Source organism: Lolium perenne, chromosome 5 (genome assembly GCF_019359855.2).
Source record: "Lolium perenne isolate Kyuss_39 chromosome 5, Kyuss_2.0, whole genome shotgun sequence".
NCBI classification, from domain to species: domain Eukaryota; kingdom Viridiplantae; phylum Streptophyta; class Magnoliopsida; order Poales; family Poaceae; genus Lolium; species Lolium perenne.
The window spans coordinates 40197469-40269557 of NC_067248.2; the positions used below are offsets into that span (position 1 = coordinate 40197469).

A 72089-nucleotide genomic window follows, 5' to 3' on the forward strand; every position below is an offset into this window, starting at 1 on the left:
GCCTTCGAGGCGGTTCAGCTCTTCTGCGGCGGCTTCTGCCGCGCGCACGTTCTTGTCGGGGGTGTTGTAGACGGGGAGCTCCGCGGACGGAGCCGGCGAAGGAGCGCCGTCGCGGGCGATCTCAGCGCCAAGGTCGCGGCCCCTGCGGCGGATGTGGCCAGCTCGGCTTGGCTCGTCGCCGCCTGGAGTGAGGCCGTGGGCGCGGTTGTACTCGCGCTGGGTGATCTCCATCTGGCGCTTAGCAGCAGCCAGTTCTTCGGTTTGCTTGAGGAGGAGCTGGCGGTGCGCCTCCAGATCCGCCTCGACAGTGGTGGGGTCGGCACCAGGCGTGAGCGGGGTGCTCAGCTTTGCCCGGACTGCATCCAGCCGGGACGGTGGTGGTGGCGCTTTCGGGCCCGAGCCAGAGGCGTTGGGGTCGATGTTGCGCTCCAGGTTGGGGCCGCGCATGCGCGGGTTCTTGGTGGGGAGCTCGTCGCCAGCCATCATGACTTGCACGACGGCGGGGCTGGCGGGAGCGCTGCTGCCGGCTCGCGGAGGAGGGCTAGCGCAGCGCAGCACCTGCCGCGGGTAGCGCGGCGGTGCGACGGTGGCGACGTAGACGTCGAAGCCGCCGAAGGAGATGACGCTGCCGCCGGCTGGGAAGGGCCGGTCAGCGAAGCAGCCAGCGTTGTCGCTGACGCAGTCGAGGGAGCCAAATCTCCAGATCAAGCCTGAAGCGACTCGCTCGCCGGCGGTGGTGGTGAGGCCCGTCCGGATGAAGACATCGGCCGAGGATGCTGAAGGCCCCACGGTGGGCGCCAAATGTCGTGGTATCGTCACGGCATATGCCATAGGGTGGCTAATCGAAGTGGTTCCTGAGGGATCTCACGGCGGTATCCGGATGCGGGTATGGGCACGAGCGACACGGCGACGTACCCAGGTTCGAGGCCCTCCGATGGAGGTAAAACCTCTACTCCTGCTATGAGTGTATATGATGATCACACAGTACAATGGTGCTCTTAGAGCTGTGTCCGGCTGCTCCTGAGAGGCTAAGGGAGACGATGGTCTCTCTCACAGGGCAGCTCTGTAGGTGGGTGAAAGCAATAAATGATCGATCCCCTGCACGAGAGGGGGTAGTGCGGCTTATATAGGCACCGGCACTTTACATATAAGACCCTATAGTCTACTGGCCGGCTGGGCCGGCTTCGGCTTCCGCTCCTTCCCGAGGCGGTGACGTCAGGAGTGGTTGAGGCATCGTGGCCTGTCCCATCCGGCTGCCACGGTCAGCGGTATGGAGAGGAAGTGTCCCTGTCGCCGTCAGCCACTGTAGCCTGTACGGCTCGTCGTAAGCCATGATGGCCTGTCCGGCGCGTGGCACTATTGCTCCACAGTGCCCCGCGCTTTACGGAGGATGAAGTCAGCGTGGACTTTGGGAACCCGGATCACCAACCCGGTTCCTTCCAGTGCAAGACTCGCCAGCCTCGAGTCGGTCTGAGGTACAAACCCCAGTCGGATATGGCTTGTAGAAGCCGGCCCAGCCTCAGCCGGCCTTTGCCGCGAGCCGGCCAGTGGCCAGCCGGCTGCTCCGCGTCCATTGCCCTATCCGGGGTCTTCCCCCCGACAAACTCCAAAAGAAGAACTCGTAGACTAATTTATTACTAACTCTAGATCTAGAGATACTGGCTTGCTAGAGAACTTTGCTAGAATCCTAGCTACTTAGGTATTATGTTTAGGGAATAGGTTCCCTTCTACTTCTAGACTAGGTTTCCACCATGAAATATATAGATGCCGACTTCATCAATTTTATTGACTGACTCATGCCCTTGTATTGGTTGACTCCTCCGTCTTTGAACTTCAAGGTATCTTCTACTTTGATGCCTCCAGATCTAAGCAGGGGGTTCAAGAGGGAACGGATGAGTACGAGCATACTCAGCAAGTTCAATAATAGAAGTAGGTGTATCATGCACTAGCTATAGTGATACGCGTACAGCACGCGTCCGTTGGGAACCCCAAGAGGAAGGTGTGATGCGTACAACGGCAAGTTTTCCCTCGGTAAGAAACCAAGGTTTATCGAACCGGTAGGAGCCAAGAAGCACGTTGAAGGTTGTTGGTGACGGAGTGTAGTGCGGCGCAACACCAGGGATTCCGGCGCCAACGTGGAACCTGCACAACACAACCAAATTACTTTGTCCCAACGTGACAGTGAGGTTGTCAATCTCACCGGCTTGCTGTAACAAAGGATTAGATGTATAGTATGGATGATGATGTTTGCAGAAAACAGTAGAACAAGTATTGCAGTTGATTGTATTCGATGTAAAGAATGGACCGGGGTCCACAGTTCACTAGTGGTGTCTCTCCCATAAGATAAATAGCATGTTGGGTGAGAAAATTAAAGTTGGGCAATTGACAAATAAAGAGGGCATGACCATGCACATACATGTTATGATGAGTATTGTGAAATTCAATTGGGCATTACGACAAAGTACATAGACCGCTATCCAGCATGCATCTATGCCTAAAAAGTCCACCTTCAGGTTATCATCCGAACCCTCCAAAGATTAAGTTGCAAACAACAGACAATTGCATTAAGTATGGTGCGTAATGTAATCAACAAATACATCCTTAGACATAGCATTGATGTTTTATCCCTAGTGGCAACAGCACATCCACAACCTTAGAACTTTCTGTCACTATCCCAGATTTAATGGAGGCATGAACCCACTATCGAGCATAAATACTCCCTCTTGGAGTTACAAGTAACGACTTGGCCAGAGCCTCTACTAATAACGAAGACCATGCAAGATCATAAACAACACATAGATAGATTGATAATCAACATAGCATAGTATTCCATATTCATCGGATCCCAACAAACGCAACATGTAGCATTACAAATAGATGATCTTGATCATGTTAGGCAGCTCACAAGATCTAACAATGATAGCACAAGAGGAGAAGACAACCATCTAGCTACTGCTATGGACCCATAGTCCAGGGGTGAACTACTCACACATCAATCCGGAGGCGACCATGGCGGTGAAGAGTCCTCCGGGAGATGATTCCCCTCTCCGGCAGGGTGCCGGAGGCGATCTCCTGAATCCCCCGAGATGGGATTGGCGGCGTCTCTGGAAGGTTTTCCGTATCGTGGCTTTCGGTACTGGAACTATTATCGACGAAGGCTTAAGTAGGCGGAAGGGTAGGTCAGGGGGCGTCACGGGGGCCCCACACGCTAGGGCCGCGCGGGCCCCCTGTAGGCCGCGCCGCCCTAGTGTGGCGGCGCCCCGTGGCCCTACTTCGTATGTCCCTCGGTCTTCTGGAAGCTTCGTGGAAAAATAAGATCTTGGGCGTTGATTTCGTCCAATTCCGAGAATATTTCCTTACTAGGATTTCTGAAACCAAAAACAGCAGAAAACAACAACTGCTCTTCGGCATCTCGTTAATAGGTTAGTGCCGGAAAATGCATAATAATGACATATAATGTGTATAAAACATGTGAGTATCATCATAAAAGTAGCATGGAACATAAGAAATTATAGATACGTTTGAGACGTATCAAGCATCCCCAAGCTTAGTTCCTACTCGTCCTGAGTAGGTAAACGATAACAAAGATAATTTCTTAAGTGACATGCTATCATAATCTTGATCAATACTATTGTAAGCACATGTAATGAATGCAGCGATTCAAAGCAATGGTAAATACAATGAGTAAACAATTGAATCATATAGCAAAGACTTTTCATGAATAGTACTTTCAAGACAAGCATCAATAAGTCTTGCATAAGAGTTAACTCATAAAGCAATAAATTCAAAGTAAAGGAATTGAAGCAACACAGAGGAAGATTAAGTTTTAGCGGTTGCTTTCAACTTGTAACATGTATATCTCATGGATATTGTCAGCATAAAGTAATATAACAAGTGCAATATGCAAGTATGTAGGAATCAATGCACAATTAACACAAGTGTTTGCTTCTTGAGATAGAAGGAAATGGGTAAACCGACTCAACATAAAAGTAGAAGAAAGGCCCTTCGCAGAGGGAAGCATTGATTGCTATGTTTGTGCTAGAGCTTTTATTTTGAAAACAAGAAACAATTTTGTCAACGGTAGTAATAAAGCATATGTATCATGTAAATTATATCCTACAAGTTGCAAGCCTCATGCACAGTATACCAATAGTGCCCGCACCTCGTCCTAATTAGCTTGGATTTACATGGATTATCATTGCATAGCATATGTTTCAACCAAGTGTCACAAAGGGGTACCTCTATGCCGCCTGTACAAAGGTCTAAGGAGAAAGCTCGCATTGGATTTCTCGCTTTTGATTATTCTCAACTTAGACATCCATACCGGGACAACATAGACAACAGATAATGGACTCCTCTTTAATGCATAAGCATTCAACAACAGATAATATTCTCATAAGAGATTGAGGTTTGTTGTCCAAACTGAAACTTTCACCATGGATCATGGCTTTAGTTAGCGGCCCAATGTTCTTCTCTAACAATATGCATACTCAAACCATTTGATCATGATAAATCACCCTTACTTCAGACAAGACGAACATGCATAGCAACTCACATGATATTCAACAAAGAAATAGTTGATGGCGTCCCCAGGAACATGGTTATCGCTCAACAAGCAACTTATAAGAGATAAGATGCATAAGTACATATTCAATACCACAATAGTTTTTAGGCTATTTGTCCCATGAGCTATATATTGCAATGATAAAGAATAGAAATTTTAAAGGTAACACTCAAGCAATTTACTTTGAAATGGCGGAGAAATACCATGTAGTAGGTAGGTATGGTGGACACAAGTGGCATAGTGTTTGGCTCAAGGATTTTGGATGCATGAGAAGTAATCCGTCTCGATACAAGGTTTAGGCTAGCAAGGTTGTTTAAAGCAAACACAAGTATGAACCGGTACAGCAAAACTCACATAGAAGACATATTGTAAGCATTATAAGACTCTATACCGTCTTCCTTGTTGTTCGACCCTTACTAGAAAATATCTAGACCTTAGAGAGACCAATTATGCAAAGCAAATTTTAGCAAGCTCTATGTATTTCTTCATTAATAGGTGCAAGATATATGATGCAAGAGCTTAAACATGAGCACACCAATTGCCAAGTATCACATTATTCAAGATATTATACCAATTACCACATGTAGCATTTCCCGTTTCCAACCATATAACAATTTAACGAAGCAGTTCAACCTTCGCCATGAATATTATGAGTAAAGCCTAAGGACATATTTGTCCATATGCAATAGCGGAGCGTGTCTCTCTCCCACACAATGAATGCTAGGATCCAACTTTATTCAAACAAAACAAAAACAAAAACATACAGACGCTCCAAGTAAAGCACATAAGATGTGACGGAATAAAAATATAGTTTCACTAGAGGAACCTGATAATGTTGTCGATGAAGAAGGGAATGCCTTGGGCATCCCCAAGTTTAGACGCTTGAATCTTCTTGAAATATGCAGGGGTGAACCACGGGGCATCCCCAAGCTTAGAGCTTTCACTCTCCTTGATCATATTGTATCATCCTCCTCTCTTGATCCTTGAAAACTTCCTCCACACCAAACTCAAAACAACTCATTAGAGGGTTAGTGCATAATCAAAAATTCACATGTTCAGAGGTGACATAATCATTCTTAACACTTCTGGACATTGCACAAAGCTACTGAAAGTTAATGGAATAAAGAAATCCATCAAACATAGCAAAACAGGCAATGCGAAATAAAAGGCAGAATCTGTCAAAACAGAACAGTACGTAAAGACGTATTTTTCTGGGGCACTAAACTTGCTCAGATGAAAATGCTCAAATTTAATGAAAGTTGCGTACATATCTGTGGATCACGCATGTAAATTGGCATAATTTTCTGAGTTACCTACAGATGGGGCGACTCAAATTCGTGACAGTAAGAAATCTGTTACTGCGCAGCAATCCAAATCTAGTATCAACTCTACTATCAAAGACTTTACTTGGCACAACAATGCAATAAAATAAAGATAAGGAGAGTTTGCTACAGTAGTAACAACTTCCAAGACTCAAATATAAAACAAAAGTATTGTAGTAAAATCATGGGTTGTGTCCCATAAGCGCTTTTCTTTAACGCCTTTCAGCTAGGCGCAGAAAGTGTGTATCAAGTATTATCAAGAGATGAAGCATTGGATGCTCCACTATCTATAGTGGTATTAAGAGCTTTGTCAATTTTAGGCCTATAATAGTTTTTTGGCTTAGGCATCTTAGAGACATACATGAACTTTTGCTCCTTACCCACATAAGCTTTCTCCCTATACTTAAGAAAAGAAAAAGTTGAACCCAAAATTCACATAGCTTCTTCAAGTTCACTAATCCTATGGGTTTGATTACCATGAGTAGCACAAGTTTCTAAGACGGAAATTCTCTCATTAATTCCTTCTAGAGATTTATCAAGTTTATCAGTGCTATTAAGTAATATTCCCAATTTAGTCTCAATGCTTGGAAGAATTTGCTCTATGGTCTCCATCTTTTTCATGACATCTTCAAGAGAGATTTCAATTTTAACTTCATTAACAGGTGGTTTTCCAAATAGACTCTCAATAATGCAACTAGCTTCTAAAGCAGGAGTGCCTAGGAAATTACCTCCCGCGAGACAATCAAGAACATACCTATTCGAGCTAGACATGCCAACATAAAAATTCCTGAGTAGAATAATAGTGGAGTGTTTCTTAGTGCACCTATTATGAGCATCACTAATTCTATACCAAGCATCTTTCAAACATTCTCCCCCTTGTTGTTTAAACGAACGGACTTCAACTTCAGGATTACTCATTTTAGCAGTAGTAAATAAAGTAAACTAGATAAAGTAAATGCAAGTAACTAATTTTTTTGTGTTTTTAATATGGCAAACAAGATAGTAAATAAAGTAAAACTAGCAACTAATTTTTTTGTGTTTTGTTTTAGTGCAGCAAACAAAGTAGTAAATAAAATAAAGCAAGACAAAAAAACAAAGTAAAGAGATTGGAAGTGGAGACTCCCCTTGCAGCGTGTCTTGATCTCCCCGGCAACGGCGCCAGAAAAAGAGCTTGATACGCGTACAGCACGCGTCCGTTGGGAACCCCAAGAGGAAGGTGTGATGTGTATAGCGGCAAGTTTTTCCTCAGTAAGAAACCAATGTTTATCGAACCAGTAGGAGCCAAGAAGCACGTTGAAGGTTGTTGGTGACGGAGTGTAGTGCGGCGCAACACCAGGGATTCCGGTGCCAACGTGGAACCTGCACAACACAACCAAATTACTTTGCTCCAACGTGACAGTGAGGTTGTCAATCTCACCGGATTGCTGTAACAAAGGATTAGATGTATAGTATGGATGATGATGTTTGTAGAAAACAGTAGAACAAGTATTGCAGTTGATTGTATTCGATATAAAGAATGGACCAGGGTCCATAGTTCACTAGTGGTGTCTCTCCCATAAGATAAATAGCATGTTGGGTGAACAAATTACAGTTGGGCAATTGACAAATAAAGAGGGCATGACCATGCACATACATGTTATGATGAGTATTGTGAAATTCAATTGGGCATTACGACAAAGTACATAGACCGCTATCCAGCATGCATCTATGCCTAAAAAGTCCACCTTCAGGTTATCATCCGAACCCCCTCCAGTATTAAGTTGCAAACAACAGACAATTGCATTAAGTATGGTGCGTAATGTAATAAACAAATACATCCTTAGACATAGCATTGATGTTTTATCCCTAGTGGCAACAACACATCCACAACCTTAGAACTTTCTCACATCGTCCTGCATTTAATGGAGGCATGAACCCACTATCGAGCATAAATACTCCCTCTTGGAGTTACAAGTAACGACTTGGCCAGAGCCTCTACTAATAACGGAGAGCATGCAAGATCATAAACAACACATAGATAGATTGATAATCAACATAGCATAGTATTCCATATTCATCGGATCCCAACAAACGCAACATGTAGCATTACAAATAGATGATCTTGATCATGTTAGGCAGCTCACAAGATCTAACAATGATAGCACAAGAGGAGAAGACAACCATCTAGCTACTGCTATGGACCCATAGTCCAGGGGTGAACTACTCACACATCAATCCGGAGGCGACCATGGCGGTGAAGAGTCCTCCGGGAGATGATTCCCCTCTCCGGCAGGGTGCCGGAGGTGATCTCCTGAATCCCCCGAGATGGGATTGGCAGCGGCGTCTCTAAAAGGTTTTTCATATCGTGGCTCTCGGTACTGGAACTATTATCGACGAAGGCTTAAGTAGGCGGAAGGGTAGGTCAGGGGGCGTCACGGGGGCCCCACACGCTAGGGCCGCACGGGCCCCCTGTAGGCCGCGCCGCCCTAGTGTGGCGGCGCCCCGTGGCCCCACTTCGTATGTCCCTCGGTCTTCTGGAAGCTTCGTGGAAAAATAAGATCATGGGCGTTGATTTCGTCCAATTCCGAGAATATTTCCTTACTAGGATTTCTGAAAACAAAAACAGCAGAAAATAGCAACTGGCTCTTCGGCATCTCGTTAATAGGTTAGTGCCGGAAAATGCATAATAATGACATATAATGTGTATTAAACATGTGAGTATCATCATAAAAGTAGCATGGAACATAAGAAATTATAGATACGTTTGAGACGTATCATATAGCCATAGACCAGAAAATCGGAGGCAAATGCAAGTTTTCATAATCATTTCTTCAAAAGGTTTATTTTATTTTGAAACTATGTCCGTCAGTCTTCAAAGGTTGACCAGAACTTCATGGAGTTCTTTTCCTGCCGCGTTCGTAGTTCATTCCCGAAACAGGGAGTGACAGGTCACAATTTAATACACTATGCAGAGGTCTGTTACTTTACCCATAAGAGAACTTATCCTTGTTGACAGCCGAGTCTAGATCTCGTCCACACTTCCTTGGTGTGAGACCAGGTGTAAGATCCAAGCCAATCATTTCCTTCTCCGCGACCCTGCATAACCACCCTTTTGTATTCATAGGGTCTTCGGTCACTCGATCCCTGACCATGATACAATCCATCATAGACGGTAGAGCACCCTTCATCCACGCGGATGGGGAGACTAAGTCCATCCCAAACTACTGAGTGTTCACCAACACATAATCAGGCTCTATCAAGTCCGTTGATATGTGAAAGGAAGAAGATACGGACTTCCCTAGAGCCATTATAGATCTTATGGTTAACACGTAATATACAACGCTAGAATCACTGGATGGCATTTGTTGTTAATCCTATGTGAATATTTTCCCAGTTGCAACGGAACCTCCACCATCATCTCAAACCATGGTTCCATTTCCCACGACACATAGTCATATTCATAATTGTAAAAGTAATCTTTTGCTTTTCAATGCAGGAGTGATAAGTATAATACTTTGCATATAATTTGATATAAATAATCAAATGGCATGAGCAAGTGATGAACTTGACTTTCTTGACCGCAAGATTATGCAGACAAGGACTTCGAGATGATATAACTCCAAATTTTGAAATGCCATCATTGTCTGGTAAGGATAGTGTTTGAAGAACTAGCAAAGATGCTATAATGCATAAGTATGAAATGCAATCGCTCTAAGCTTAACCTAACCCCGATGATTTAGGATTGGTGAGTTGTAATGATTTCTTTAGGGTGTGTTGCACTTTTATAATGATTCCACAAACAATGTTGTTATTGGAGTTTGGTTATCTTAGTATCATAAACAAGTGGTATAATGCATCAATAGCAATCATACTAGCACACAATGGACTAGTAGGTGCATCATATGTATGGATCAGTTGTTAGTGTTAAGTCCAATAAGGCATGGTTGATGATTACTTGTTATATACTTCAAAAGAATAACTTTTGAAGAACATGTTACTTAAGAAATAATAAGTTTCAAGTAGGAACTAAAATGCCTAGGTATATCATATTATTTTCATGAGGCAAGCATTTTCTTAAAATAGATATTTGAGTTGTATAGTAATTTACAATTTGGCCACTAGGACGGAAAGGTAGGGCATAATATTGGTTTTAACACTAATCACCTAAATGGTATTCAAGATTAAGGTATATAGTGCTTGAGTTTGTACTTGTGATCCATGATACACAAGTTAGGGAATAGTATTCTATGTGGAGTTGATCTCATGTTGAATGGTCTAGGGCTTTGCTTATGTTTCACTAATTGAAGCATAAGTTGAAATAGACAAGTTTGGAATAGTCAATGTTTGATAAAGAACTTGTGTGAATGTACTTGACATGAGTTCAATAATATAGTTAAAGACATACCATGTGAATCATGGTAGGATTATTGATTTAATAGAAAGGACATGGAAAATATAATTAAAGAATAGTTTCTCAATTCTTTATGTTCTTTGATTTGTGGCTGAATAAACACCCATGTTTTGTTCTAAGGAATACCATTTATGATCCTTTGTAAGACCTGATATTTGATCCTCACTTAGGGTGTTGTTATTGTAAAACTAACCCTCTTTGATCTAACTCATATATCAAATCATCTCTACCAAAAACAAGGTTTTATCAAAGATACACTGAAGTTTATAGCGCTTGACTTGATGATCTACTTCAATTCCATCAATTCAAGTGAAACTTTAGTCCTTGTGATAAGTTTTATTTAAAAGTGCAAAAAAATTCCAGATTTCTATGCATGGATGCAATGCACACATGTGTGTTCTCTAGCCTCTAAACCTAGGATGTTACACTTGTGAGGACACCAACCTAGCCCAAGCTCAGCGTCTCATCCATGGCGGCGAACCCTAGCTTCTGGGTAGGGTTAAATCGAACAATGTAGACCACGAGACAAAATCGAGCTGGAAATTATTGTAAATCGGAAAGAGGAACGTAGTTTAGGCACAAGCACGACGAAAACGCCAAGGACGACTCAATCGCCACCACGAGCGTGTGAGAGAGTGGGTACAGTGAGGTGAGCTGGTGCGGTCAGTCGGTCCAACCGGACCGGTTCGGGCGATTTTTTCCAAAATAGACTAACATCGAGGGATCCACCTATCAGGGGTATTTTGGTAATTTATTCACCCTTTTAACTCCAAAAATCAAGAGAAGGCCAAAAAAGTCAGAAAAATAAAGTAAAAATACCTACAGAAAGATTTAAAAAGTGAACAATCCAAGTATGAATTTTGTTTGATTATTTGAAGTAATTTTGTTTGTACAATTTTTTGAGGCATCTCGTGACAGAGAGGAGCGGCGGGGTGCTGCCATTGAGGAGAACGGCCACGCGCTGCGCGCGCATGCGTCTGTGGTGTAGCATTGGCACAAGGCAGATCTGGAACTCTGCGCGGTGGAGTAATTGGTGAATGTGTGAGGGCACACGACCTTGGGGTGCGTCGAAGCGTCCATGGATGCGGAGGCTCACGCCGATTTGGGATTGGATATTGGGAGGGGGGTCGGAGGATGCTCCCCGACACCGTCGTCCGCCATGGGATGGCCTCCTCCGACGGTGGCAGGGGATGTTGGCAAGATTGGGGGCTGTGCAGGTGGCGGCCCGGGGCGCGTCAGAGTCGCCTCAGACCCAGGCTAGGTTTTCGTCACCCAACAAACTGAACCTGATTTTATGCAATAAAGGGTTGTGCGCATCACTTTTATGGAGAGGCCAGAGCTATGTTCCCATTTCAAAAAAAAACACCCAACAAACTAATCTCCCAATAAAGTTTTGCCCATTGGTGACAAGATACTACTAGACACATAATAAATAAAAGATGAAGTTCAAGAGGAAGACAGGTTTTTTTTGGGAAAAGAAGAGGCGGGCAAATAGATCACCACCACTTAGAGCATCTCTACCGGAGCCCGTAAACAGGTCAAAACTGTAAAATAACCGCCAGTTTACAGGTTCAGTTTGGAAATCGGCGCAGCGGGATGAAAACGAAAAAAATTTACACGCCGAGACCGAAAACCAAACTCTGCCCCCGATTTGTAGGGGTTGGAAGGTCGAACTGAAGGCTAAATTGTATTTCTAGTGGTGTTTTGGTAGGCTGAAACTTCAGCTCCAAACAGTGCAATTCCGCCGGAGGACTACCGGAATAGGACCAAAATTCGACAAAATCCGGCCGGAGGACAACCAAATTTCAGCGGGCCCTGCGTTGCGAGCTCGGGGAAGAGAGAGTGGACAGCCGGCCGGCCACGAGCTCGCCGGGCACGGGCGGGCGGCCCTGGAGGCGTCCGTGACGAGACGGGGCGGGGTCGAGCTCGCCGGGGCGGTGTTGGGCGGGGCGGGCAGGGGCGGAGGGGGCGTGGTGGGGCGCGCGGGGCCTGGGCGGCGCGGGCGGGGCGGGGCGGGCCGCGTGGGGGCGACGGTTGCAAGCGGGAGCAAACTCCAGAGAAAGAAGAAGATGTGAAGGGAAAAAACCTGATATGTGGGTCTAGTGGCATATTTAGAATATGCCTTCTTACAGTTTTAGTTTACAGGTTCTGATCTGCGCTGGCACTTTTTCGATCCGTAAACCCGAGTTCAGTGGTCTGAACTCGTGTTTTACAGTTTGCACGTTTACTGGCTCTATTAGAGATGCTTTTACATCCCCAGTACCAACCTTTTGTTTCTGGATGCTCGCTGCTACCAGTCAGACTCTGAGGTCGATTTTGTAGCTGAGGAGCTCAGCTTTGCATCTGCAGAAATTTTGCATGATTTAGACATAGTTTGCACTTGTAGTGCTGCTTGATTAGACTCTTAATTTTAGTTTCTGTTGATCTTGTGAATTCACATGTGCTTATCTTAAAGTAGCAGGGATTTTCTCCCTGGCCACAGTTCAAGAAAAACCATATAGATTGTTTTTCAGGAAAAAATGTTGGTGGAGTATAACGACCATCTCTCCATCAGTTCGGAACTTCGAATGTGGACAGTATCCAACTGGAAGAGCATGCAAGTCGCAGAGAAGAGTATTCTACTGACTAAGATTGCAGCTGACACTTGCTAGAGAACATCAGCACACGCAAAGGATGATACTGTGGAACTTCAAATGTGGACAGATTCCAACTGGAAAAGAGCGAAGGGGAATTGGTGTACAAATGGAAAGCAACACTCTCAAGGAACCAAAGGGGAAATTGGATCTCCAATTACAACGAGACTGGGAATGAAGCAGAAGCTATATGCAGACAGAACAAATATCACCTGAACAGATACCTGACATGCACACTGTCGTCTCAGCGCAATGAGCACGAGAAAAGTATTATCAGTTATACACTGATCAGTAAATAATTTACTGCAAAATACGGAGTATATTGGATTGATTGCAATAATTATGGAGCAAACTGCAAGTTCATTTCACATAGCTTAGCTGCAAACAACTCCTGAACCATTTGCATAAACTGAACACAACCCACGATACAGGGAGGATGAGGAATCCTTTTGTACAGACCCTGAACGCCACACTAAGCAAACTTAAAGCTATCAGATCAGATCAAGCGGCGGCGACCTTGCGGGGCTTCTTGGCAGCCGGTGACTTGACAGTCTTCGGCTTGGCCTTTGCCTTGGCCGCAGGAGACTTCTTGGCCTTGGCGATAAGCTTCTTCTCGGGCGCCTTGCGCTTGGTGCCAGCGGCCGCCGCTTTCTTCTTGGGCTTGGCAGCGTCCTTCTTGGGCTTGGCGGCAACCTTGGCCGGCTTCACCGCGGCCTTGGCGGCGACGGGCTTGGCCTTGGGCGAGTCCTTCTTGGCGGCGTCGGACAGCTTGTAGGAGGCCTTGACCTTGACGAGCTTGCCCTTGGCGGCGGATCCGCGGAGCTGGACGGAGAGCATCTTCTTGAAGTTGGACGGCAGCGACTTGCCGTGCTTCTCCTCGATGTACTTGGCGATGGCGACCGAGCTGGAGCCGGTCCTGTCCTTGAGCGCCGCGATCGCCTCCTTGATCATCTGCCAAGATCAAATCGAGAAACCAATCAGCCCCAATTCCGATCGAAAGCAATGACTGAACAGGAATACAGGAGAGGTTCGGAAGGTCACCTCGAAGTAGGGAGGGTGGGAGGCGCCGGCGGCTGCGTTCTTTGGCTTGGCGGCGGCGGGCTTGGCGAGGGGAGCCATGGTGACTAACTGAAGCAGAGATCTGGAACTGAAACGTGCGCTGTGGGAGTTGGATGGATTGGAGAGGACGGGGTCGCTCCTATTTATAGTGGGAATGCTTCGATCTCATTGGCCGGCGTGGGGGTGCTACGGATTCGCGATTCACCAGAATGCGAGACGGCGGGAAACCCTGAAAACCCAAATTTGAAACTCTTTTTTCGCGGAAAAGGCGTGTTTCGGTACGATATCGAACTGAAAAATAAGACCTTCCAATCCAGATAGGACGCTGCAACCTCAAGTCGACTTATTTTGTTTAATTTTCTTTCTTTCTAATTTCAGAAATATTGCGCGTTTTGATAGCACGGGAGCCTACCGACGGCAATTTCTAGGTTTGTATCTGGGAAGGGAGAGGAAGTGAGGCATGCGACGCGAGGTTGGGATGTTTTCGGATGGGTACAATGCGAAGGTTGTAACACCCCGAAGAATATGACCCTGGGAAGGGTAGATGTCAAATATATGCATTTGCATAGCATGCATCTCTAAAATACGGGAAGTTTTTTAAATTTTATGTTTAAGAATCAAAGTGATCAAATTTGAACTCCGATGTCGAAGTTGAACTAAGTCAAGCACTTGGATTTGAATTCAAATTTCGACATGACCTTTGAACATTTTAAAAATGTGGGACCAACTAAGATTTGAAAACCTACATTATTTGCTTTGAACTGTTAAACCTTGTGTTATAATACCTTTAACATAAAGAAATATTTCTAAGTTATTGAATTCAAAATTGAGCTTTCACTTTGGTCAATTTTGAATTGGAATATTTTGAATAAAAAACCAAAGTCTTTGATCCAAATACTCCCAATAACTATCTCAAACAATACTCAACACTCTCAATCTCAAAATAATAAGTAAGCAAGATTCAAATATTAATAACTAAATAAATAAAAAACTGAAAAATACAAACTTTTTTTTTTGAGAAACACAGTACAAACGCAGACGCTCACATACGCGCGCATACACTTGCCCCTATGAACGCACACACGCACACCCTACCCCTATGAGCATCTCCGGAAGACTGAGCCGGCGGATTGGATCTTGAAATTGACGAAGTCACTACAGACGCCTCGCTGTCGTAGGGAACGTCGCCTCCCACTGAATGAATATTCCGCCTTTATGAGACACACAGATGTCAAACCTGGGGTTTGAACTCTGGTGGGCTGGGGGTACAACCGCCCTCCTAACCACCCAACCTCAGGTTGGTTCTCTAAAAAAAAATCTACAAACTTAGTATCCACATGATCATATTCTGTTTCGATCTCCAAACTACTACGAAGTAATTTACAAGATGAATCATCAAGAAATCAAAAGAATAGAAAAACCCTAATTTGGCCTATCTATCTACACTAGCACCTCCACGACTATCACCGCTATCTCCACTTGATCTCCACCAAAGCACCCCACAACAACATCATTTCCTTGATCAACACCTTATTCCCATGATCATCAGTTCACCATTTTCCAAATCTGCGCAGATACACAAAAAGAAAAATATTTGTGTAATGTTCGAAATCTAGGATCCGCCAATTTGTGAATCTCTTTTATGTATAATCCAAAGGTATTACTCCCAAGAATAACTCCTGGCTGCATAAGCTAAAATTGCTCGGGAGAGCTTCCAAATTCAAATAATGGCAACCTTAAACATCATAGCATTCTCGTCCATATATTCTTAGGCAACACAATAATAAGGCAACATGGGCAGTACTATATTAGGAAACAAAGGCATCATGGACGACGACAAATTTGTAGGCAAAAAAAATCTTTACGCAACAATCTCTAGACAATAATAGTATATCCAACATCCATTTCCATCTCAAATAACCAAGTCAACAAATAAGAAAACTCCCAAAAACTTTATTTTGCATTCAGGAAAGGCAACATAACTTAAGAGCACCGATGAACATGAATTTTTCATGGCACAAATAAAAAATCTTAATCTCTTAATAAAGATAAATGCCTAGACTAGCATGGGAGGCTAGCCAGACAATCTCTTAAAACACAACAACATAGCCAACATTTTCCATCCATTAAATAATTTCTCAAATTACACATTGGCACTTTCCAAATTCGCATAAGGATAGGAAACCAGTCAACCAAACCGACATACCTAAATTGGCATGCCAATAGAATTTCAAGTCATGAGTCAATTGACCATGGAGTCCATCTCCCTAGCACAAAAAACAACTTCGAGAAGTGGTTTCAAGTAGTGAGTCACCACTTGCATGGTACACATGTCACCAGCACAGCACGCAGCTCAACCTATAAATAGATGAGCGGGCTCACGCCCTATATGGTCACAACTCACATTACAGTCTTGGATTGAAAACTCACATATACATAGTAGAGAGAGATCTGAGAGAAAGATCAAACCAGGAGAGCTGGAGGTGAAGGGCAAGCAAGGAGGCAGTCAACTGTTCATAAAAAAAAATGATTACACAGTGCTTAGTCTACAAAGGTTTATAGTTAAGGGTGTGTCTATGTCTCAATTGACTGAGATTTTCTTAAGTCTCAGTCAACTCAGAAAAGTGCAACTCCAGTTCAAAGAAAAATGTGCAACTCAGTCCAGTTGCACATTTCTGGCAGAAAAATGCAATTGCACTTTTTTAACAGAAAAGTGCAACTCAAGTACTTTTTTGTAAGTGACTTAGACTTAAGAAAATCTCAGTTAACCGAGACATAGCAAAACCGTATAGTTAAAGCCCTTAGGATAGATCATTAAACAAAATATAAGCCATAGGGTAGATTTTGAACCATGGGATTAAGCCTTGGTAGTTCATCAGAAAGGCATACACGCTTGTTTTGCTAGTGATTGCAATCACAGGCACCCCTAGCCACTTAATAAGTAAATCCTGACATTTCTAAACCGGAAACACCTAGGATGAACCTATTAAGTCAGGAAACAAGGCACAACCATTAACACTAATAGTCATGCTTAAATGGAGGACATGGAATACATGGCCAAGCATGCCCTATGACCTATAAGAGATAGAGAGAGAGAGGCCGGTGGGTGCTGGGAGGGGATGTCCCGAAAAGGTTGGGTAGAAGGGAGGGAGATCCGACCTCCTCCTCTATCGCCTCACCATATTGTTGGCCGCTCCTGCGTCGTTGCCATGCTCGACGACTCGAGCCGCTACCTGATGCGAGGAACTCGATCTTCCACCTAGAGTCGTGGTCGCCCTGGTAGAGAAGGAGACCTTCCGGCTAGACCAAGCGAGGGAAGGGGCGCGAAGGTGAGGAGAGGCGGCAACAACACACGAGGTGGAGACGACACACGAATGAGAGGGTAGGAGATAAAAAAAATATGGATCTGGTAGGACGTACAATAGGAGATTACTTGCCCGCAAAAATAAGTAGGAGATACTTGGTTAGCGAAAATGAGGTATCACCTTCCAAGTTTTTTATATGAAATAGCTTGTGTTAAAAGGAAATAGTGGATTGTATCCCGATTTTGTTTCCGCGGATGGACGGTGAGATAAATGATGAAAAGATTGAACGGATAGGATGTCTCTAATGATGACCACCAAACTCGTTGACTGACCAACCACCAACTGCAATATAATAGTATAATAGTATAGATCATCGTTGTTACTTGTATTGATTGTGTTGAACAAGTCTTTGAAAGGAGAACGTTCACTCGATTGTTTCGATGGATCCATCTGCAAGGTAAAAGTGTAGCAATCAAATGATTTGCGTGCTATCGGATGGTAGTCAGACGCTAGAAGCATGAATCATTAGTAGAACTTACCAGAGATCAAATAGAGTCGTCGATAGGACCTTGGAATCTTCCACCGCCGTACCTGTTTGCATAGGTCATTGTTTGTTCACCGTGCTAATTGTATGGGAGCAATCAAAGTGGCCGAAATTTGAGATAACTCTGTCGGTTTGGAGAATTCTGCTTGGAGCAGTAGATCAAATTTTGGGTAAGGGAGCCAAACTTAGGTAGTATTATGTGGCTTGCATAAGGAAGGTGATCTCTCATCTTAATTTGGCTGGAAGTAGAGAGAAATTTGGGCAAGGGGAGGAAATTTGGGAAGGTGATTATTAAAAATCCTATTGAATAAAGAAGATGATCTCTCATCTTAATTATCAAGAGTTTATGAAGGATGCCACCAATTTTAGCAACTAATTGCATGTTGGACGAATTGACGATTATTATTTCCTTATTTTCGCTCATTTTAATTTACTTATTACCTTCATTGGAATCTTAGGTATTTGTTATGGTATACACCCCTTTGCGTTTCAGTGGAATAAAAAAAATCCCTCGTCAACTTCAGGCTACTGGTTACTGCCACATCTAAAATTAACATACATACAAAATTCGTGCAGCTTGTAACCGATGGATAGCTCATCACATTTTATTTTATTTGTGTCATAGGTTATGCCTATACCACTCCACTTTTCGTACTTTGCCACAATTTGAAATTTCACCTTTTGCCTTTCATTAGTAGATATTACATTTATTTATGCGTGTTATCCAAATTTACTCGAGCCATGAGACACGGCCCAGATACTCGGACGATGGGCGAAGCCCAGGTGGGCGACGGCGAACGACCAAAAGGACGATCAAAGTAGGGGGGAAGGGGAACACGTTCCTTTTTTTTAAGTCGTATAGATATAGATATAGATTTTTTACATGCTTGTTCTACGGTTGTAGTTGTACATGATGTCGAGGCAGTTGTCCTTGTACACAGTCCGAGAAACAGTTGGCTGCTCGACCTAAGATTGTTCGGTGTCGTCAAGCACCATGCCAACATCGTACTAACAATAGTCTGGGTGAATTGGCCGGTCTAATTAGGGGCCCAGTGGTACCTTTTTTTTTTTTGCGGGTAAAAGAGGATATATTAAGCAGCAGGGATTACATCTTGGTCGTAAACCAGAGCCTGAGCCAAACAGTCAGGTCCAGAGCCGATCCAAACCATAGTTCTAGATTCTGTTCTTGCAAAATTTGCAAGACAGTGGCTAACCCTATTCTGCGAGCGATCCACTTTTACAAAGGATACATTTGTAGTGCCATTAGCTAGTAGTTTGATTTCAGAGATAATATGCCTGATGGAGGAGCGGTCTTGAGACCCGTTGTTAATCGCCGTGATGAGGCCAACACAGTCTGTCTCCACTATGATAGGAAGATTACTTCGTTGCAAGGATAACTTCAAACCTTCCGCGACTGCATACGCCTCCGCCTCCAAGGCATCCTCACAATGCAAAAGATGGCGACATGCGGTAAAAATCACTTGACCATTTTCATCGCGTAGCACCATTCCAGTACCAGCAGAGCCATCCTCCAGTTTAACTGAACCATCACAATTGAGCTTAACATATCCCAGTGCTGGTTTCAACCATACTTTATCTGGAGGTTTCTTTGGCCGATAGACAACACGGGCGTGAGGAAGGTCTAGGACAGATGTGTGCTTTCCTTTAATCAGCTCTTCTGTACTTTGGTCCTTTATGTTACGCAGGATCTTGATATAGCTGCACAAGAATCGCTTTGATCCTTCGACTGACGGGAGGGGCTTTGCATGGGTTACCTCGTTGCGAGCATACCATGCCCGCCATAGAACCAACATGGTCGTGTCAATCATTTGGTCTGGTAGATTTTGCAAGATAGTTCGCAGCCAAGACTCCGGGTTCACCTGAAGGTCAGCGTCTGAAGGGAGGCACCATGTCTCACGCATGGTTTCCCATAGTCTGTGTGCATGATTGTCCCAATATATGAATATATGCATTACTCGATGTCTGTGGTAGACTCATTACAATTTCTTACCACAATACCTTCAAGCAGTACTCTCTACTTCATTGGAGTGACGTGCATGTACATGCTTATGCACAAGTACTTGCTTGCTGTCAGGTGGACGTTGAGTTTGTCACTTAGGACGACACCGATGATTTATTGGTTTTCATCTATGCTCCATCGCTAGGAGGGTGATTTGTTGTCTTGCTTTGGTAGTGTAATCTTCGTCCTAACACTCTCTAGAAGAAACAACTTCGACTTAGGGACATAGATCTCCCATGCGCACTACTACTTTTAGTGCGAGGCGATGTACGGTGTATCTGCGAACATCTTCTACTGAAATTTTCAATGCATCACATTCCTTAATAGATCGTACCACGTGACTTTCCTATCATTCACCTTGCTCGCTGACAACCATTTTTCCCATTTGACCCTAGCAACGAAACATAATTCCACTATACATATGATAGGTAGCTATTTATGGAAGGTGAATGCCTGAGCATGGTGCATGATATGGACTCATTGGTTCACACACAAATCACTTGCTAGTTGTCATATCATTAGTTTCAATGTCTACAATGTAGTTGTAGACATTTATGGCATTCGTTGCACATCTATGTATGCTGAAATACAAAATTAGGGACGACAAAATCTCAGTTAACGGCGTTTGGGTGCTGCGGATCGCGATTCACCAGAATGCGACACGGCGGGAAACTCTGAAACCCAAATTTGAAACTCTTATGCACAAGTACTTGCTTGCTGTCAGGTGGACGTTGAGTTTGTCACTTAGGATGACACCGATGATTTATTGGTTTTCATCTATGCTCCATCGCTAGGAGGGTGATTTGTTGTCTTGCTTTGGTAGTGTAATCTTCGTCCTAACACTCTCTAGAAGAAACAACTTCGACTTAGGGACATAGATCTCCCATGCGCACTACTACTTTTAGTGCGAGGCGATGTACGGTGTATCTGCGAACATCTTCTACTGAAATTTCCAATGCATCACATTCCTTAATAGATCGTACCACGTGACTTTCCTATCATTCACCTTGCTCGCTGACAACCATTTTCCCATTTGACCCTAGCAACGAAACATGATTCCACTACATATGATAGGTAGCTATTTATGGAAGGTGAATGCCTGAGCATGGTGCATGATATGGACTCATTGGTTCACACACAAATCACTTGCTAGTTGTCATATCATTAGTTTCAATGTCTACAATGTAGTTGTAGACATTTATGGCATTCGTTGCACATCTATGTATGAACAACACTAAACCAAATGCAGCTACCAACCCAAGACAATGTAGCCATAGTGGACTCTATAAACAAGGCAAATGAGTCTTGTTGATTTATTTTCAACAAGGGGTGGCGTAAAAAATACATACACCACACCATACCTTTTTCATAACTCAGAAAAAAAGAAGCAAAAATAGACACGAGTACAAGATTTTAAAAAATATTGACCAATTATGACTAATGATCATCATAAGAGCATTTTGGATATCATTTGGAATAAGCACATGAGTACCATCATAATTTCCCATTTGGCACTAGCAACTAAACATGATTCCTATGTCCATGATGTAGTCGTAGACATTTTTATCGTCCGTTACACACCTATATATGAACAACTGCTAACCAAATATAGCAAACAAACCAAGACAATGTATCCATAGAGGACTCAATCAAAAACAATAAATGTGTCTTGTTGATTTATTTTTTAATATTGACATATTATTAGTGATAATCTTCATAATCACATTTTGGATACCATTATATCCTCCAACCCTCTCTCTCTCTACCTCCTCTGCATCCTGCCGTGCCTCTGGGTCACAGCTGAACCCTTTCACTCCATCAGCCTACAACCAAAGAGAAACGTTAGGTTTATTTTCTGCATCTCGTTAAGAATGATCTAAGAATGAGTCGTTACAGGCCGTAAATGGCAAAGCAAATGTAGCATTTATTTTGGTAGTGAAGTGATTTTAGTGAAGAAGGCGCAAGGGGCTGGATCTGATCGGCGAACAGTAGGAATAGCCCCAGAAACTAAGTCTCATGGAAGATCAATCCGTACAGGAGAGGTGCGGAAGGGGCACCGTGGCCCGTTATATGATGGGGGACCTATCGGGGCGCTGATCCGGCAGGTGCCGACAGCGAGGACGAGTTAGGTTTTCGACATTTAGTGTTTCCTAGCGGCGGTGGGTGGGTGGGGAGAGTGGAGGGGTCCGGTGAGCGGGAGCGCTGGCGATGGGGATCATCGGGGGAGGGGGCGGAAGGGCAGGTAGGTCGTGCTCACTTGGAAGCTGGGATGTCGCCACCGTGTGGAAGGTCCCGACGCCCGCCGCTCCCTCCTTCCTACCGGATGCGGCGGCGGAGGGGCGCAGCAGGGATAGGTTGGAGTGGGGGTGATCTGAAATGGTGGAGGAGCGGGAGCTGAAGTGGAGTGGGCGGGGCGGCGTGGAGGGGAAGGGAAAAATTCCCCACGAGGTGAGAGATAGAGAGGTGACAGGGTGGGGATGCCAAAATTTTTGGGGGAGATTTCGATTTCGAAACACACATTTTTCGGCCCCAGCCCGCGCGCTACCGCCGTCTCCCTCCAGAGTCCGGACAAGCGCACCTGGCTCACGGCACCCAACGGAGAGGCTTTTTTTTAAGTGAAGGAATTTTCACTTGGTTGGACCGTCTTTCTTCGGGTACACGGTTTTGGCCCGGGAACTCGTGTTCGACGCTTACATGTTGGCATTCATGTTCTCATTTCTACATTTTGGCATTCGTGCCCATGAGTTAGCTAAGTTTAGTTGTTTTAATAATCAATCTTGTAATCGGGTGGATGAACCCCTAGCTTTCTCTTAGACACTCTCATTAGTAATGTAACCATACTTTGATATTGGGCAGCAAGTTTTAGACACACTTTTTTCCTTACTAGAGTACTAATGGAATTGAAAGGTTTTTAATGAGACGAGTTGCTAGCATAACATATTATGGTTCCAAAAAATGCTGACGTTCAGGAGCAGATAGTCTGCGAGACAAAAGATAAGCTGCTTGACCTGGGTCTGTTCGGCGTTGTTAAGCTTTTGGAATCGCCTCCCTAAGCAGAAACATATATGGACATGCACTACTCGACTCATTACAAATTTACATCCGGATACCTTGCAACAATGCTTTCTGCTACGTAGACAGTAGCACTAGCATGGCTACATTGAAGTCGACGATGAGCTTGTCACTTAGGAGGGCACTGAACCTTCATTGTTGTGCATCTATGACCCATCATTTGGAAGGCAATTCGTTGTCTAGCTTTGGCAGTGTAAACTTCGTCCAAACACGCTCTAGACGGAACAACATCGACTTAGTAACATAGATCTACCGCGCTCACTCCAACCTTCAAAGTGGGACCCGTACATGACCGTTTCCCAGGACTCGTACTAGAATTCCCAGTGCATCTTATTTAATAGATTGCACTACGTGACTCTCCTACCATTCACTTCGCTTGCCGTCCACAATTTTTTCCATTTGGCCCTAGCAACTAAGCGTGATGCTACTACATAGGATAGCTAGCTATTTATGGAACGTGAGTGGCTGAACATGGCGTGTGATATACTCACCGGGTCACCAGAAACCAGATGCTAGTTATTGTGCCATTAGGGCATCTCCAACCGGCTGACCCAAACGGACGCGCTGGACCGTTCGTTTTGGGCCGTTTGCGTGGCCGGCCGGACACGCGGACAGCGCCCCGCGTCCACGTGTCCGTTTGGGTCGCACGCTGCGCCCAACGCAGCGGCCACCCATTTGGCCATTTGGCCTATTTCTTTTGGAAATAGGCCATCTGGCCACACATACTTATAAATAGTATGTAACAAATATAGAAATAATATCTAACAATTATAGAATAATATCAAATAGCATAAAACAATATCAAATAAAATGTTGCATGATGAAGAAATAAAATGTGCCATAGTTCGAACAAATATAAAAATTACAAATTGAGATTGTCAACTCAATTTGGACGCTCTAGGATCTCCTTCTGCCTCTTCTCGAACCAAGCTCTCTTCGCCTCGCTCATGTTGGTCAAGTCGGCGTTCATGATCAGGTTGTCCTCGGCTTGGCGTTTGAGCTCAACTTCCTTCGCCTTCAACTCCACCTCTTGGGCCCTTGCCAGTGCTGTGAGCTCAATTTCTCTCTCTTTGAGCTCAATTTCTCTAGCTTTGGTCTTGGCCTTGACCTCTTCTATCTCAAGCTTCTTCTTTTGGACATCGAAGTAGTTCTTCATGTCCTCCTCTTTCTCCCGGCGCCTTCTCTCATCCCTCTTGTCCGTGGACACCTCTCTATCGGCATGCAGCTCCTTCAAAGTGCCAAACAATAACATGGACGAGGCATCACGCTTCAAGTCGGCTTTGGTTGCCTTGTGGCCGCGAGGACGACTTGCACGAGAAGCGGAGCTACCGCAAGGCTGGCCACCATCAAGGTCAATGACCGTCGGATCTTTGGCGGTCTTGTTGCCAGTCAAGGTCGCCATGTACCCCTCGTACCCCTCCTGGAACTTGGGGGTGCCATGGAGTATCTTCCAACAATGAGGGAAGGCAAAGGTCTTTTCTCCATTGACCGATTTGTACCAATCCAAAGCTTGCCACGCCTAGAGCAAAGCGAGACAAGAACGATAAACATATGTGCAAACACCGAATGAACGAGTTGAGGTTAAGAATCATACCAAGTCCTTCATGCCCATGCCGCTAACGGGGAGCCGCTTCGCGTGATCATACGCCGCCTGGAATTTGTTGCATTCCGTTTGAATTGTTCTCCACCTCTTTTGGAGCGATATTTCGCTGCGGTCGCTCTCAAATGGATCCTGTCCGTATTTGCGATGCTCATGAAAGTATTCATAGATCCGGCGCCAGAATGCGGTCCCCTTCGCTCGGCACCCGTCAATGCATCTTGCCCGATGATCAGCCATCCTTCGACCAGCACCTTGTCCTCCTTCTCCGTGTAGTTGCTGGTTCGTTTGCTTACGCGGCGAGCTCGAGCTTGTGCAGCTGCGGCTTGCGTCAGCTCCTGAGCGAACAACGGCTCCTCCTCGATGTTAATGCTGCCGGGACAGGCAGTGCTGTCCTGATGTGTGTCAACGGCAGGCGGCTGGGGAGCCTGCTCGGTCGAAGCAGAGGGCATGGTGGTCGGCATTGGCTGCGTGTACACCGGAGGGGCCTGCACGGTGGACAAATCGTCGAGCAGGTTCCGTGCGCCGGCCATCGCTGCTGCTCCCATGTTCTTGGGGCCTTTGGAGTTCGCCGGCGCACGGTTCAGGTCAACGGACGAAGGAGACGGCCCCGTGAACGACTCGCCCACCTCCGGCGACCCATCCCGTGACGGGTACGCGTACCGCGCCGACTGTGACCCCAATTCGTGCGCGCCGGGCGTGTACCCAAACGGGGCTACCGGCAGGGATGTTGACCTTGGAGGAAGGGGCCGGGTCACGGACGAGGACGAGCTCCCCCCCGAGGCCGTGCCGGTGGCAGGGAGGATCAAGTGCTGAGCGAGCGCTTGGTGGCCATAAAAGAGCATGGCATGCTCTTGCAAGACGTCCGCCTTGGCCTCCGTCTTGAGTTGGAGAAGCTGCTCCGCCGCCCGCTGCCGCTCCTCCGCGGCAGCGATATCCCTCTTCCTTTGGTCGAGCGCCCTGCGGCGGTCGGCCCTCTTCTTGCTCTCGATCTTCCTCTGCTCCGCGGTGAGGTCGGGCTTCGCCTTCTTGGTCGCCGGCCCGGGCTCCATGACCACCGGCCCGGCCAGTTGAGGAGCCTCCGCCAAGGGAGGACCGGCAACGGCCGCAACCTGTGCCTCGTCTCCGATGGTGGCGGTGGCGGCGGCAGTCGCTTCGTCGGCCATCTCTAGGTTTTGGGAGTGGAGTGGACTGGGTGTGTTTTGGGAGACAGACAGGCGGGCCAGGGGCGGACAAGGGGAGGACGCGAGCGACCAGCATCCGGCGTCCGCGGCCACGCAAACTCGTCCCAGATTTGGGCCGGGTTTGGGTCGTCCCGGACGCCGCGGCCATCCGTTTTAGGGATAGGTCCGCGCGCTGGGCCGCGTTTTTGTCCGGCTCGACCCAAACGGACGCGCGGGCGCGGTTTGGGTCGCGCGGTTGGAGATGCCCTTAGTTCTTATGCCCATGATGTAGTCGTAGACATTTACTTCTTTCATTGTACGTCTATACGTCTATCTATGGACAACTGCCAAACCAAACATAGCTAGCACCAAGCATGCACTCTGACCTATAAGAGAGAGAAGATTAGTATTAGGACAAGATAAATAACTACATGAACTAAGCAAAACACCTAAACACTACATAACCTATTAGTTAACAGTAAAATTGAACCACCTAGGAGCGCTCACAGTAATTTGACATTCATGGCCATCCGATTCTGTTACTGAACGTCTCAGATCATCCGTTCATCCCAACTAGCCTCCGGCATCGATTCACGCGTGTTCAATCCAGCCATCGTAACCGGGCCGCTTCTCCGAAGACCGACTTGGACGCTTTCTCATTAAACGGGCCAAATTGAACACCGAAGTGGGTGATTTTCTGATGGGCCGCTGCTCCGCGAGTCATTCTACCTTCGCCCCATCGTCGTCCCCAACAGCTCCTGTGTAAAGGCGATATGGTTTCGGCGCAATAATGACGAGGAGCTCAGGCGTCGGAGTGTAGGTGCGTTAATTCCCCTTGGCCTCTTTATTTGCTGGGTTCCTCCTTTCTTTCTTCCATCTATCGGTCCCTTCGGCAGCCTTTGCTTTTGCCTACGGTTTTTTTTAGTTCGCCTTTGTCCTCCGTCGGCGCTGGCCATTACTCAGGCATCTTGTTGTTCTTGTTTTAGGAATTGGCGGCTCACTGCTGTGAATTGCTCTATTGGGGGTGGATCTGGTGTCAGGGCCATGTATGCTGCGACATATCTGTCTGGCTATCTGTGCGATCTTCCATCTTGAATCTCTCCCGAATTCGAACGGTTTCGATCCCTTCTGCTTAATCTTGGTCTGTACGAATAAAGAGGACGATCTGTCGATCTGGAACTGACCGTATATACCACCATGCTCAGGCCTGATGCTGCTCTGTGCTTATTTAGTTCCAAGGGCAGTTGATGTAGGTGAAGCAATAATTCTAATCGGCCAGCCTAGCCAAAAGGAGGTAAATCACCGATCACACCCTTATATTGGTTGTTTATTTTGAGTTTTGTGTATACTCAATCCGGTGGTGGATATATGTTCATGTTCGGGTTAGACATGAGAGGTTGGCGGTAAACACGCGGCAGCTGTAGAGGTACACATATGGGAGATGCTTGAGCTCCAGCATGACACCACATAGAGTACCGTTGGTTGATAACATTAATAGCCCCCAAGGCCATGTCTATCTTTTTGGACAAATACAGTGTTGCTACTCTCTTGGGAATCTCTTTGCACCAGTTCGATGACTTACTGTTTGATTTGATCTACAACTCTACAAGAGCTCATATGCCATATGGAATTTAGCTTCAAACTTGGAAAGATACTCAGGTATGTACGCATCAGATGAAACGTACCTACGATATAGGTTATTTTGCCATGCATAGGAAAATTCTGACTCCCAGTTTAGCTTGGCAGCTGCATCCTCCATACACATGTTTTCACAAAAGGAGACAATCAACTAATATATGTTATAATGTTAATAATAGAATTAACTAAGCCTCCTTTGAATAGGTTGTATCTTTTTTCTTCGTGTTGTCATTTGGAAGAACTTCTGATAACACGTTAGCTAATTTCCGATTTCCACTGAAATTTTGCGCCACTCCTTTGTGGTAAATTTAAAAGCTATTGTACTGATGTTTTATTATTGCTGGATAACAAGGTAGGGTTATTCTGCCCAAGAACTCCGATGCCCCCATTCGTAGCATGTGGCACTGCTCCGCAGATAACTAAGAGGGAACAGACAGGTACATCTTTTGGTGATTGAACATCAGACACTAAACTTGGCCAACAAAATTTCAGAAGAGGCTAGAGCCATATTGCATTGGTATAGAAAATCCTTGGAAGTGACACCAAATGAACAGTGGAGTTCTGGTTTTAGCTTTCATCAATTATGCTTGAAATGACCTTTATCCCTTTTTAGCATTGTTGTTCACTAGGTTCTCATTAGAAGTCTAGAAGGTCGAAACATGACACAATATTTCTTTAGTGAGACCTATTATTTGAAGCTATTTGTACCGTTCGTATGTTGTTCAAATATTCCAGTGTCTAAAAATGGACGGCAACGTGCGTCTTCATGTTCTGGAAGTGTTACAAGATATTGTGTTCATATGTGCCGTGATTGTTTAAAACTTATCTCTTTATTGTTGGGACCTAAATTTATTTGTAGTTTCATTCAGTAAGGATCATACAGAAGTACATTCTGGATCAAGGTCATTATCAAATGCATCTAGAATAAGACAGCTTTATTTTGCGTTGACCTTGATAGCCGCTGGATGGAGTACCTTCTTATGTCTGGTCCAGAAGTAGCGATTTGTAGTTGCGCTTACGGAAATCGAGTTTTCTGTTCAAATAGTTTGTCTAAAATTAGTTTCCTGGTAAATAGTTTGCGTCAAAATAGTTTTCTGTTGTAGGAAAGTGATGTACTATTGTAGGTAGCCTGTAAGACTATGATATCCAGTTTGTGCTCTGAGCACCACAAAGATTTTTTTTTTGGGAGAAAGGATTGATGATATTATGCCAAGGTTCCTACAGAAAGACCCAAGCTAAAAAGGAAATATCAGATTAGACAAGATGGACCCCGATGCCATCGCTGATAAACAGAACATGCCGCTGCGCGCCGCCGCAAGTCCTCCTCACTGACCTTGGAATGGGAGGAGCCCCTCTGCGGACAGGAAGTCTTCGACGCTCGGCTCCGGAGAGCCTCCATCCTGCAGCGCCACCGCGACCATCGCCTTGAACACCAACATCGACACCTTCGACTTCTTCACATGCCTTGTTCCGCCGCTCGTTGGACACCGAAGAGGGGAGGACACGCAGCGTGGATCCATGGATCTGTGAGCGTGGATAAGATGGCCACTCCACAACAGAGAACCATCACCAGAGAGGAAGAGCGCCGCCGTAAAACTCCGACCGCGCTGCCAGCTCCCGACGCCAGCAGGAGACCTACTCAGCCCTATGTTGTATACACATCGGGATCTGTGGTTCCCCCACCCTCCCGCCGTCGGAGCGGCTGGCGGAGGGTGAGGGAACCAGCGGAACGCCGATGGCGAGGTGGAGAGAGAGGTGGTTTTCAGAAAACACACCTATAGTTACTGTAGAAGGGGATGAGGTCTAGGTTCTTTTTTCTAGGTAAGCCAAAACAGTTTCTCGGGCTAACTTAAGGGATGCGAGAGGGGGCAAATATGACATCTAACAAGAAATACTATTATAATATTTTCGTTTGCAACTAATAAACTGCAATATATGGAACATGCGATGGTGGGGATATGAGTTTCTGCGGTTATTTTCGATATTATGCATTATAAAACAAAATTTCAACCTAATCTGCACTATTTATATAATTACGGTATCAAATTAAATACATTTGGCCCAACAAGAAATAGTATTTTCCGTTCATGATTGCATCTTGCTTTCACATTAATTTGATAAAAAAACATTTGTATCATTTCTTGTTTGGTCAAGAAGTTTGCCGGTGAAAGGGATATTCCTTTTTTTTTTACTTAGGAATTCTAATTGGACAATATTTATACAATATCATTTGTTTCTACGATGGACGGGCGCAGCAACGCGTGCTTTCATGTTCTAGTAACGTATATGATAAGCTCACCAAGAAGCTATTAGGCTCACCTAAGCTACTGTAAATAACTAACAACTAACAGAATTCTTAAGAACACTCAATTAACACAAGCAATAAGTTGACAAAGAACTGTCATAATTAAATCTTGATCAATCGAGTGATAAAAAAATATTTGAGTGCCCAATAATTACTTCAGTGATAGAATAATTATTGAATGTGTTGACGTAATTAAACAAAACTATACAATTGTTTACTTAAACTTGAATAGCAACCAGTGACAGTCAACTGTCAAAACCGAAGAAAAAATAAAAGTATGTGACCAAATTGGAAGAAGTACTAACTAAATGAAGTTTATTAGCAACCAAGAACTAATAGAAAGTCACCTAAGCCACCTAAATAACCAGGAAGAACATGTGAAACAACTGAAGTGAACAATTTTTAAGTGTTGTCTGATAGAACCAAAGAAATTTCACTAACATCTGGAATTAAGAAGTAATCGATGAGTCGGATTAGTTTGGACGAACTCCTAATCACTAAGGACATGTTAGAACCCCATATCAATCCTTAGACAACCCAATGAACCCTAGAACTCGAGTCAGCTATGATCGACCAGTAGAAACTCTAGAATTTGATCCAAGACGAACATAGAGGAAGAGTAGTAGGCGGGGAGAGGGGAGAGGCGTAGAACATACCTTGGACATTAGAGCACCATCGGGGATCTTAATCTCGACATACGGTGCCACCATGAATGGCATAGTAGCACAGTGTCAACACTAGGAGCACCCCCTCGTGGGCAGCTCGACATGCGCCTAGCCAGGGAATTGTCGCAACCTCGTAGACACCGTAGGAGTAGTCTGGGAGATAATCGAGGTAGCCCATGCTCAGCGGTGAATCCATGGACACGAGGTCAAATCGAGTTGCATAGGATTGTATAGAGGAAAGAGGCTCGTAGTTTAGGCACAAGCGTGAAGATAGCAGTAGCAGGAAACGGTCGCGGCTGGCCGACGACGGTGCAGACAATCAATCGCCATTGCGAGCGTGTGAGAGAGAGGGTCGAGTGAGGCGGGCGGGTGCGGTCAGTCGGTTCGACAGGACCTATTCGACCCAGTTTTTTCCAAAATAGATTAACATGGATGGATCCATCTATCAGGGGTACTTTGGTCATTTTAATAATCCTTTGAAACTCTAAAAATCAACAGAAGCCCAAAACAAAGTCAGAAAAATAAGATAAAAATACCTAAGATAAAAGTAGTGAATAGTCCAAATATGAATTTTTTTTGATTATTTGAAGTAATTTTGTTTGTATAATTGTTTGAGGCATCACGTGTTAGAGGGGATTGGCGGGGTACCACCGTTGCGGAGAATGGCCGCGCGCCGCGTGCGCATGTCTTCGTGGAGGAGCATAGGCACAAGACAGATATGGAACTCCGCGCAGTAGGGGAGCAGCTGGTTGATCCGTGGCGAAGCAAGACCTTGGGGCGTCATCGCATCGGCCATGGATGTCGAGGCTCACGCCGATTTATGGGGGTTTCTCGGTGGTGAGGGATTGGATTATTTGGGGAGAAAGATCGGACGATGCTCCCCGCTGACGATGTCCGCCATGGGACGACCTCCTCAGTCGGCGACAGGGGATGTGGGCGAGATTGGGGGATGTGTGGTGGCGACACGGGGATGTCTCATAGTCGCGTGGGGGCGACCCGTAGTCAGGTTAGGGTTTTCTAACCCAACAAACTGAACCCCAATTTACGCAATAAAGGGTTTTCTGCATCACTTTGATGGAGAGTCCGGGGCTATGTTCCCCATTTCGAACAAAAATCACCCACTATACTGATTTCCCAATCAAGTTTTGCCCCAATGATGACACGTTACTCTAGACATGGAACAAATAGAAGAAGAAGTTCAAGAGGAAGATAGGTTTTTATTGGTAAAGAAGAGGAAGATAGATAGATCACCACCACTTATCAGCTAAGACATTTACATCTCCCGTACCAACCTTCTATTTATTTATGTATGCTCGCTTAGCATCTCCACCGGCGCGCGTCAAATGGGCGCCGGAAGGTGCACCGCACAGCTGTATGGAGCACGCCGGCAGGAGCTCCTTAGTTTAGGGACGACAATTCCACACCGGCACGTCCTATACGGTTGGCCCCAAAAAAGTTGATTTTCCTTTTTTTCCCTAAATTATAACACTTTATATAGTTCAAATAATAATTTACAACGTTTAAACATACAAATTATTCCACATAAATAGTTTGAACATACATGTTCATATAAAAATTAAATAAATTGCAATCCAACAAGTTCATGAATCATGAAACATTTCGTCTCCGCACCCCAAAATGCTCAACTAGATCATTCTATAGTTGAGTATGAACACCTCATGCATCTGGAGGAAAGCGACAAACTAGGCCCTTCCCAACCCTCGAACCGCCACGCCGAGGCGTGCTGATGGAGAGGAGGTGCTGGCGAAGGCGGAGAAGGTTCACGAACATCAACAATTGTTGTTGCCGCTCGGCAATGACATTGGCTTCCTGATGCACGAACAACTCGCTATCATCTCGCCGTCGTTTTCCATCGCGGCAATCGGCTGAACACCTTGTGGGTGGTGGGCGTCGTGGGAGATGTTGGGGAAGACGGTAGGTTCAGCAAGCAACACGAGACGGCGGAGGTGTCGGCGGTGGCTACATCAGCGGTTTCTAGGTAGACGAGCAAAGGCCAAGCACGGAGAAGGAGGGGGCGACGACGGTGATGGCGATTCGGAGGGATGGAAGGCAGATGGGAGGTGGCAAAGCAGGTGGAGAATGGTCGGGTTTGGCTGCCAAGAGGGTCGCGCGGGGTGATACGTCCAAAACATATCTACTTTCCCGAACACTTTTGCTATTGTTTTGCCTCTAATTTGTGTATTTTGGATACAACTAACGCGGACTAACGCTGTTTTCAGCAGAATTGCTCTGGTGTCTTGTTTTTGTGCAGAAATTCAACTTTCGGGAAAATCCTCGGAATTTATACCAATGGGCCTATTTTACCAGAAGACTCACGGAGCCAGAAGGGCAAGCCAGGTGGAGGCCCGAGGGCCCCACACACCAGGCCGGCGCGGCCCAGGGGGGGCGCCGCCCTAGTGTGTGGCCCCCTCGGCTGGCCTCCGACGCCCTCCTCTGGACTACTTAAAGGTTTCGATCTAAAAATCCGAGGCACGAAGTCGAAGTCGCCAGAAACCCTCCAGAATGCCGCCACATCGCGAAACACCATCTCGGGGGCCAGAAACTCCGTTCTGGCACTCCGCCGGGACGGGGAATTGGAGGAGATCATCGCCATCATCACCACCGACGCCCCTCCATCGACCAGCAATGCTTCCCTCATCCATGTGTGAGTAATTCCCCCGCTGTAGGCTGAAGGGGATGGTAGGGATTGGATGAGATTGGTCTTGTAATAGCATAAGAATGTTAGGGCATAGTGCCTAGTGTCCGTAATTGGTACTTTGATGATATTGTTGCAACTTGTTATGCTTAATGCTTGTCACTAGGGCCCGAGTGCCATGATCTCAGATCTGAACATGTTATTGTTTCATCATGATATGCATTGTTTTATGATCTTACCTGTAAGTTGTATACACATGTCGCTGTCCGGAACCAAAGGCCCCGAAGTGACAGAGATCGGGACAACCGGAGGGGATGGCAGTGATGTGAGGATCACATGTGTTCACGGAGTGTTAATGCTTTGCTCCGGTACTCTATTAAAAGGAGTACCTTAATATCCAGTAGATTCCCTAGAGGCCCGGCTGCCACCGGCTGGTAGGACAAAAGATGTTGTGCAAGTTTCTCATTGCGAGCACGTACGACTACATATGGAACACATGCCTATGGATTGCTTTGTACTTGGACACCGTTTTATTATTATCTGCAAATGCCCTGCTTTGATTGTTACATGAGTTTCTCTCATCCATGCAACGCCCGTCATCCATCCCTGTGCCTACAGTATTTTAATCCTGCTGTTTATTATAATCACTACTGCTGTCTGTGTTACTCTGCTGCTGTTATTTCACTATTGCTACTGCTATAAAACTGTTACTACTGATAAACTCTTGCGAGCAAGTCTGTTTCCAGGTGCAGCTGAATTGACAACTCCGCTGTTAAGGCTTTCAAGTATTCTTTGTCTCCCCTTGTGTCGAATCAATAAATTGGGTTTTACTTCCCGCGAAGACTATCGCGATCCCCTATACTTGTGGGTTATCAAGACTGTTTTCTGGCGCCGTTGCCGGGGAGCATAGCTTTATTTGGAAGTTCACTTGGATTGATATTGTTCGCTGCAAATTCTCCATCATGGGTAAATCTCGCGATCCTAAAGTCGCCATATTACCATCCACTACAAGAAAAGGTACAACTCTGAGTACCTCTGCTACTCTTGATTCACCATCTGTGATAAGTCAACTTGTTTCACCGCTGCAAGCTTCACTTGCTGGTACTTCTGCTGAATCTGAAAACTCTCATAATATTGATAATGTTTCTGCTGTACTTGATGATAGTGGTTCATTGGGATCCTTTCTAGATGCTACAATTGCTAGGTCTAGACAAATTGAAAATACTGAAACTCCTAATGCTGCTACACCTGTTAATTCACCTGAACTTGATTATTCTAGTGATGATCCCGATGAGGATTATGTGGAGCTTAATGATGATTTTATTGATAGATGCAATGCTACTGCTGATGCAAGAAAAATTAAAAAGTTTCTCGCACAATATACTGTAAGACATAAGTTATCTCCTGATCCTAAATTTGCCACATCTCCTATATGCATTAAGGATAAAGATTATGATTTTTCTTTTGATCTATCCCATATAGCTATTGTAGAGAAAGCACCCTTTTGTGGTACTGAAAAAGAAAGTGCTGTAGAACACATGAATGAACTCTTTTCTATGAGTAGCTTGTTTTCTGATGATGTCAAGATGCGTACTTATTTTGTTGCTAAATTTTTTTCCTTTCTCTCATTAAAGGATGATGCTAAAACTTGGTATAATAATTTGCCTCCTGGTTCTATTAAAAGCCCAGGTGATTTGCTTAATGTTTTCTTTCGGAAATACTTTCCTGCTAGTGCTCAACATGCTGCTTTACAGAAAATTTATAGCTTTGACCAGGAAGATGGAGAGAAATTGCCTGAAGCATGGGCAAGATTTTGCTCTCTTATCAGAGCTCGACATGGACATGATTTGGAAAAGCATGATTTACTTGATATATTCTATAGTGGACTAACCGTTGAGTCTAGAGCATATTTGGATAGTTGTGCTGGTTGTGTTTTCAGGAAAAGAACTCCAGACGAAGCTGAAGAATTATTGGCTAAAATAGGCCGGAATCATGATGATTGGACTACACCTGAACCAACTCCAACGCCAATATTGAAGAAGAGGGGTTTAATTAAATTAAATGATGAAGATATGAGGGAAGCTAAGAAGTCTCTTAAGGAGAAAGGTATTAAATCCGAAGATGTGAAGAATCTACCTCCCATAGAAGATTTATGTGAGATAATTCCCCCTTCATCCATGATTGAGGTAAACTCCCTTCAACGCTTTACTAGGGAAGATATTCCATATTCAAAACCTCCTGCTCAATGCTTAGATGAGTTTGACAATTATATTGTTAAGCAAGAAAATTTTAATATGAGAGTAGAGAATCATCTAATGGAAAATTATCAAGCTATTAGCAATTTGCATGATATTGTGGAGAGAACCTCCAATGATGTTAAGATGCTTGTTAAACATTTTCAAATGGTTCAAACTCAAATTGATCAACTCACTAAAGTTCAAAATGATTTGTTAAAAAATAATTCTAAAGAGAAACATGCTTATGAAGTAACAACTAGAGGCGGTGTTTCTACCCAGGATCCTCTATATCCTGAAGGGCATCCCAAAAGAGTTGAACAAGATTCTCAACGAACTGAAACTAATGTCCCTTCTAAGAAAAAGAAGAAGAAACATAAAAATGTTGTGGAATCCTCTGAACCTGTTAATGATCCTAATAGTATTTCTATTTCCGATGCTGAAACCGAAAGTGGTAATGAACATGATAATGATAATGATAAGAATGATGCTTCTGATAAAGAAGAGGTTGAGGATGAACCTAAAAAGCATGCTAAAAATAAAAAGTATACTAAAGAAGATTTTATTGCTAAGAAACATGGTAATGAAAGAGAACCTTGGGTGCAAAAGCAAATGCCTTTTCCTGCTAAGAAACTAAAATCAAAGGAAGAAGAACACTATAATAAATTTTGTGATTGGATGAAACCTTTATTCTTGCAAATCCCTTTGACTGATGCTATTAAATTGCCCCCTTATTCAAAGTATATGAAAGATATTGTCACTAACAAAAGGAAAATCCCCAATGAGGAAATTTCCACTATGCTTGCTAATTACTCTTTCAATGGCAAAGTTCCAAAGAAGTTGGGCGACCCAGGTATACCTACTATTCCTTGTTCTATTAAGAATAATTATGTTAGAACTGCTCTATGTGATTTGGGAGCCGGTGTTAGTGTTATGCCTTTTTCTCTTTATAAGAGACTTTATTTAGATAAGTTGATACCTACTGATATATCTTTGCAAATGGCTGATAAATCTACTGCTATTCCTGTTGGTATATGTGAGGATGTTCCTGTTCAAGTTACTAATAACTGCTTGATATTAACTGATTTTGTTGTGTTGGAAATGCCTGAAGATGATAATATGTCTATTATTCTTGGGAGACCTTTTCTTAACACCGCAGGGGCTGTTATTGATTGCAATAAAGGAAAAGTTACTTTCAATGTTGATGACAAGGAGCATACCGTCTATTTCCCCAAGAGGATTGATAAAGTATGTGGAGTTAATACTATTTCTAATGTGAGAACTATCAAAGTTGGAACTATTGATTGTCCTATATATGAGCCTAAAGAAGGATATCAAAATCTTATGATTGGATCCATATCAATACAATTCAAGGTAACATGATTGATTTGAGGTTTATTTCTTCTTATGCTATGTAAAATTTATTTGGTGGCAAGACTTGATGAACCTTGTTAACAAATACTTTTTATATGCATAGAGGAGGTAAACAACATCTCTTTCTTTCTTTCTCCACCTGTTTTACTTGCTGTAGCACTTTTGTTTTGCAAAGATCTTTAGTTAAATAGAAAATTCAAAATCTTTTCCTGTCCAGTAATAATAAACTTAATACCCAGAAATGTGCATTTTTCAAACTTTTCAAAAATTCACAAAAATTATACCGTTGGTCCTATTTTTCGAAGACGCACCTGGGAGCACCTGGGGATGACCAGTGGGGCACCCCAGGGTGGCACCCCACAGGCCGGCGCGACCTGGAAGGGGGGCGCGCCACCCTGGTGTGTGGGCTCCCCCTTGCCCCACTTCTTCATCTCTTCCTCCCACACTCTTCTCTCTCCCGAAAAAACCAGCACCAGCTTTCTCTCACTCGTGTTTCTGCTCAAGAGCTCAAGATTTCTCGATCTCTTTGCTCAGCCCAGATTTCTGTCTGAAATTTGGCACATTTGCTCTCCGGTATGTGACTCCTCCGATTATCCAAGTAAAATTTTGTTTGGTTGAGTATATCTTGAATATTTTGCTGCTGTAGGTAACATGTTTGGTGAGCTTGCATGCTTGTTCTAAGTTGTAGAAACTAGTTTTGATGCATGATTAGTACTCTAGCAAGTTCCTATAGTAGTTCCCCTCAATTATATGTCACCAAATCAAATTTTATATTGTTTGTTGAAAATTACAGAAAATGGAGTGGAATAGACATCAATTAAACCAACAAGAATTGGAGGTGCAACAAGTCATGAGAGTGAACCGCGAAGAGGGAGTATACCCCTCTTAGTACCCGTGCATAGATTTCATGAGAAGTGCAGGAATCTTGGGAGATGTTCAGAATCTAATTTCTCGTGCAGGGTTGAATGATTTTGTGGACGGAGAACCATGCCAATATGCAAAATTGACTATGTCTGTTGTGTAGGATTTTAAGTTCAATTGGTCGCAATCTAACCCCATGGTTTAGTACAAAATTTATAATAAAACTGTCAACTTGCCATTCAATGATTTTTGTACAGCAATTAGAGTACCGCAATGGGGATCATGCGAGAAGATAAGGGGAACGCCGCGAGAGCTCTTAAACCTCTTCGAGATGATTTGTCATGGAAGGAGTTTCTCAGAGGATGGTGGTAAAATCAGTAGCATTCAACTCCCAGCTATCCGCTACTTTGCTTATTTCATTACTAAGTGCGTTCTTGCTAGAAAGAATGGTATTAAATTATCTATCCAGGATTTAGCTTTTCTAGCTGCTGCACTGCAAAGTAATATGACTTATAATTTGGGTGCATTGATAGCCTATAGACTTGCTAATAACCGTGAGAAGGGAGGAATTTGTGGAGGTCTCATCGCCTCTCGTTTACTAGCTTTGCATGGTGTAGAACCTCACCATCTTGATATTCAACTTTCCATAGAAAAACTTGACATAGTCTCCATGATTAAACATGAATTTGTTTCTGATTCATCTAATTTGGGTAACCTGTTTTACAAGATAACATTTTACAAGAAAGCTTGGAGAATAACTAAGAAAACTGAAAAACTAGTAAGATTGCCTGCGCCTGTTCTATTTAACCTTGATTCCAGGGAGGATTGGTCAGTCACGGAAGGTGCGGTGAATGCGTACATAGAGGGAGGAGGCCATCATGCAAGAGACAACACGGAGGCCGAGGAACACCTCGACTCGTCATCCGATGCAGCAAGTTCTTCGCATCAACATTTTGGACATGTAGAGCCTCCACGCTTTTCTTCTGCACAGGGACCTCACTATGACTACGCCATGTATGATCCACCGGCGTAGAACAGCGACCCTCGCTGGGGTTGAACTCCACTTAGGCTAAAAGCCTAAGATTGGGGGGAGGTATACCGGCATCACTCATTCTTTGCATATTATGGTTGCTGGATACTTGTATATACTTGTTTAGTTTCTTTGAGTGGTTTTGTAATGAGAGGGAGATGATATTTGGGGAAGTGCTGCCTGAAAACAGATTTTGGACTGTTACCAAAAAATTCTCAAAAATAGCCAGAATGATATTTTGCGAAGCCAATTTTTGTGCATATTCCCCAGGTTGTTATCTAACTTCCATTAGTTGAACACTTTTCGATTTGAGCAGTGGAAGAATTTCTTAAAAATCGATTACTGTACTGCTATCAAGTTTGACGAATTCCTGCTGCTTTGTGTTTATGTGACTTTTCTAGTTTGCCTTTTCTTGTTTTTGCTTTGTTTCTTTCCTAAAACACAAAAAGACCAAAAATATTTCTGTTGTTTCTCTTCACCATTTGCTTGTTTCGGTTTCTTGTATTTATTTTGCTTTATTTGCTATCGTTGGTTTGCTATAAGAAAATCCAAAAAGATTTTGCTTTGTTTGCTTGTTTCCTTTTATTCTTGTTTCAAATTCGAAAACACCAAAAATATTTGCTGTTCTTCTTTGGTTTTGTAAAGTTCATTATGAGTTCAATGGTCTTCGGTGGCTGGAGCCTGGTTTTCATTTCATATTATCCAAGCTACACAAGTGAAAGGCAATAATGACGATCTACGACAATTCGAATGTGGTGAGAGGCTGGTATGAACTCTATTTGTTTTCATTTTTGTACATATACTCATCCATGTGAGCATGCTTAGCTGGTTCATGTGAGGTATATGTCATTTAAGAAAGTCTAGTAGTTCATGATCTCTCATGTTTAGCTCCAATTTATTAATATGAGTAGCATGTCATAGATGTTTGCTTGCATTGTTTTATTCATAAGTAGGTATGACATTGTGGTATCCTCCTCTGAATAATTCATTTGAATCGACTTGGCACATGCTCACGCATGCATATGACTGAACAAAATTCAATTAAGCCTCGATGATTTACATTGCTTCAGAGTTCTTGTATCACTTTTATGCCTCAGTTAATTTATTTTGCCGCAAGCATGATTATGACAGTTACTGCTCTCTTGATTGTCGCTCCCTAGTCTATTGCTAGCCTTCACTTGTACTGAGCGGGAACGCTGCTCGTGCTTCCAAACCCCTGAAAACCAAGTTGTTCCAAAGTGTCCACCATAAATACCTATGCATGGCATTTCAAACCATTCCAAGTAAATTCTCATGCGCTACCTTTAAACCTTCAAAATGCTTCTCAATTTGTGTTAATGTTTCATAGCTCATGAGGAAGTATGTGGTGTTTATCTTTCAACCTTGTCATTTACTCTTGACGGACTTTCATTATGGACTAGTGGCAACTCCGCTTATCCAATAATCTTGCAAAAAGAGCTGGCAACGGGGTTCCCAGCCCCGATTAATCAAACTTCATTAATAATTCTCTTCACATGTTTTGCTCTGATTCATCAGTAAGCAACTTAATTTTGCAAATAGACACTCCTCCATGGTATGAGATTGATGGAAGGCACCCAAGGATTCGGTTAGCCATGGCTTGTGTAAGCAAAGGTTGGGGGGAGTGTCACCCATAATAGAACTAAAATACGTGTGTAAACAAAAGAGAAGAGGGATGATCTACCTTGCTGGTAGAAATAACGTCCTTCATGGGAGCTGCTCTTGAAAGTCTGGTTGGCGAGGTAGTTGGTGTACCCATTACCATTCGCTGACAACAACAAACACCTTTCAAAATAATTTTACTCCTGTTTTAAAAATGAAAAGCTCTAGCGCATGTTAATCCCTGCTTCCCTCTGCGAAGGGTCAATCTTTTACTTTTATGTTGTGTCTCCATCCTTTCTTTGAGCACTTTCTTGAGAGCACAACTGTCATTCTTAGTATAATATGCTTGTCTCAAAATATGATTGATTGTGGTATAACTTTGATGCTTTTATCTTTGACAATCTCTATTTCTAGTCTTTCTATGAACTTCAGAGGTGCCTGAGCATTTATGTTTTGCTGATCAAATATGGGCAAACGAGATACCACTTTATCATACTCTTTTATGAACATTGCAATCCTGTTTATAGACATGATTCATGATGCTTATTATTAAGGGATCCCTATTATTAATTGTTGGTACCTTTCCATGATTGACATAGCTATTAGATGATCTTATTTGCATGTATCTTATTATGAACTGCCTAAGTGTTAGCCATATCATGAGAATATTTACATCATATGAGCAAATGTGTTCGTGAAAGTTCTTTTATCGCACTCAGTTGTTAACTGAATTGCTTGAGGACAAGCAATAAGCTAAGCTTGGGGGGAGTTGATACGTCCAAAACGTATCTACTTTCCCGAACACTTTTGCTATTGTTTTGCCTCTAATTTGTGTATTTTGGATACAACTAACGCGGACTAACGCTGTTTTCAGCAGAATTGCTCTGGTGTCTTGTTTTTGTGCAGAAATTCAACTTTCGGGAAAATCCTCGGAATTTATACCAATGGGCCTATTTTACCAGAAGACTCACGGAGCCAGAAGGGCAAGCCAGGTGGAGGCCCGAGGGCCCCACACACCAGGCCGGCGCGGCCCGGGGGGGGGGGGCGCCGCCCTAGTGTGTGGCCCCCTCGGCTGGCCTCCGATGCCCTCCTCTGGACTACTTAAAGGTTTTGATCTAAAAATCCGAGGCACGAAGTCGAAGTCGCCAGAAACCCTCCAGAACGCCGCCACATCGCGAAACTCCGTCTCGGGGGCCAGAAACTCCGTTCTGGCACTCCGCCGTGACAGGGAATTGGAGGAGATCATCGCCATCATCACCACCGACACCTCTCCATCGACCAGCAATGCTTCCCCCATCCATGTGTGAGTAATTCCCCCGCTGTAGGCTGAAGGGGATGGTAGGGATTGGATGAGATTGGTCATGTAATAGCATAAGAATGTTAGGGCATAGTGCCTAGTGTCCGTAATTGGTACTTTGATGATATTGTTGCAACTTGTTATGCTTAATGCTTGTCACTAGGTGATACGTCTCCGACGTATCGATAATTTCTTATGTTCCATGCCACATTATTGATGATATCTACATGTTTTATACATACTTTATGTCATATTTATGCATTTTCCGGCACTAACCTATTAATGAGATGCCGAAGAGCCAGTTGCTGTTTTCTGCTGTTTTTGGTTTCAGAAATCCTAGTAAGGAAATATTCTCGGAATTGGACAAAATCAACGCCCAGGGGCCTATTTTCACACGAAGCTTCCAGAAGACCGAAGGAGTCATGAAGTGGGGCCACGGGGCGCCGACACGCTAAGGCGACGCAGCCAAGGGGGGGCCCGCACCGCCCTAGTGTGTGGCCCCCCTGTCAGGCCCCCTGACCTATCTCCTCCGCCTACTTAAAGCCTCCGTCGCGAAACCCCCAGTACCGAGAGCCACGATACGGAAAACCTTCCAGAGACGCCGCCGCCGCCAATCCCATCTCGGGGGATTCAGGAGATCGCCTCCGGCACCCTGCCGGAGAGGGGAATCATCTCCCGGAGGACTCTTCACCGCCATGGTCGCCTCCGGAGTGATGAGTGAGTAGTTCACCCCTGGACTATGGGTCCATAGCAGTAGCTAGATGGTCGTCTTCTCCTAATTGTGCTTCATTGTCGGGTCTTGTGAGCTGCCTAACATGATCAAGATCATCTATCTATAATGCTATATGTTGTGTTTATTGGGATCCGATGGATAGAGAATACTATGTTATGTTGATTATCAATCTATTACCTATGTGTTGTTTATGATCTTGCATGCTCTCTGTTATTAGTAGAGGCTCTGGCCAAGTTTTTGCTAGTAACTCCAAGAGGGATTTATGCTCGATAGTGGGTTCATGCCTCCATTAAATATGGGACAGTGACAGAAAGTTCTAAGGTTGTGGATGTGCTGTTGCCACTAGGGATAAAACATCGATGCTATGTCTAAGGATGTAGTTGTTGATTACATTACGCACCATACTTAATGCAATTGTCTGTTGTTTGCAACTTAATAATGGAAGGGGTTCGGATGATAACCTGAAGGTGGACTTTTTAGGCATAGATGCATGCTGGATAGCGGTCTATGTACTTTGTCGTAATGCCCAATTAAATCTCACTATACTCATCATATCATGTATGTGCATGGTCATGCCCTCTTTATTTGTCAATTGCTCAACTGTAATTTGTTCACCCAACATGCTTATTCTTATCGGAGAGACGCCTCTAGTGAACTGTGGACCCCGGTCCATTCTTTTAATCGAATACAATCAACTGCAATACTTGTTCTACTGTTTTCTGCAAACAATCATCATCCACACTATACATCTAATCCTTTGTTACAGCAAGCCGGTGAGATTGACAACCTCACTGTTACGTTGGGACAAAGTACTTTGGTTGTGTTGTGCAGGTTCCACGTTGGCGCCGGAATCCCTGGTGTTGCGCCGCACTACACTCCGCCGCCATCAACCTTCAACGTGCTTCTTGGCTCCTACTGGTTCGATAAACCTTGGTTTCTTACTGAGGGAAAACTTGCCGCTGTACGCATCACACCTTCCTCTTGGGGTTCCCAACGGTCACGTGCTGTACGCGTATCAAGACTGTTTTCTGGCGCCGTTGCCGGGGAGATCAAGACACGCTGCAAGGGGAGTCTCCACTTCCAATCTCTTTACTTTGTTTTTGTCTTGCTTTACTTTATTTACTACTTTTTTTGCTGCATTAAATCAAAACACAAAAAAATTAGTTGCTAGCTTTACTTTATTTACTGTCTTGTTTGCATTCTCCATATTAAAAACACAAAAAATTAGTTACTTGCATTTACTTTATCTAGTTTGCTTTATTTACTGTTGCTAAAATGGGTACTCCTGAAAATACTAAGTTGTGTGACTTCATGATGTCTACTCACGCTTCTTTTCCTGTAGACAGTGTTGGGCCTCCAAGAGCAGAGGTTTGTAGAACAGCAGCAAGTTTTCCCTTAAGTGGATCACCCAAGGTTTATCGAACTCAGGGAGGAAGAGGTCAAAGATATCCCTCTCATGCAACCCTGCAACCACAAAGCAAGAAGTCTCTTGTGTCCCCAACACACCTAATACACTTATCAGATGTATAGGTGCACTAGTTCGGCGAAGAGATAGTGAAATACAGGTGGTATGAATGTATATGAGCAGTAGTAACGGTACCAGAAAATAGCTTGATGCTACAACTGGCGTGTGGTTGATGGTGGTAATATTGCAGGCAGTACAGATAAGTAAAACAGTAAACAAGCAGTGATAGCAGTATTTGGGAACAAGGCCTAGGGATCATACTTTCACTAGTGGACACTCTCAACATTGATCACATAACAAAATAAATAGATAAATGCTATACTCTACACTCTCTTGTTGGATGATGAACACCATTAATTGTGTAGGGCTACAAGAGCACCTCAATGCCGGAGTTAACAAGCTCCACAACATTCGATACTCATATTTAAATAACCTTAGAGTGCATGATAGATCATTGCAATTATACCAAGTACTAACATAGCATGCACACTGTCACCAACAGACTATGAAAGGAGGAATAGATCACATCAATACCATCATAGTAATAGTTAACTTCATAATCTACAAGAGATCACAATCATAAACTACGCCAAGTACTACATGATGCACACACTATCACCATTACATCATGAAGGAGGAATAGAGTACTTTAATAACATCACTAGAGTAGCACATAGATTAATAGTGATACAAAGCTCATATGAATCTCAATCATGTAAGGCAGCTCATGAGATCATTGTATTGAAGTACATAGGAGAGAGATGAACCACATAGCTACCGGTACAGCCCCTTAGCCTCGATGGAGAACTACTCCCTCCTCATGGGAGACAGCAGCGTTGATGAAGATGGCGGTGGTGTCGATGGAGGAGCCTTCCGGGGGCACTTCCCCGTCCCGGCGGCGTGCCGGAACAGAGACTCCTGTCCCCCAGATCTTTGCTTCGCGATGGCGGCGGCTCTGGAAGGTTTCTTGTACCGTGGCTTTTCCGTATCGAAGATTTAGGTCAGGGACCTTTATATAGGCGAAGAGGCGGAGTCGGAGGGTCGACGAGGCGGCGACACAACAGGGGGGCGTGGCCCACCCCCTGGCCGCGCCAGCCTACTGTCTGGTGGGCCTGTGGCCCCCCTCTGGCGGCTCTCGGGTGTTCTGGAAGCTTCGTGGGATTCTAAGATGCTGGGCGTTGATTTCATCCAATTCCGAGAATATTTCCTTACTAGGATTTCTGAAACCAAAAACAGCAGAAAACAGGAACTGGCACTTCGGCATCTCGTCAATAGGTTAGTTTCGGAAAACGCATAAAATCATCATAAAGTGTGAACAAAACATGTAGGTAATGTCATAAAATAAGCATGGAACATAAGAAATTATCGATACGTCGGAGACGTATCAGCATCCCCAAGCTTAGTTCCTACTCGTCCTCGAGTAGGTAAACGATAACAAAGATAATTTCTGAAGTGACATGCTACCAACATAATCTTGATCATACTATTGTAAAGCACATGAGATGAATGAAGTGATTCAAAGCAATGGTAAATACAATGATTAAACAACTGAATCATGTAGCAAAGACTTTTCATGAATAGTACTTTCGAGACAAGCATCGATAAGTCTTGCATAAGAGTTAACTCATAAAGCAATAGATTCTAAATAAAGGCATTGAAGCAACACAAAGGAAGATTAAGTTTCAGCGGTTGATTTCAACTTGTAACATGTATATCTCATGGATAGTTGTCAATGCAAAGCAATATAACAAGTGCAATAAGCAAGCATGTAAGAATCAATGCACAGTTAACACAAGTGTTTGCTTCTAAGATAGAGAGAAATGGGTAAACTGACTCAACATAAAAGTAGAAGAAAGGCCCTTCGCAGAGGGAAGCATTGATTGCTATATTTGTGCTAGAGCTTTTATTTCGAAAACAAGAAACAATTTTGTCAACGGTAGTAATAAAGCATATGTATCATGTAAATTATATCCTACAAGTTGCAAGCCTCATGCATAGTATACCAATAGTGCCCGCACCTTGTCCTAATTAGCTCGGATTACCTGGATTATCACCGCAATACATATGTTTTAATCAAGTGTCACAAAGGGGTACCTCTATGCCGCCTGTACAAAGGTCTAAGGAGAAAGCTCGCATTGGATTTCTCGCTTTTGATTATTCTCAACTTAGACATCCATACCGGGACAACATAGACAACAGATAATGGACTCCTCTTTAATGCATAAGCATTTAGCAACAATTAATTTTCTCATATGAGATTGAGGATATTTGTCCAAAACTGAAACTTCCACCATGGATCATGGCTTTAGTTAGCGGCCCAATGTTCTTCTCTAACAGTATGCATACTCAAACCATTCAACTCATGGTAAATCGCCCTTACTTCAGACAAGACGGACATGCATAGCAACTCACATGATATTCAACAAAGAGTAGTTGATGGCGTCCCCAGGAACATGGTTATCGCACAACAAGCAACTTAATAAGAGATAAAGTGCATACGTACATATTCAGTACCACAATAGTTTTTAGGCTATTTGTCCCATGAGCTATATATTGCAAAGATAAAGGATAGAAATTTTAAAGGTAGCACTCAAGCAATTTACTTTGGAATGGCGGAGAAATACCATATAGTAGGTAGGTATGGTGGACACAAATGGCATAGTTTTTGGCTCAAGGATTTGGATGCATGAGAAGTAATCCCTCTCAATACAAGGCTTAGGCTAGCAAGGTTGTTTGAAGCAAACACAAGTATGAACTAGTACAGCAAAACTTACATAAGAACATATTGCAAGCATTATAAGACTCTACACCGTCTTCCTTGCTGTTCAAACACCTTACTAGAAAATATCTAGACCTTAGAGAGACCAATCATGCAAACCAAATTTTAACCAGCTCTATGTATTTCTTCACTAATAGGTGCAAAGTATATGGTGCAAGAGCTTAATCATGAGCACAACAATTGCCAAGTATCAAGTTATTCAAGACATTATACCAATTACTACATGTAGCATTTCCCGTTTCCAACCATATAACAATTTAACGAAGAAGATTCAACCTTCGCCATGAATACTATGAGTAAAGCCTAAGGACATATTTGTCCATATGCAACAGCGGAGCGTGTCTCTCTCCCACACAATGAATGCTAGGATCCACTTTATTCAAACAAAACAAAAACAAACCGATGCTCCAAGCAAAGTACATAAGATGTGATGGAATAAAAATATAGTTTCACTAGAGGAACCTGATAATGTTGTCGATGAAGAAGGGGATGCCTTGGGCATCCCCAAGCTTAGACGCTTGAGTCTTCTTGAAATGTGCAGGGGTGAACCACCAGGGCATCCCCAAGCTTAGAGCTTTCACTCTCCTTGATCATATTGTATCATCTCCCTCTCTTGATCCTTAAAAACTTCCTCCACACCAAACTCAAAACAACTCATTAGAGGGTTAGTGCATAATCAAAAACTCACATGTTCAGAGGTGACACAATCATTCTTAACACTTCTGGACATTTCTCAAAGCTACTGGAAGTCAATGGAACAAAGAAATCCATCCCACATAGCAAAAGAGGCAATGCAAAATAAAAGGCAGAATCTGTCAAAACAGAACAGTCCGTAAAGACGAATTTTATTGAGGCACCAGACTTGCTCAAATGAAAATGCTCAAATTTAATGAAAGTTGCGTACATATCTGAGGATCACACACAAAAATTGGCAGATTTTTCTGAGTTACCTACAGAGAACCCTGCCCAAATTCGTGACAGACAGAAATCTGTTTCTGCGCAGTAATCCAAATCTAGTATCAACCTTGTTATCAAAGACTTTACTTGGCACAACAATGCAACAAAATTAAGATAAGGAGAGGTTGCTACAGTAGTAACAACTTCCAAGACACAAATATAAAATAGAGGTACTGTAGCAAAATAAACACATGGGTTATCTCCCAAGAAGTTCTTTCTTTATAGCCATTAAGATGGGCTCAGCAGTTTTAATGATGCACTCGCAAGAAATAGTAGTTGAAGCAAAAGAGAGCATCAAGAGGCAAATTCAAAACACATTTAAATCTAACATGCTTCCTATGAAAAGGAATCTTGTAAATAAACAAATTCATGAAGCATAATGCAACAAGCATAGAAAGATAAAACAAGTGTAGCTTCAAAAATTTCAGCACATAGAGAGGTATTTTAGTAACATGAAAATTTCTACAACCATATTTTCCTCTCTCATAAAGATTTTCAGTAGTATCATGAGCAAACTCAACAATATAACTATCACATAAAGCATTCTTATCATGAGTCTCATGCATAAAATTATTACTCTCCACATAAGCATAATCAATTTTATTAGTTGTAGTGGGAGCAAATTCAACAAAGTAGCTATCATTATTATTCTCATCATCAAATATAGGAGGCATATTGTAATCATAATCAAATTCATCCTGGAGACAAAAATAATCAAATTCATCCTCCATAACAGGCGGTACCAAAAGACTACTATCATTATAATCATCATAAATAGGAGGGAAAGTATCATCAAAGTAAATTTTCTCCTCAATGCTTGGGGGACTAAAAAGATCATGCTCATCAAAACCAGCTTCCCCAAGCTTAGAATTTTCCATATCATTAGCAACAATGGCATTCAAAGTGTTCATACTAATATGTTCCATGGGTTTTTAAATTTTCGCATCAAACCATCCATGTCTTAACTCAGGAAAAAGAATAAAAAGCTCCATGTTGCTTTCCATTATGCCTATCTAGTGTAAAACAAGAAACAAAAAGATGCAATTGCAGGATCTAAAGGAAATAGCTTCGAGTACTTACAACGGCGCCGGAAAATAGCTTAGTAGCCGAGATCCGGAGTGTGAGTACCTTTTACCTTTCCTCCCCGGCAACGGCGCCAGAAAAGTGCTTGATGTCTACTCATGCTTCTTTTCCTGTAGACAGTGTTGGGCCTCCAAGAGCAGAGGTTTGTAGAACAGCAGCAAGTTTTCCCTTAAGTGGATCACCCAAGGTTTATCGAACTCAGGGAGGAAGAGGTCAAATATATCCCTCTCATGCAACCCTGCAACCACAAAGCAAGAAGTCTCTTGTGTCCCCAACACACCTAATACCAGTACAAGAAAAGTTGCCATGGCCGACGAAGTTGAAGTCGCGCCGTGGTTGCTGGTGTACCATGGCCGACGATTTTGGGTCTGTCCGTTGTGCATGTCAAAACATTTTTTTTTTCTCGTTTTTGAGGCCACCTAGCCCGACGAAACCGGCCAAAACGTTGCGTATGGTGGCCCGGGACGTGGTGCATCTCGAATTCTCGGGTTCGCCGGCCGAGTCAACGCAAATCCGCACCGCCGAGGGATGTAGGGCCCAGATGGCAGCCTCTCTGGCATTGTTTTTTTTCTCGATCGCACCATCTCGTTCAACGCTCTCCGATCGAGCCGTTTACGATGCAGGATCATGGGTCCCGCATGTCATCCTCTATGAACCAAAATTCTTTCTATTCTTGGATTTTTTTGACCCCCTGATATCTGGCTACTTCCTTTTTCTTTTGATCCCTTGCCGCCTTGGAAACGTTGAGACCGCTGCTGCTAATTGGGACCCGCATGTCATCCTCTATGAGCAATCAACTTTCTTTTCTTGGAGTTTTTTTTGGCACCTCAAATTTGGTCACTTGCCTTTTTCTTTCGATCCCCTGCCGCCTCTCAAACGGTGATACCGCTGCTGCTAAATGGGACCCGCATGTCATCCTCTATGTACTATAAAACTTTCTTTTCTTGGATTTTTTTGGCACCTCATATTTGGTCACTTACCTTTTTCTTTCGATCCCCTGCCGCCTCTCAAACGGTGAGACCGCTGCTGCTAAATGGGACCCGCATGTCATCCTCTATGTACTATAAAACTTTCTTTTCTAGGATTTTTTTTGGAACCTCATATTTGGTCACTTGCCTTTTTCTTTCGATCCCGTGCAGCCTCTCAAACGGTGATACCGCTGCTGCTAAATGGGACCCGCATGTCATCCTCTATGTACTATAAAAATTTCTTTTCTAGGATTTTTTTTGGAACCTCATATTTGGTCCGTTGCATGTGTCTTTCGATCCCGTGCAGCCTCTCAAACGGTGATACCGCTGCTGCTAAATGGGACCCGCATGTCATCCTCTATGTACAATCAAGTTTCTTTTCTTGAATTATTTTTGGCTCCTGATATTTGGTCACTTGCATTTTTCTTTCGATCTCATGCCACGTTGAGGATCCTGCAGGCTCATGGGACCTGCATGTCATCCTCTATGTACAATAAAATTTCTTTTCTTGGATTATTTTTGGCTCCTGATATTTGGTCACTTGCCTTTTTCTTTCGATCCCGTGCAGCCTCTCAAACGGTGATACCGCTGCTGCTAAATGGAACCCGCATGTCATCCTCTACGTACACTCAAGTTTCTTTTCTTGAATTATTTTTGGCTCCTGATATTTGGTCACTTGCCTTTTTCTTTCGATCTCATGCCACGTTTGAAACGTTGAGGAACCTGCTGGCTCATGGGATCCGCATGTCATCCTCTATGTGCTATAAAATTTTATTTTCTTGGGGTTTTTTTTCACCCTCTGATTTTTGGCTATTTCCTTTTTCTTTTGATCCCCTGCCGCCTTGGAAACGTTGAGTAAGCTGCTGACTCATGGGACCCGCATGTCATCCTCTATGTACAATCAACTTTCTTTTTCTTTTGATCTCAAGCCGCATTTGAAACGTTGAGACCGCTGACCCGCATGTCATCCTCTATGTACAATAAAGTTTTTTTCTTGGATTATCTTTGGCTCCTGATATTTTGTCACTTGCCTTTTTCTTTCGATCTCATGCCGCCTTTGAAACGTTGAGTAAGCTGCTGGCTCATGGGTCCCGCATGTCATCCTCTACGAACAATAAAAGTTTCCTTTCTTGGAGTTATTTTTGACCCCTAATTTCTGGCTATTTGCCTTTTTCTTTTGATCTCCTGCCCCCTTTGAAACGATGACGATGCAGCTGGCAGGTCGGTCCCACATGTCATCCTCTGTGAACAATAAAAGTTTCCTTTGATGGATTTATTTTGAACCCCTAATTAATTTCGGGATATTTCCTTTTTTCCTTTGATCCCCTGCCGCCTTGGAATCGTTGAGGATGCTGCTGCCTCATGGGTCCCGCATGTCATCCTCTCAGAACGGTAAATGTTTCTTTTCTTGGATTTTGTTGACCAAATGATTTTTGGCTTATTTTTTCTTTCGATCTCCTGCAGCCTTTAAAACGTTGAGGGCGCTGCTGGCTCACGGGTCCCAGATGTCAACCTCTATGAACAATAAACGCTGAGGATGCTGCTTGAAAGTGCATGGAGCCCCCATGTGTGGTTTTGGTAATTAATGACAATCCCTATGGACTTATGTTTGCATTAAGTTATATTTGTAGGTGTTATCCATAGGCAATGCTTGAACCATATGGTGATCAAGATGAAGTGCAAGATCAAGATAGATTGCCATGAATAAATGAAGTGCAAGATCAAGATGATCCATCTCGAAGAGATCCTTTGCTTGACTCTTGCCATCCATATGGTGATCATGGATATGTGAAGAAGCGCCGAAGAAGAGCTCTCCCATGGTGGATTATGGGGGAGCAATCCACAAGACTTCGTCAAGCAAGCACAATCAAGAAAGGCGTTCCATCTTGTTGCGATCAAGACCATCATCATCAAGCTCAAGTGGAATGCGCAAGGTTAAGGTTTGCTCTTGATAGGGTTTCTTTCTCACCGGTCTCATGGTGTAGTTGGAGACCGGTTTATAGTTTAGTTGCCGTACTATCAAGAGGGCTCTCGAGTGAGTAACTCGATCGTATCGTTCGGAGAGAGCTCAAACCTTTGCATTCTTGCATCATATTTCTTGGTTGTTGTTTGGATCTTATCCATGTGATGTTTTAGAGCTTGTGCTTACTTCCATAGCAAGTTCTAGTTCATCGAAAACGGATTCCGCATGAATCACTTGTTGCGTTTTCGATATTGGAGTTTTTCTCGGTTTCTCGTATTGAGAGTTTTCACTCTAAAATACATAGAAAAACCTACCCCACTTGTTCTTAAGCTTTTCACTCTTTGTGGGGTAGCTCTTGTCATCTTATTTACAACAAAATTGGTTTCACCCAAATCCGAGTTTCCCAACTCAAGTTGTTGCATTTTCAAGATTGGAGGTTTTACCGGTATGTCTTTTTTAGATAGGTCAAACCTTTCATCTTTTGTTGCTATTCTACTTTGCTGGACTATGATGTTTCTATGCATATTGTTGTAGAGCTCGTTGTTGTGATTTCAACGAGCCCAAGATCATCGAAATCGGAGTCCGGATGCAAAAGTTCTTAAGGTTTTGGTATGGGGTGTTTAGGTAAAAACGTTTTGTGAGGAGGGACCCTGGCCGGAGCCTCCACCCTGCCCTGGCTGGAGCCTCCACCCAGCCCATGGCTGGAGCCTCCGAGCAAGGTACCGCTCGCGGTACCCAGCCCACGGCTGGAGCCTCGAGCGAGGTACCGCCCGTGGTACCGGAGAGCCATTTGTGGCTCAGGTCTTGTGCCGGGGAGGTTGGAGCCCCGGCGGTACCTTGGCCGGTACCCCGGCCGGAGGCTCCGGCCTCCCCCTCCCAGCCCGTAGCTCTCCCCCGCCGCCTCCTGCCATCTCTGGCCGGTAGTACCGGCCACCAAGGGCCGGTACTACCGGTCCCCTTCTTCCCCGCGCGCAGCACTCCAACGGGCAGAAATTGGGGCATCCTTTTTAAGCCCCCTCTCTCCTAGTTTTTCACTGCTTGCTCCTTCTTCTTCCTCCTCTCTCTCTCAAGCTCACCACCATTGTTGTTGACCTTTTGAAGCTTGAGATCTTTCTCCCCTTCCCATGATTCTTGCATCTTTTTGAGAGAAAGATTGAGGGGATCTAGATCCACACTTTGACCAAACCAAATCATCTCTTTGTGAGTGAATCTTTGGGATCTAGATCTTGGAGAATTTTGTGTTCTCCTCTTTGTTCTTCCTCTCCTATTCCCCCAATAGCTTTTGTAGCTTTGTTGGAATTTTAGAGAGAAGGACTTGAGCATCTTTGTGGTGTTCTTGCCATTGCATTTGGTGCATCGGTTTGAGTTCTCCACGGTGATTCGTGGTGGTGAAAGCAAGAAGGTTGTTACTCTTGGGTTCTTGGAACCCTAGACGGATTCTACGCCTTTGTGGCGATTTGTTGGGAGCCTCCAATTAAGTTGTGGATGTGTGCCCCAATCTTTGTGTAAGGCCCGGTTTCCGCCTCGAAGGAAATCCCTTAGTGGAACCGTGACCTAGGCCTTTGTGGCGAGGGTCACCGGAGATTTAGGTGAGGCGCCTTCGTGGCGTTCGGTGTGTGGTGTGAGTACCGCATCTTGGGGTGAGGCCTGATGGCGTGTATTTCACACGTTCGTTGGGCAACCCCAAGAGGAAGGTATGATGCGCACAGCAGCAAGTTTTCCCTCAGAAAGAAACCAAGGTTTATCGAACCAGGAGGAGCCAAGAAGCACGTTGAAGGTTGATGGCGGCGGGATGTAGTGCGGCGCAACACCAGGGATTCCGGCGCCAACGTGGAACCTGCACAACACAACCAAAGTACTTTGCCCCAACGAAACAGTGAGGTTGTCAATCTCACCGGCTTGCTGTAACAAAGAGTTAACCGTATTGTGTGGAAGATGATTGTTTGCAGAAAACGAGTAGAAACAAAGATTGCAAGAGATTGTATTTCAGTAAAGAGAATTGGACCGGGGTTCACAGTTCACTAGAGGTGTCTCTCCCATAAGACGAACAGCATGATGGGTGAACAAATTACAGTTGGGCAATTGACAAATAAAGAGAGCATGACCATGCACATACATATCATGATGAGTATAGTGAGATTTAATTGGGCATTACGACAAAGTACATAGACCGTCATCCAACTGCATCTATGCCTAAAAAGTCCACCTTCAGGTTATCATCCGAACCCCCTCCAGTATTAAGTTGCTAACAACAGACAATTGCATTAAGTATGGTGCGTAATGTAACTAGTGACTACATCCTTGAACATAGCACTAATGTTTTATCCCTAGTGGCAACAGCACATCCGTAACCTTAGTGGTTCTTGTCACTCCTCCAGATTCACGGAGACATGAACCCACTATCGAGCATAAATACTCCCTCTTGGAGTTACTAGCATCAACTTGGCCAGAGCATCTACTAATAACGGAGAGCATGCAAGATCATAAACAACACATAGACATAACTTTGATAATCAACATAACAAGTATTCTCTATTCATCGGATCCCAACAAACGCAACATATAGAATTACAGATAGATGATCTTGATCATGTTAGGCAGCTCACAAGATCCGACAATGAAGCACAATGGGGAGAAGACAACCATCTAGCTACTGCTATGGACCCATAGTCCAGGGGTAGACTACTCACACATCACACCGGAGGCGACCATGGCGGCGTAGAGTCCTCCGGGGGATGATTCCCCTCTCCGGCAGGGTGCCGGAGGCGATCTCCTGGATCCCCGAGATGGGATCGGCGGCGGCGGCGTCTCGGGAAGGTTTTCCGTATCGTGGCTCTCGGTACTGGGGGTTTCGTCACGGAGACTTTTTATAGGCGGAAGGGCAGGTCAAGAGGCGGCACGGGGGCCCCACACCACAGGGCCGCGCGGCCAAGGGGGGGGCCGCGCCGCCCTATGGTGTGGCCCCTCCGTGGCCCCTCTTCGTCTCTCCTTCGGACTTCTGGAAGCTTTGTGGAAAAATAGGCCCCTGGGCTTTGATTTCGTCCAATTCCGAGAATATTTCCTTACTAGGATTTCTGAAACCAAAAACAGCAGAAAACAGCAACTGGCACTTCGGCATCTTGTTAATAGGTTAGTTCCAGAAAATGCACGAATATGACATAAAGTGTGCATAAAACATGTAGATAACATCAATAATGTGGCATGGAACATAAGAAATTATCGATACGTCGGAGACGTATCAGCATCCCCAAGCTTAGTTCTGCTCGTCCCGAGCAGGTAAAACGATAACACAGATAATTTCTGGAGTGACATGCCATCATAATCTTGATCATACTATTTGTAAAGCATATGTAGTGAATGCAGCGATCGAAACAATGTATATGACATGAGTAAACAAGTGAATCATATAGCAAAGACTTTTCATGAATAGCACTTCAAGACAAGCATCAATAAGTCTTGCATAAGAGTTAACTCATAAAGCAATAATTCAAAGTAGAGATATTGAAGCAACACAAAAGAAGATTAAGTTTCAGCGGTTGCTTTCAACTTGTAACATGTATATCTCATGGATATTGTCAACATAGAGTAATATAATAAGTGCAATAAGCAAGTATGTAGGAATCAATGCACAGTTCACACAAGTGTTTGCTTCTTGAGGTGGAGAGAAATAGGTGAACTGACTCAACATTGAAAGTAAAAGAATGGTCCTCCATAGAGGAAAAGCATCGATTGCTATATTTGTGCTAGAGCTTTGATTTTGAAAACATGAAACAATTTTGTCAACGGTAGTAATAAAGCATATGCATCATGTAAATTATATCTTATAAGTTGCAAGCCTCATGCATAGTGTACTAATAGTGCCCGCACCTTGTCCTAATTAGCTTGGACTACCGGGTCATCACAATGCATTGTTTTTACCAAGTGTCACAAAGGGGTACCTCTATGCCGCCTGTACAAAGGTCTAAGGAGAAAGCTCGCATTGGATTTCTCGCTATTGATTATTCTTCAACTTAGACATCCATACCGGGACAACATAGACAACAGATAATGGACTCCTCTTTTATGCATAAGCATATAACAACAATTAATAATTTTCTCATTTGAGATTTGAGGATTGTTGTCCAAAACTGAAACTTCCACCATGGATCATGGCTTTAGTTAGCGGCCCAATGTTCTTCTCTAACATATGCATGCTTAACCATATGGTGGTAGATCTCTCTTACTTCAGACAAGACGAACATGCATAGCAACTCACATGAAATTCAACAATGAATAGTTGATGGCGTCCCCAGTGAACATGGTTATCGCACAACAAGCAACTTAATAAGAGATAAAGTGCATAATTACATATTCAATACCACAATAGTTTTTAAGCTATTTGTCCCATGAGCTATATATTGCAAAGGTGAATGATGGAATTTTAAAGGTAGCACTCAAGCAATTTACTTTGGAATGGCGTAAAAATACCATGTAGTATAGGTAGGTATGGTGGACACAAATGGCATAGTGGTTGGCTCAAGTATTTTGGATGCATGAGAAGTATTCCCTCTCGATACAAGGTTTAGGCTAGCAAGGCTTATTTGAAACAAACACAAGGATGAACCGGTGCAGCAAAACTCACATAAAAGACATATTGAAAACATTATAAGACTCTACACCATCTTCCTTGTTGTTCAAACTCAATACTAGAAATTATCTAGACCTTAGAGAAACCAAATATGCAAACCAAATTTTAGCATGCTCTATGTATTTCTTCATTAATGGGTGCAAAGCATATGATGCAAAAGCTTAATCATGAGCACAACAATTGCCAAGTATCACATTACCCAAGACATTTATAGCAATTACTACATGTATCATTTTCCAATTCCAACCATATAACAATTTAACGAAGGAGAAACTTCGCCATGAATACTATGAGTAGAAACCAAGGACATACTTGTCCATATGCTACAGCGGAGCGTGTCTCTCTCCCATAAAGTGAATGCTAGGATCCATTTTATTCAAACAAAACAAAAAACAAAAACAAACCGACGCTCCAAGAAAAAGCACATAAGATGTGATGGAATAAAAATATAGTTTCAGGGGAGGAACCTGATAATGTTGTCGATGAAGAAGGGGATGCCTTGGGCATCCCCAAGCTTAGACGCTTGAGTCTTCTTGATATATGCAGGAGTGAACCACCGGGTGCATCCCCAAGCTTAGAGCTTTCACTCTCCTTGATCATGTTGCATCATACTCCTCTCTTGATCCTTGAAAACTTCCTCCACACCAAACTCGAAACAACTCATTAGAGGGTTAGTGCACAATATAAATTGACATATTCAGAGGTGACACAATCATTCTTAACACTTCTGGACATTGCATAATGCTACTGGACATTAGTGGATCAAAGAAATTCATCCAACATAGCGAAAGAGGCAATGCGAAATAAAAGGCAGAATCTGTCAAAACAGAACAGTTCGTATTGACGAATTTTAAAATGGCACCAGACTTGCTCAAATGAAAATGCTCAAATTGAATGAAAGTTGCGTACATATCTGAGGATCATGCACGTAAATTGGCTTAATTTTCTGAGTTACCTACAGGGAGGTGGACCCAGATTCGTGACAGCAAAGAAATCTGGAACTGTGCAGTAATCCAAATCTAGTACTTACTTTTCTATCAACGGCTTAACTTGGCACAACAAAACACAAAACTAAGATAAGGAGAGGTTGCTACAGTAGTAAACAACTTCCAAGACACAAAATAAAAACAAAGTACTGTAGCAAAATAACACATGGGTTATCTCCCAAGAAGTTCTTTCTTTATAGCCATTAAGATGGGCTCAACAGTTTTAATGATGCACTCGCAAGAAATAGTATTTGGAGCAAAAGAGAGCATCAAGAGGCAAATTCAAAACACATTTAAGTCTAAAATGCTTCCTATGCATAGGAATCTTGTAAATAAACAAGTTCATGAAGAGCAAAGTAACAAGCATAGGAAGATAAAACAAGTGTAGCTTCAAAAATTTCAGCACATAGAGAGGTGTTTTAGTAACATGAAAATTTCTACAACCATATTTTCCTCTCTCATAATAATTTTCAGTAGCATCATGAGCAAACTCAACAATGTAACTATCACATAAAGCATTCTTATCATGAGTCTCATGCATAAAATTATTACTCTCCACGTAAGCAAAATCAATTTTATTAGTTGTAGTGGGAGCAAATTCAACAAAGTGGCTATCATCATATATAGGAGGCATATTGTAATCATAAAAGAAAATTTTCTCCTCAATGCTTGGGGGACTAAAAAGATCATGCTCATCAGAGCCAGCTTCCCCAAGCTTAGAATTTTCCATAGCATTTGCAACAATGGTATTCAAAGCATCCATAGTAATAACATTCCCATTAGCATGCATATAAAGTTCCATGGGTTTTTTAATTCTCTCTTCAAACACATCATGTCCTAATTCAAGATAAAGTTCATAAAGATCTCTCATATTTTTGTTGTTTTCCATTATGCTTAACTAGTGAAATAAAAACATGCATGATATTAAGTAAAGTAAAACAAGTAACTAATTTTTTTGTGTTTTTGATATAGCAAACAAGATAGCAAATAAAGTAAAACTAGCAACTAATTTTTTTGTATTTTGATTTAGTGCAGCAAACAAAGTAGTAAATAAAACTAAGCAAGACAAAAACAAAGTAAAGAGATTGAGAAGTGGAGACTCCCCTTGCAGCGTGTCTTGATCTCCCCGGCAATGGCGCTTAAAAAGAGCTTGATGGCGTGTATTTCACACGTTCGTTGGGCAACCCCAAGAGGAAGGTATGATGCGCACAGCAGCAAGTTTTCCCTCAGAAAGAAACCAAGGTTTATCGAACCAGGAGGAGCCAAGAAGCACGTTGAAGGTTGATGGCGGCGGGATGTAGTGCGGCGCAACACCAGGGATTCCGGCGCCAACGTGGAACCTGCACAACACAACCAAAGTACTTTGCCCCAACGAAACAGTGAGGTTGTCAATCTCACCGGCTTGCTGTAACAAAGAGTTAACCGTATTGTGTGGAAGATGATTGTTTGCAGAAAACAGTAGAACAGTATTGCAGTAGATTGTATTTCAGTAAAGAGAATTGGACCGGGGTCCACAGTTCACTAGAGGTGTCTCTCCCATAAGACGAACAGCATGTTGGGTGAACAAATTACAGTTGGGCAATTGACAAATAAAGAGAGCATGACCATGCACATACATATCATGATGAGTATAGTGAGATTTAATTGAGAATTACGACAAATTACATAGACCGTCATCCAACTGCATCTATGCCTAAAAAGTCCACCTTCATGTTATCATCCGAACAAAATCCAGTATTAAGTTGCTAACAACAGACAATTGCATTAAGTATGGTGCGTAATGTAACTAGTGACTACATCCTTGAACATAGCACTAATGTTTTATCCCTAGTGGCAACAGCACATCCGTAACCTTAGTGGTTCTTGTCACTCCTCAAGATTCACGGATACATGAACCCACTATCGAGCATAAATACTCCCTCTTGGAGTTACTAGCATCAACTTGGCCAGAGCATCTACTAATAACGGAGAGCATGCAAGATCATAAACAACACATAGACATAACTTTGATAATCAACATAACAAGTATTCTCTATTCATCGGATCCCAACAAACGCAACATATAGAATTACAGATAGATGATCTTGATCATGTTAGGCAGCTCACAAGATCCGACAATGAAGCACAATGGGGAGAAGACAACCATCTAGCTACTGCTATGGACCCATAGTCCAGGGGTAGACTACTCACACATCACACCGGAGGCGACCATGGCGGCGTAGAGTCCTCCGGGAGATGATTCCCCTCTCCGGCAGGGTGCCGGAGGCGATCTCTGGATCCCCCGAGATGGGATCGGCGGCGGCGGCGTCTGCGGAAGGTTTTCCGTATCGTGGCTCTCGACCGGGGGTTTCGTCACGGAGACTTTTTATAGGCGGAAGGGCAGGTCAAGAGGCGGCACGGGGGCCCCACACCACAGGGCCGCGCGGCCAAGGGGGGGCCGCGCCGCCCTACTGTGTGGCCCCTCCGTGGCCCCTCTTCGTCTCTCCTTCGGACTTCTGGAAGCTTCGTGGAAAAATAGGCCCCTGGGCTTTGATTTCGTCCAATTCCGAGAATATTTCCTTACTAGGATTTCTGAAACCAAAAACAGCAGAAAACAGCAACTGGCACTTCGGCATCTTGTTAATAGGTTAGTTCCAGAAAATGCACGAATATGACATAAAGTGTGCATAAAACATGTAGATAACATCAATAATGTGGCATGGAACATAAGAAATTATCGATACGTCGGAGACGTATCAAGGCCTTTGTGGCGTTGGTGTGCATCGAGCAACCACACCTCAAGGTGAGCCTCTTGTGGCGTTCGGGAGCACTAAGCAACCGCACCTCTCCACCGGAGATTAGCACTCGCAAGAGTGTGAACTCCGGGATAAATCATCGTCTCCCGCGTGCCTCGGTTATCTCTATACCCGAGCTCTTTACTTATGCACTTTACCTTGTGATAGCCATCGTGCTTGAAGTTATATATATCTTGCTATCACATACTTGCTTGTATTGCTTAGCATAAGTTGTTGGTGCACATAGGTGAACTCTTGCTTAGAATAAGTTGTTGGTGCACATAGGTGAACCATAGTATATAGGCTTTGGGCTTGACAAAGTAAATGCTAGTTTTATTCCGCATTTGTTAAGCCCATCTCGTAAAAGTTTTAAATCGCCTATTCACCCCCCCTCTAGGCGACATCCGTGTCCTTTCAATTGGTATCAGAGCAAGGTCTCTCATTCTTAGGCTTCACCGCCTTGAGAGTAAAGATGTCGGCTAGAGGATTAGTGCACGATAACACTCTTATATTAGATGGCACAAATTATGATGTTTGGAAAATTTGCATGCTTAGTCATTTTCGGGACATTGACCCTCATATGGAGAAAATTGTAGATATAGGTTTTTCTCCTCCTATGGATTCACAAAATCTATCTTTAGAGGATGAGAAAAATTTATATCTCAATTCTCAAGCTTCTTATGTTCTTATGAATGCTTTGCGAGATGTAGGTCTTTTTCCATACTTGCCTTTTTGGAGCGCTCATGAGTTATGGACAAAAATTCAAGATAAATATGATGTGTCCAATATTATTAAGGATGATTGCATTGCTTCCACTTCCGGCCGTGATGAGTTCTCATCTTCATCCACTTCACCAAAGTGTGTCAAGACACAAGGTAATGATATGGTGAGTGGTGATGAAAATTGCAATCTTGATATTGAGCTTTCTATTGATGATTCTTCATCTCTATCTCATTGCAATGCTTCATCTACGAACTCAAACACATCTAGCACTAGAAATGATTTACATGCTTGTGTTGATAGTCCTTGCATATCATGTGTAAGTTGCTTGAAAAAATCTAATGATGATATGCTTGCATTATCTTGTGGCCATGATAAAAATGATTCTATTTCCTCTAGTTGTTGTGTGTCTAACAATGTAGAGGAAACCAAAGATTCTATTGGTCAAGACAAGATCTTGAAAGGAGCCTCAAGTAACTCCTCATCTTTATCTCACGGTCCTCATATATGCCTTATGGCCAAGGGTTCCACGGTACCTCCTACCATGGAACCTAATATGTCTCGTGGTGATAAGGATGAGGATGAATATGAAGAAGAGGATTGGGTTGTCTCTCTACGCGATAAGGGTAAGAGCGTATTCAAGGTTATTTGCAAAGATAAAATTGCTAGCACTCACTTCTTTGAAATCTTGACTACCGCTATTGAGAGCCAAAAACTTATTTGGATGCATGAGAACACCATTGATAAAAAGGGTGCTCTTGAACGAGAGTATGCCAATGATGTAGCATCCTTAAAGAATGATCTTGAAGAAGAACAAGATACCGTAGCCTCTCTAGAGGAGCAACTTGAAACCCTTGAGGTGTCTCAAAATGAAATATTTGCTAAACTCACTAAAGAAAGAGACCATGCTAAAGCTAAATTAAAATTGCTTAAAAATGAAAAGTCCAAAGTTGGTGTTGGTCATGATAAACTTGTTAAGGATCTAGATGATCTAGACAAGGCCCACAAGGCCTTGGAGAGCGAACACTCTATCCTCACCAAGTCATATGAGCAACTACAAGCTTCATATTTAAAAGAGCATGCTATGTTACCCTCTCTTCTTGATATGTCTTGTGATGATGCTTGTGCTACTAACTCTACTACTTGTGAAGCATCTATCTTGAAGGAGAATGTTGAGCTAAGGGCTCAACTTGATTTGCTAACTAGCAATTATGGGAAATTGGAAGAAAATCATGGAAAGCTTGCTAGCTCCCATGAGGATCTTCTAGCCTCTCATGATAGGCTAAAGTTAGCTCATGAGGCTATCATATCTAAGGCAACACCTTGTGAGCCTCATGTGGGTACTAGCACTACTACTCAAAATGTTATATTGCCATGTGCTAGTCCTAGTAATTCATCCACTCATAATATTGCTAAATCTTGTGATGAATTATCTTCCTTGCCTTCTTGCTCTAACAATGAAGGTTCTACTTCCTCTAGTACTTGTGTTGTTACTAACCATGTAGAGGAAATCAAAGAGCTCAAGGCTCAAGTCACTTCTTTGAAGAATGACTTGGTAAAGAGTCATGAAGGGAAATGCAAACTTGACACGATGTTAAGTGTGCAACAATTCCCCAATGATAAGAGTGGACTTGGATTCAAATCCAACAACAAGAACAAGTCCAACAACAACAACAACAACAAGAAGAAGGGCCAAGTACAAGTCAAAGACCCGGCCAAGATTGTTTGCTTCAAGTGCAATATTGAAGGGCACCATGTTAGATCTTGCCCTTTGAAGAAGAAGCAAAAAGGGAAGCGGCCTCAAGCTCAAACTCATATTCAACCTCAAGTTGAAGAAATGCCACTTCCCAAGAAGAAGCAAGCCAATGCTCCCATTATGGAGAAATCTAGTGAGAAGGAGAAGAAAAGAACTTGCTACATATGCCGTGAGAAGGGCCACATCTCCTCCTTTTGCACTATCGGTACCTCATCCAACTCTATCACCGTTGATGATGTTTATTCTCTTCGTAAGGATGAGGGTGGCAATGTGTTTGCCAAATTTGTTGGTGCTCAAAGTGGTGTCAAGAAAAGAACCATTTGGGTTGCCAAGCCTATTGTGACTAACCTCTTAGGACCCAACTTAGTTGGGGACCAACAATCCAAAACTTGATCAATAGGTGCTTGTTGGAGGGCATTGGAGACTTGGCTACATCATGAAGAATTAAGGGATCTTCATCATTTATATTATATCAAGCCAAGTCTTTTGATTATCTTGCTACTATCATATATCCAATGTTCCTCCTTGCGGTAACATGTTCTCAACTCATTTATATTGAAAGTTACTCGTCCCTTTGCATGTGTTAGTTTTGTTCCTAACATGTGTTTGTATATGTTGTGCTTCCTAATAGTTTTTCTTGAGAAATCAAGTCTATGCATGTTGGGTTGCACACCATGTATTTGTGTTTGTGTTGGAGCCTCTTTGCATCTTGTTGTATCTTATATGGCTCTTATGAGAGATTAATGGACAATCCCATTTTGGGGGAGTGATATTCCTTTGGGAATTTCATGATCCTAAACAATGTGTGTACATGAGGAATATCACTTAGAATTGATATTGCGAGATTATCTAGTCGCTATGTGGTATGTCATCTTCATGAGAAATTCAAATTCTAATGTCCATTAATATCTCTACTTGGATCTTATTTGCCTCTTGTGAAAATAAATTCCTTATCACATTATGGGGGAGTAATAACTTTGTGCATATTACAAGCCTAGAAAATGTGAACATTTGAGATTGTGTCACATAGAATTGATACCGTAAATTATCTCTTTCCTATGTGGCATGTTTGCTCAAACAAGCTCCAATTTGCTTAAATGGCTTCATTGCTAATATCTTTGTGGATCTTATTTGTGAAAGTTTTTCTTGGCATGGTTTTTCACAACGTGTCCCTCAATACATTTTGGAAAACCATGTGCTTCAAGTCATACTATTAATTGCTTTGCATGTTGGTATGAATACTATTAATTGCTTTGCATGTTGGTATGAATACTATTAATTGCCTTGCATGTTGGTATGACTAAATGAAGCTATCAAGAAACTATCTTTGCATGATGGTTAACTCTTATCTTTTACCATATGCTTTGTTCGTTGTAAATATGATCTTATGTATACTTACAAACTACCACCGGGAAATATTTCCTAATACCTCTTGTCCTAGGACAATTGGTAATCAGTTATGAGGTAGATATTTATTGATCATATCTACATTGGCTCTTGTATTTATATTGCCTTATTTATTGCCATAAATTTGTTGTGCTTTGACTCCCATGTGTCTTCCTTGCATCTTATGGATCTAAGTTGTCTATTCAAACTTTCTTAGCATTGTTAGAAGATATAGGTAGCGTGATGATCCTAGTTTTGTGCATTTTGTATTCATATAAAAATCCTAGATAATGCACCAAACTTGGGGGAGCTCTTCTATATTATTAGAATGCTTAACATCTCTTGATCTTTATCAAAAATTTGGTTTTGGGAGACATAAAATTTTCTTTTTGGTACTTTGTGCCATCATAAAAAGTCTCGACGGTTTGGTTTATTTGTTGGAACCTTGCTCTCTTGGGAGTTGGTTATCTCATTCCTTTGTGTTTAGGTTTAATTAGCTTCTTATAATGAGATAAGTCTTTGGAGTCAATCTTGTGTTGATTTGATTCTTTGATATAATTTGGACAACCATTGTCTCTTGGTTTATTTGGTGTTTTGTCCAAATTGTATCTTCCTTTGGTTCTTGAAAGTATTGTGCATGCATATTTAATATATGTATATCTTATGGCATGTGTCACTTTCTTTGATCCAATATATAGGGTAAACTCCATCAAATCCTAATTTGGTTAAGATGTGCATGAAATTCAATTTCATATCTATATGCACATAGAATTGTGGAGTTTGTCCTATATGTTGTAGTGTGTCTAACTACTTCGGACCCAATCAGTTTGGGGACCATTTTGTACTTACCTTTGTGTTAGGTACAATGGATATGCATTGAATGCTTGTCTCACTCTTGGAAAGTAGTGGTGACTCAATGGTAACTTGAGGCAAGCTAGGATGGTCAACGAACACATATCTACTACATCCACACCAATGCTATCTTGGTAACAAGTATCTTCTCATGCATACTTTTCTTGTATCCAACCTTATGGTTGCATCTTGGCATGAATCTCTTGATTTGCAAATGTTGTGCTTTTTGCAAAAGTCTTTATGAAACCTCTTTATTGTGAATGTGAGTAATTTGAGATGAGTGCATTTGTTGGGAAGTATACTAAATCATGCTCATGATTCATCCATCCCAACTATGACTATCTAGCAATTTTATTGCATATCAATTCCTCAAGGCTCACACATGTGCAATATCGATGAAAGTGCAAATTGAGTTATTTGTTGTGGTATCCTTTCTTTGTGATACTTGTTGCTCCTCTAAAAGTATCTCAACTATCTTCTTTCCCTTGTTGATATTTGTGATATCTTTGATGTGTTTGCGGTTGAAGTTCATGAATGTACAATAAGATAAAATTGAGCCTTTGGCCATGCTATTAAGCAAAAATTCTTATTGGTATATCGCATGACTTCATTTTGGATATCATGCTATATTTCTTGCGTATCTATTTTGTGTGTGCATGTTTCTTTGTGGATAAATATCTTTGTGATATTGCCCACTTAGAGAAACTTATACACATAAGAGATGATACGTCTCCTTTTGATATCTTATTCATTTATTGCGTGTTGATTGGTCATGCTAAGCAATATAATTCATTGAAGACTATGATGATATTTTTTGCTCATCCTTGTAATAGTCTTATAATATGCTTTATCATGCCTTTCACATATCCTCTTGGTTGAGCCTTTTATTATGATGCCTCTTACTTGTTGCTCAACTATTTGTTTGTTGCAAGTGTTAAGCTTATTTCTCTATCTATGATCTATTCCAAATGTTTGTGTTTTAAATGGTAATGAGGGAGTGAGGATTCCATGTTATGCATATTGTATTCAAATACAACATTTTAATTTATGCATGTACCTTGGGGAGCTTCCTCATTTAATTTAGAGCACTATCTTTTGGTGATCATTAGAGTTTGATTCACTTGGTATATTTTGTTTTTGAATGATATTATGGGAGTGATGATTCCATGTTTGTGCACTTTATACTCCAATGCAAATTGTCTAGTTTTGTGCATAAACCTTGGGGAGCTTCCTCATATTATTTAGAGCAATCTTCTTGATCTTATCATAATATCTATCTTTCTTTTGGTATCTTCTTTTTGGTTCATTTGGTTGCTTGCTTCATTTGTTGAAGCTTCTTGACTTTGTTATCTTTTTGCAATATTTGATCCTATCTATAGTGTGATTCCTTCCGAATATTCGTCATTGGATACGTGCATTTGATTCGACTCAAATTATGAGAAATGCATACGCTATGGAGGAACTCTCACTATATGGGTTTCTAAATTTTTCACCCATTTCGGCAATTGGTGCCAATGGGGGAGAAGTTTGGAGGGTTTAAGGGAATTTGGTTATGTCTTTGCTTTGTGCTTAAGCATGTGCCTTTATTGCATTGCATCTTGTTGCTTTGCATAGTTGAATATTTAGAGGAAACTCCACTAGGATTTGAATGCCAATATATGCAATGAAAGTCAAGATCATTCACACATGCATATATTATGGGGGAGTTTGATCTATATATTCAATTTGTTTGTTACAAAAATTCCTTATATAAACCCTCTCTAAGAGATTGTCATCAATTACCAAAATGGGGGAGATTGAAAGTGCATGGAGCCCCCATGTGTGGTTTTGGTAATTAATGACAATCCCTATGGACTTATGTTTGCATTAAGTTATATTTGTAGGTGTTATCCATAGGCAATGCTTGAACCATATGGTGATCAAGATGAAGTGCAAGATCAAGATAGATTGCCATGAATAAATGAAGTGCAAGATCAAGATGATCCATCTCGAAGAGATCCTTTGCTTGACTCTTGCCATCCATATGGTGATCATGGATATGTGAAGAAGTGCCGAAGAAGAGCTCTCCCATGGTGGATTATGGGGGAGCAATCCACAAGACTTCGTCAAGCAAGCACAATCAAGAAAGGCGTTCCATCTTGTTGCGATCAAGACCATCATCATCAAGCTCAAGTGGAATGCGCAAGGTTAAGGTTTGCTCTTGATAGGGTTTCTTTCTCACCGGTCTCATGGTGTAGTTGGAGACCGGTTTATAGTTTAGTTGCCGTACTATCAAGAGGGCTCTCGAGTGAGTAACTCGATCGTATCGTTCGGAGAGAGCTCAAACCTTTGCATTCTTGCATCATATTTCTTGGTTGTTGTTTGGATCTTATCCATGTGATGTTTTAGAGCTTGTGCTTACTTCCATAGCAAGTTCTAGTTCATCGAAAACGGATTCCGCATGAATCACTTGTTGCGTTTTCGATATTGGAGTTTTTCTCGGTTTCTCGTATTGAGAGTTTTCACTCTAAAATACATAGAAAAACCTACCCCACTTGTTCTTAAGCTTTTCACTCTTTGTGGGGTAGCTCTTGTCATCTTATTTACAACAAAATTGGTTTCACCCAAATCCGAGTTTCCCAACTCAAGTTGTTGCATTTTCAAGATTGGAGGTTTTACCGGTATGTCTTTTTTAGATAGGTCAAACCTTTCGTCTTTTGTTGCTATTCTACTTTGCTGGACTATGATGTTTCTATGCATATTGTTGTAGAGCTCGTTGTTGTGATTTCAACGAGCCCAAGATCATCGAAATCGGAGTCCGGATGCAAAAGTTCTTAAGGTTTTGGTATGGGGTGTTTAGGTAAAAACGTTTTGTGAGGAGGGACCCTGGCCGGAGCCTCCACCCTGCCCTGGCTGGAGCCTCCACCCAGCCCATGGCTGGAGCCTCCAGGCAAGGTACCGCTCGCGGTACCCAGCCCACGGCTGGAGCCTCCAGGCGAGGTACCGCCCGTGGTACCGGAGAGCCATTTGTGGCTCAGGTCTTGTGCCAGGGAGGTTGGAGCCCCGGCGGTACCTTGGCCGGTACCCCGGCCGGAGGCTCCGGCCTCCCCCTCCCAGCCCGTAGCTCTCCCCCGCCGCCTCCTGCCATCTCTGGCCGGTAGTACCGGCCACCAAGGGCCGGTACTACCGGTCCCCTTCTTCCCCGCGCGCAGCACTCCAACGGGCAGAAATCGGGGCATCCTTTTTAAGCCCCCTCTCTCCTAGTTTTTCACTGCTTGCTCCTTCTTCTTCCTCCTCTCTCTCTCAAGCTCACCACCATTGTTGTTGACCTTTTGAAGCTTGAGATCTTTCTCCCCTTCCCATGATTCTTGCATCTTTTTGAGAGAAAGATTGTAACACCCCAAATTTCAAAACAAAGCAAAAATGAAGTTCCTTTTCCAAAAATGAGAACCAACAAAAACTTTTCTTAATTAAGAGTGCTAGGCTTATTGCTCCTATCTATTACTTGTGTTCTTGCCTTGATGAGTGTTAGTATGCTTAGGTGACCCACCCTAAAACCCTGGAGTGATCAAGTAAAGATCACAAACCAAATAAAAACAAAAAAAGAAAGAAATCAAATAAGGAGAACCCTAAACCTTTTCCAAAATCATTTGGATCTTATTTTGAGAAACCCTAAAGTAAAGGAAAAACCATATGTGGGCCTATAGCCTTAATATGTAAATCTTAAACCCTACCTTTTCTTTTTGCTCAATGGTGGTGAACCATTGCAAAACTTATTAAACCCTAAACCACATCCCTCTTGACATCAATCTTTGAAAAATAGAATAAAAAGGAAAAATCTTATTTTAGAAAGAAGCATATATGCCTATGGCTATTTTGTAAAACTTCCCCTAGGCCTCTCTACTTTATGTAGAGAATTGGAAAGTATTCTTAGACCTTATCTAGTACTTTTCCAACACAATCCAAAGTGGAACACAAGGTTTTCAAAAAGAGAGTAATAATGCCATAGAGGTATATGAGAGCAAAATATCAATTTGTGGAATTGAGGATCCTGACCCTAGACTTGAAGTTGAATGGGTGGATCACTCCTATATACCATCTCAACTCTCAACAACATCTTTTAGGTCAAGCCTAGTCAGAGTAAAAATCAAATGCCACATATGCATAGAGGCATATGTGATCCGTAGCCATTTTCACCAATTCTTGTCCTTTGCACTTCTACCTTTTCCCAATGGTGTGAACCCATCTCTGAACCTAATCTAAACCTAATTTGACCCTTCACCCTTGCTCAAGTAAAGCAAGGGAAGCACCTTACAAGAATAAGAAAATTTGACTTGTCATCTCCTATGTGTTTTGGCCAATTTTACAAATCTTTGAGCTAGACCTCTTGGAATGGTTTCAATGGTTTGAAATTGCTTCTAAACTAATAAGAATGACATTGGAGTCAAGTCAAGTCCAATCAAATGGAGAGAAATCCAATAGTGGGGTTATTCCATTTTTCCCTCCCATACACATAGGGCCAATTTATCAAACCTTGACCTCGGCACCAACCTTGTCTCAAAATGGTTGGACCCTTTCATCCAACTTCTTCTAACACCAAATAAACCTCACCCTTGTCAAAGCAAGGCCAAGAAAAATAAAAGTTTAAATAGTTAGAAATTCACAAAACCTCACATAGGGCTTATGCCATTTTTCTAAATTTTGACCCTAGCCCATTTTGGCCTTCACCATTAGTTGTATAATGATGCTAAACATCTATTACAACTTTTGGAATCCAAGAAACCCAATTCAAATCAATTTCAAACTCAATTGGGGATCACATGCAATAATGGTCAAATCTGCCATAATTATTCTGGTCCCTACTTTGAGCCTCTCTTTTTCAAGTTTTTCAAACTGAACTTTCCCAACTCTTTGCATGTCATCCAAGAGGACATCAAGATGAGCACTTTTGGTAAAGACCACCTTGCCAAAATCATTCTTGATCAATTGCTTTGCTCCTCCCAAGTTGGCACTTTTAATTAAGTGGAACAATCTCCCACTTAGTGAAAATTGACATATTTTGATTTCCTAAATTTCACCACCACCTCTCCTTGCCTCTGGTCATTTAGAACCAAACCAAACCCACTCTTATCAATTTGGTCAACCTTTTGAACTCAACCAAATTTGAGCAAATTTTGCAAATTACAAATATGGCATAAATGCAACACTATTTGAAATAGTGTTCTACTACCCATAATCTCCCCCAACCTACACCATATTGTCCCCTTGCCCCCTCTTTGCCTCACACCATCACAGCAACCCTAGGGAAGGGCAAGACATGACCTAGCCATGGCCATGCCATAGCATGCCGGCCATGCCGTGCTCCCTCCTCTCTCCTTCACCTCCAGCTCTGGCCCTGATGTCCATAAGCACCACCTCACCTCCCTAGTGCAGCCTATACCAACCCTGGTCGGAGAAGATGCCGCAGGTCGCCGGAATTCGCTCGCCCAAATTCTGCCTGTATGCCGCTCGCGTCGCAGCGCGCGCGTCCGTGGACATACCCTGGGCACGCGTCGCCTCGCCGCAGCACGCCTCCCCTGGACCCCCTCTCTTCACGTTGAGCATCGCCGTCGCCGCGCCAACCCGCCTGACACGGTCCCGTGTCCTCGCGCCGCCTGCCGCCGTCGACACCGTCGACATTTTCCCGCGGACGCCGCCGCAGTCAAGGATGCAATGCGTCGTCGCCCGACCGTCCCCCACCTCGCCATCACGCGCGTTAGCCTCGCCTGGATGTCACCTACCTAGCGCCGCCCTCACCCAGCCCCTTTACTCGCCAGAAACGCCGCGGCCATGTCGCCCTCGTCGCACACCCCACGGCCACCTCGCCCCTATAAAAGGAGCCGTCCCCGCGCCTTCACCTCCACATCAAATCCATTCCCCTCCTCTCTCTGAATCTCCTCCGCCCCTCTCCGTCGCACATCGCCGCCACTAGCCAGCCAATTGCTCGCCGGAGACCCGCAAGCTACCGCAAACGCCGCCGCCGATTGGAGCCCTCCCCGGAGACGCCACTGCCACCAGGAGGATCGCCGTCTTCGACAACGTCGCTGCGCACCTCGCCGTCGACCGCCGGAGCTCCGACGACCGCTCCGACCCCCTGCCTCCGCCGTGCCAGCGTCGCCCTCGCGTCGACGACGACGACGATCCACAGCCGCCCGATCGCCATCTAATCCTACGGCCTGCAGCCCTCCATACCGATTCGGTAAGCCGCCCTCGCCGACAGGTGGGACCCCTTGTCAGCTGGCCCGTAGCGCTAGTTGGGCTGCCCCTTGGCTTTTCAAATATCTCGGCCCGTCAAATTTCCCGCCGGCCCATTTTTTTTCAAATCCTGTTAATTAATTTGGTTATAAATCTAAATACTGAACCCCACTTTGAAATTGAATAGTTTCAAATTGGCTAAACCAAATCTAGTGAATTTTATACCGTTGAAAAGCCTAGAAAAATATCTATCCAATGCCACTGGCCTCATGGTCAATCTCCTTGTAGAATTAATCTGACAAAAATAACAAGTCAGGGACTTTCCTGCCTTAGAATAATTCTTAAAAATCAACCAAAATAGCTATTGAGTTAATTCCAACTCCTTTAGCTCACTTTTGACTTACACTAATTGTTTGTGAAATAAAATGGTGTGGTCACCTTGCATGATCATGCCCTAGTTTAAGTAGTGGGTAATATGGCTAGTTTAACTAGTTGATATTGTCCAAAACTATTAAGTAATTCATATGAAGTCTTATGCTTCATTTAAATCTTGTCTCAAATGAATTCATGTGATGTTTGGACCCCTGGCCCAAACTCACCTATATGAATTGCTAAGAGATTTAAATCATAGGTAGTGTTATTAAATGGTATGAGGTATTTTACCTCATTTAAATCTATTTCTCAAATAATAATGATGAATGGTGGACTTGGGTCAACATGATTTCATGCATGATTGTTTGAGAAATTAAATCTTAAGAAGTTTTCAATAAGAGAGAAGTGTTTTTCCAACCCTAGATGGAAATTATCATTTCCATGTAGGGAGAGGAAATTATTTTCCCAAACCACACAACCAATGCACCCTAAGTGTAGTTTTTGTGTGAATAGAATAAATGGGTGTAATTACACTTGATGTTAGAATAACCAATGTATTGTTGAGGATGTGAAATCACCTCAATGGTAGTTGTTAACCTAGTTACAACTATGTGTTAAATCTTATGAGAGGCTTTCCCTCTCATTTAAATCTTGTTCTCAAGTATTTCAACATGAGGTATGGACCATGGTCTATATAATCTCATGTTGAGTATTTGGTGATATTAAATCTGTACCCCTGTTAGTATTAAATTGTATGAGGTATGAAACCTCATTTAAATCTTTTTCTCAAATGAGGAGTATGAAGAGGTTGACTTTGGTCAACCTAGGTCATATTGTGTTCATAAGAGAAATTAAATCTTAATAAGATAATTGGGAGGAAATATCTTTTTCTTAAACAAGAAGAACCCCTCCACCCACTTAATAGTAAAGTGTGATGCTAGCTCAGTTGTGTGAAGCTTGTGTGTGATTAGTTTAGTATGTAAATTTGGTATGATGATTGTGTATCCCGTATTCGTATTTTAGACGCTAGTACCGGAGACCATCAAGAAGGGGAGGACTTCTACAACAAGGAGAAAGGAGAAGAGAACTTAGACCCTCACTTCATA

At 43.1% G+C, this 72089-nt stretch overlaps 1 protein-coding gene and 1 long non-coding RNA gene across 2 annotated transcripts; one reads left to right on the forward strand and one right to left on the reverse strand.

Moving 5' to 3' along the window:
- Positions 1–13249: 13249 nt before the first annotated feature.
- LOC127303091 (uncharacterized) lies at positions 13250–14065 on the reverse strand. Its single transcript, XM_071820575.1, has 2 exons — positions 13951–14065; positions 13250–13860 (listed from the first exon to the last, which is right to left on the reverse strand). Exons 1-2 carry the CDS (start codon positions 14026–14028, stop codon positions 13411–13413), a joined length of 528 nt encoding a protein of 175 aa, XP_071676676.1. The 5' UTR covers positions 14029–14065; the 3' UTR covers positions 13250–13410.
- Positions 14066–26341: 12276 nt separating this feature from the next.
- Positions 26342–28079, forward strand: LOC127304473 (uncharacterized). The gene is made up of 3 exons (XR_007853395.2): positions 26342–26489; positions 26656–27328; positions 27660–28079. It is a non-coding gene; the product is annotated as an uncharacterized lncRNA (long non-coding RNA).
- The last annotated feature ends 44010 nt before the right edge of the window (positions 28080–72089 follow it).

What these genes read in the sequence shown, in the direction of transcription:
- LOC127303091 (XM_071820575.1), bottom strand. Translation starts at nt 14,028, where the DNA reads ATGGCTCCCCTCGCCAAGCCCGCCGCCGCCAAGCCAAAGAACGCAGCC. An exon ending in CCCACCCTCCCTACTTCGAG is followed by an intron (nt 13,861 to 13,950) that starts GTGACCTTCCGA and finishes TGATCTTGGCAG; the next exon opens with ATGATCAAGGAGGCGATCGC.